Source organism: Rattus norvegicus, chromosome 13 (assembly GCF_036323735.1).
Source record: "Rattus norvegicus strain BN/NHsdMcwi chromosome 13, GRCr8, whole genome shotgun sequence".
NCBI classification, from domain to species: domain Eukaryota; kingdom Metazoa; phylum Chordata; class Mammalia; order Rodentia; family Muridae; genus Rattus; species Rattus norvegicus.
In genome coordinates this window covers 28079553-28151641 of record NC_086031.1, presented here as the reverse complement: position 1 = coordinate 28151641, position 72089 = coordinate 28079553, and the positions used below count along the sequence as shown (strand labels likewise).

The following is a 72089-nucleotide window of genomic DNA, read 5'->3' as shown; positions in this document are numbered from 1 at the left end:
ATATTCTTGGATTCTGTTTTATTGAATATTTTTACACCGGTATTTATGTGGGAAATAGGACAGAAGTTCTCTATCTTTGTACAGTCTTTGTGTGGTTTAGGTATAAGTGTAATTTCTGCCTCAAAGAACGAATTCGATGCTGTTCATTCTGTTTCTATATTGTATTGTGGAATAATTTGGACAGTATTGGTATTTCGTCTTCTATGAAGAACTGATAGAAATCTGCACTAAACCCATCTGCTCCTGGCATTTTTTTGGATGGGAGAAATTAATGACTGATTTTATTACTTTACGTGTTATGGGACTATTTATATGGTACACCTGGATCCTTATTTATACTTTGATACCTGGTGTCTGTCTAAAAATTGTCTGTTTTATCTACATTTTTCCAGTTTTTTGAGTGTAGCCTATTGTAGTAGGATCTAATCATTTTTTTTTTAAATTTCCTCAGTTTCCGTTATTTTGTCTCCTCATTTCTGATTTGGTTAATTTGCTTACTGTCTCTCCGCCCTCTGGTTATTCAGTCTAATGGTTTATATATCTTTTGATTTTCTCAAAGAACCAGCTTTAAGTTTTGTTGATTCTTTGTAGAGTGTTTTTCATTTCCACTTGGTTGACTTCAGCTCTGAGTTTGATTATCTCTTGCATTCAATTCATCTTTCATGAATTTGCTCCATTATGTTCTAGAGCTTTCAGGTGTGCTGGCAAGCTACTAGTGTATTGTCCCTCCAATTTTTTTTTTTGGAGGCACTCAGAGCTATGTGTTTTCCTCTTAACAATGCTTTCATTGTGTCCCATAAAGTTTGGTTTATTATGCCTTCATTTTCATTACATTCTAAAAAGACTTTAATTTCTTCCTTTATTTCTTCTTTGACCAAGTTGTGTTGTTTTGCTTCCATGTGCTTTTGGGATTTCTATTTATTATTATTATTATTATTATTATTATTATTATTATTATTATTATTATTGAAGAGCAGCCGTAGTCCATGCTGATCTGATAGGATACAAGGGATTATACCAATCTTCCTGTATCTATTGAATCCTGTTTTGTCTGTATGGTCAATTTTTCACAAGGTACTATGAAGTGCTTAGAAGAAGGAATATTATTTTGTTTTAGGATGAAAGGTTTTATATATATATATACATATATATATATATATATATATATATATATATGTTAAATCCATTTTGTTCATAACTTCTAATAGTTTCTCTGTGTCTCTCTTTAGTTTTGTTTCCATAATCTGTCTATCGATGAGAGTGGGGTGTTGAAATCTCCGACTATTATCATGTGAAGTGCAATGTGTGCTTTGAGCTTTAGTAAAGTTTCTTTTATAAATGTGGTTACCATTGCATGTGGAGTATAGTTATTTAGAATATAGACTTCATTTTTGTAGTTCTTTCATTTGATCAGTATGAAATTTCCTTCCTATCTTCTTTTGACAAATTTTGTTTGAAAGTCTATTTTATTTGATATTAGAATGGGTAATCAAGCTTGTTTCTTAGGACCATTTCTTTGGAAAAAATTTTCCCAGCCTTTTACTCTTAGGAAGTGTCTGGCTTTGTTACTGAGGTTATTTTCCTGTTTGCAGCAAAATGCTAGATTCTTTTTATGTATAGTCTGTTAGTCTATGTCTTTTTATTGGGGAATTGAGTCAATTGATATTAAAAGATATTACACAGTACTGATTGTTATTCCCTGTTATTTTTGTTGTTAGAGGTGGAATTATGTTTTTGTTGCTATTTTCTTTTGAAATTGTTGCATGAACATGATTTTCTTGCCTATCCTAGGATATAGTTTCCCTCCTTGTTGTGGAGTTTTTCACCTATTAACCTTTGTACGGGTAGATTTATGAAAAGACACTGTATTTGGTTTTGTCATGGAATATCTTGTTTACTCCATCTATGGCAATGAAGAGTTTTGCAAGATATAGTAGCCTGGACTAGAATTTGTGTTTTCTTAGGATCAATATGGCCTCTGTCCACGATCTTCTAGCTTTCATAATCTCTATTGAGAAGTTTGGTGTATTTCTGATAAGACTGCCTTTATATATTACTTGACATTTTTCTATTACTGCTATTAGTGTTCTTTCTATTTTTTGAATTTGGTGTTCTGAATATTATGTAATGGGAGGATATTCTGTTCTGGTCCATACTGTTTGGAGTTCTTCAAGGTTCTTATATGTTTATGTGTAACTCTTTCTTTAGGTTAGGGAAGTTTTCTTGTATAATTTTGTTGAAGATATTAATTGGCCCTTTAAATTGGGAATATTAATATTCTTCTATACATATTATCCTTAGAATTGATCTTCTCATTGTGTCCTGGATTTCCTGGATGTTTTGGGTAGGAGCTCTTTGCTTTTTGCATTTTTTTTAATACTGTGACAACATTTTCTATGGTATCTTCTTCCCCTGAGATTTTCTCTTTAATCACCTGTAATCTCTTTGATGCTTTCGCCTATGGCTCCTGATCTCTTTTCTAGGTTTTCTATCTCCAGGGTTTTCTCCCTTTGGTATTTCTTTATTGTTTCTATTTCCATTTTTAGATCCTGGATGATTGTGTTCAATTCCTTCACCTGTTTGAATGTATTTCCCTTTATTTCATTAAGGGATTTTGGTTTCCTCTTTAAGGGCTTCTCCTCATTTTCCTGTGTTCTCCTGTACTTTTTAAAGGAAGCTAATTATTTACTTCTTAAAGTCCTTTATCATCATCATGAGATGTGATTTTATGTACAAATCTTGATTTTCCAGTGTGTTGGGATATTCAGTATTTGCTGTGTTCTGATGATGTCAACTATTTTTGGTTTCTCTTGCTTAGGTTCTTCTGCCTGCCTCTATCAATCTGGTAATATCTGATATTTGTTTGACTTGTTGTCTCTGACTAGAGCTTTTCCCTCTGATGGGCCTGTGAGCCTGTCACCCTGCAATCTTAGGAGTAAAAGAGCTCCTGGGAGACCAGCTCTCTTCAATCAAGTTTTGGGTCTGGAGGGCTGTGTGTCAGCCCTAGATTTGGGCACAGATGGTAATTGGAAGGGTCTGGGCACCACCCACATCCCTCATGCTCAGGGTGGTTGGCTCCTTGGACATTCACTGCAGGCAGGTTTTGTATTTGAGGGCTCTGAAACAGCCCCAGCTCTGTGCATAGATGGAGAATGGAAGGGTGTGGGCACGAATGGATACTGGAAAGTGCTGTTATTCTTAAGTTTGTTCTTTTCATAGTGTCTAAAATTTTGCAGATATTTTGTGTTACTTTTGCAGATATTTTTTGAGTGATATTATTATTTCTCCAATAGTATCTACTATTCTTAAAATTCACTTTTTAAATTGAATTCACTTCATTCTATTCTTGAATTCAATCTCCTGTTTTCTTTTGGTGATGCTTATGTCTGTAGTTCCTGTTCTCTTTCTTAGGTTTTCCATTGTTGCTATTCTGCCTATACTCCAAGATCTGGCCACATTATCAGCCCCCACTCAGCCTCTCTTGAATCCACACATAAAAGACACACACACACACACACACACACACACACACACACACACACACACACAAACACTGCTCACTTTCTCTCTTTTTTAAAAAAAAATTATGTTGGGATTTTAATAGGTACTGCATTAAATCTATATATTGCTTTTCATGGAGTGGCCCACTTTTTCTTTCTTCCTTCTTTCCTTCCTTCCTTCCTTCCTTGCTTCCTGGCTTCCTTCCTTCTTTCCTTTCTTTCTTTCCTTTCTTTCTTTCCTTCTTTCTTTCTTTCTTTCATTCTTTCTTTCTATTATTTATATTTTTTACAGTCCAGTCTTTATCCCCCTCCTAGTCTATCCTCTAATTGTTCCACATACCTTCTCTACCCCTTGTCTTCATAAAGATTTCCCAACCCTCCCTCACCTTTCCCCAACCCCAGAAGACGTCCCAATCAGTGTGGCCTCAAGTCTCTGAAGGTTAGGTGCATCTTCTCTCAATGAGTCAAGACCCAGCAGTCTTCTGCATATATTTTGGGGTACTTATATCAGGGGGTGTATATATTGCCTGATTGGTGTCTAAGCAGTTTCAGGGTTCCAGGTTAGTTGAGACTGCTGGTCTTCCTATATGGATCACCCTCCTCCTCATCTTCTTCCAGTTTTTCCCTAATTCTACTTCAGGGGTCATCAATCTCTATCCATTCATTGGGTCTAAGTATCTGCATGTGACTCTTTCATTTTCTTATTGAGCCTTTCAGACTGCAGTCATGCTAGGCTCCTGATTGTAAGCATACCATATTATAAGTATTAGGCCTTTGTCCTCCCCTTGATCTGGATCCCAATTTGGGCATGTCACTCGACCTTCTTTCCCTCGGGTTTCTCATTTTCTACTTGCCTTGTTCATACAATTGCTGAGTACTAATTATCTTCCACAAGAAAATAGCATGCCCGTATCAATTATTTTAGGTCTGTTTCCCAACTTGCCCTAAACTTTATCCCCTGACCACCCACCTATAGGAGCAACCTATCTATTGCTAGTCCCAAGAATTCTTTCTTGGCTTTTCTATCCCTAAAACATGTCAAACTTCCCTCTCCTCCCTTGCACTGCTTTCTTTTCCTCCTGGAAAGTGAAAATCCCACTTATTGTTTCTCTCCAACAACTGGCCCATGACTTCTTTACTGACAGGTCAAGAACAAATTGAAAAACAGGACAGCATGAGAGCCACCCTTACATTCCATCTCCAGGATAACCTTGGTTTGTGTTTTATTGCTTCCATTTCCTTTTTCAGGTCTTGGATAGTTTCATTCTTATCCATCAAGTGTTTGATTGTATTTTCCTTTATTTATTCATGCTTATTTTGTCTTATTTTTAATGCCACTACCTATACCTCAACTTGCTCTAAATTTTATCCCCTGTTGACCTAACCTGTAGGAGCAGCCTATCTGCTAAAGAGGGTGTATTCATTTTCTCTTTAAAGGCCTGCATCATCTTTATAAGATTAGATTTAAAATCATCTTCTTGTGCATCATTTTCACTAAGATATCCAGGGTTTGCTTTAGCAGGATACCTGGGATCCGATGGTGCCATATTTCTTTGGGTCTTCTTTGTTCTGTTTTTACCATGTCCTTTAAGCTTCTGGTTTTACCTTGTGTTAGCTGGATGACCCTGATCACAGCAGGGATTCTCTGGGAGTTGGAAGGAGCTGGGGAGGTCAGACAATAGAAGGACGGTTACCCTACTCTGTCGGTTGTGTTCAGAAGGACTCCACTAGCTAGGGATTTGTGGGGAGATGTTTCAAGCAGTTAGTTCTTAGGGTCTTTGTGGTTATCCCCAGAGAAGCAGGATCCCCTTTAGGTCCTGTAAGCCCCCTTGGAAGTGAAGAGCAAACTGAGAGTTAGACAGTTCAGGGACCACAAGCACCTCAGATCTGCATGCTGTTATTTAGGATGAATTGACTAGGAATGGATTTATGAAGCAGGATTCCAAGCTGGGCAATCTTGGGTGCCCCACATGTTTTCAGGTGGGAGGGGGAATGCATTTAGGGTTGTGCAAGGCTCCTCAGGAACAAAGAGTGAGCCCAGATGTAGACATTGGGTTTCAGGAAATCACAAGAAACTCATCTTTGAAGACTGTTACAGGCAGGACCCAGATGCTTGGAAGTCTTGTGTTTCTTCTTTAGAAAACAGTCTATTGATTATATTAGCCCTTTGATGATTAGCAATTTTTATTTTGGTTTGGTTTTTGGTTTGGTTTGTGTGTTTGCTTCTTTTAGAGTATACTTTCTTCATTTTTTATACATTCTGAATATTAACACCTTGTCTGAAGTTTAGCTTTTATAGATTTACCCTTGTTCTTTGACCCATCTGTTTTTCTGCCTTACTGATAATTCGCTTTGCTACGTAAAAAAATAATTTTATGTAATCTAATCTATTGATACTTTAGGATAGTTCTGGTTTTATTGCTGTTCTGCTCTGAAATTTAATATTTATTCAAGTATAATTTCAGATATTTTCATATGTATATTTTCATGTAGAGCTTCAAGTCTTAAAGTTTAAATGATTGTCACTGATACATTTTGAATTGGTCTTTGTACAATTTGAGAGATATTAACTGCATTTTTTAACAAGAAAATATTCAATTTTGCAGGCAGCAACTGTTGAGTAGGTGTTAAACAACTCGTGCTTTTATCTGATTGTCTGAAATTGGGTGAGCATAGCATTGACATTTTATTTCTGAATAATATGTTCACCTGCACTGGGAAACTCGTGTTTTAGGTCAGTCCTAGACTGTTTTTGACATCACAACAGCAGTGAGATGCTTGACATCCCCCAAACACTGCTATCTAGCTATCGAATTTCTCTCCACTGTCTAGCTTCTTTTCTGATTTGCTTGTTCAATGTAATGATGTTTGAATTGTACAAATTTTCTGTAGTACATAAAATTTGAAAGAGGATGATAGACATCACTCTCTCCTTCATAATTTAAAAGAAAATAAGCTCTGTTCTCTCAAATTAACATAAAGTTTTCTATATTTTTGTATATAGTCTGAATTTTTGATGAATTATTCATCCTTTTCTAAAATTTTGAAGATTTTTATTATGAAGGCATGATGAACTTTATCAAATTCTCCTTAAAAATCAGTCAAAATGTTTCTGTGATCTCTATTCTTAGTTATGTATAGATGTTGTATTACATTTACTGATTTACATAAATTAAAACAATCTTGTTTTCCAAGATGAAATACACTTTGTCTTAATCTTCTTAATGTATTACTGAATTGTGTTAGCAAGTATTTTGATGAGATTTTGTGCATTCATGTCAATAATGGAAGTAAACTTGTAGGTAATATTTTAAAACTCCTTTTAATGGATTTTTGTACCAGAATAATACTGACTTCACACAATTAATTGATAATTATACTCTGCTGTTCATCTTGTATAACAATTTAAGAGGAACTGGTGAAAATCTTTCTTGAAAGTTGACAGAGTTTCGAAGTCATAGTAATATTTCATGTGCCATCAAGAAAATGTTTATGCGCTTACCTAGGAAGTGCAAGGCCCTGGGTTCGGTCCCCAGCTCCGAAAAAAAGAACCAAAAAAAAAAGGTTTATTACCTATGAGTTCTTTGGGGTGTTCTCTATATTTGGTAAGCCTAGTTCACATACTATGCATTTTAGCTCTGACATTACTTTATCTCTTTTTAGTTTTGAGAACCTATAATATGAGATTGGGATAGTCTGGTTACACAGTATTATTTTGTCAGGACCAATAAAGCCATTGATGTCTTTAGTGTTATTTTATATTTTTATAATTCTGAACTATAGGGTTTAGTACATAAATGTTTACATCCATATTTTTATGAAAATTAAAAATGCAAATCTTTTAATTATCTGACAATTTAAAAGACTGTTAACTTCTGATTCTTACACTAAAATACTTATCACATGACTCACTTAACTTATGAAATTTTATATATTTTTTCTCTGAATTCAGAGATACAGGTGAGTTATAAGGATAAAAAGCATAAAGTAATAAATAAATAAAATTAGCTTCCAAACTCAATTAAGGTTATAAATTCAGGTAGATTGTTTTATATATAAAATTCATACCTGACTAATATATAAATTCCCATCAATGATTTACATCTTCCAAAATGTGACAAAGTGATATATTCAGTGTTAAGTGTTACTCTTTGTGAAAAATATACTACTGACTATACTTTAATAATAGATTACATTAGTGCATTTTAACCAAGGAAAAGGAATGTATATATATATATATATATATATATATTTCATATTCAAAACAATAAAATATGAGGTATGCATTCTAAAGGTAGGAGGGAGAGGTGTATTTGGGTGATATTGGAAGGAGAAAATAAACAGGAGACATGTAGCTATAATTTCAAAATTAAAAATATTGCTAAATACAAATTAGTAAATTATCTTCTAAAGGAAAATACCTACAACATTTACTTGCTAATAACAAATGGATAGAAATGCATCAAAATGAGACAATACATGGAAATGGTAAAAGAAAATTATAAACATCAAATACTATATCCTAATTAACTGTGATACCATTTCACTTTCTGACTCCTTTAGATTATTAGATTATAAGAAAATTTTCACTATATTTTTCCTTGCACAGTTTTGTTTAAAATAATTTTAATAACTTCTTGAAAGTCTTCATAATTAGGTAATAGGGACAGTTATTGAATGTATAAATGATTGTTTATAAAAAGGGTAAACATTTAAAAGTATGTTTTAAAAAAACGAAGTAATTTAATAGTGATTGAAGCATATTTTCTGCTCTAACAAAATATATTCCTTTTGCTACCATCTTGTTGAAACTGTGTTTTGCTAGGTTCACAGCTTTAGAGTCATTTATAGACTGAAGATATTGTTGAATACCACTGACTTACTTTGTTCAACTTGTGAAACACATTAATCCAATGCTAAAACATCTCTTTCTGTCTTGTAAAAATATAGATTAACTGATTAAAGTTTTCAGACATATATTCTTCTAATTGTTTAAGTACCACATAACAATGAAATTAAAGAATCATTTGATATGTAATTATATTCATTATACACTACATACTAGATTTCTTTGTATATAAGCTAAACCATGGAAATAATTTTATACCTTTTTTCCATTGATTTAGTGATTTTAATAACCGTAGAATCTCTAATAGACATATAGTGACATAATTTCAGGTTAATGCTTGCAGTAGTGGTACTTTAAGAATATAAATCCTTCAGATTTCTAAATATGTTACCAAACTAAAATTATACTACTATCTGTATGATTTTAAGTAATGATAATGATTTGTAGGCTTGATTGCTTAAATTAGACATGTTAGTCATTCTTGATTCCTATTTGATTTCATTGTTGGGAAAATGTATAAGGGACAAAGAAGTACATTTTTGCTAGTGTAGGTACATCACTGTGGTTGATATATTTATGGCATATAGTGCATATGCAGCCTCACACTGTTTTTGATTGAAATTGTGATCTATCCACACCTGTTCTCTCCACGTGTTGGAATGTTTCTGTATTTTAAACCCCTCTCAAAACTGTAAATCAATATCAATTTCTCCTGATACAAATTACATTTGGTCATAATGCTTTATCACACTCAAAGAAAAGAAAATAATACTGGACTAGAAAGAAAATGCCAGAAACTATCTTTAAATAATATGACTATGTTATATTTATCAAGGTACAAAATTTTGAAACTTTGGATTAAAAAAATGGCTTAATGTGAAAGCATTAATCAGTAGAGCACTCTAGTAGGAGCATGGAAGTCTGTACTTATCAGAGTAAAGAGGAATGCTATGAAAATCAATTTCATCCTTTGTTTTTGAAGTTGTTTCATTTGTTTGAAATCAAAGGTGAATAGATCCCTGAGGACTAATATTCTATAGATGTCTTTTGGCGATATGCTAGTGTGCATGCTTGCTTGAACAACACTTGGAAATTACTGAAACTTGACATTTTAGCCAAATCTTCTCCTTTTGCTCAGATTATAAGTTATCCTGTCATATCAGATTATACAGCTGAGTACAGATGAATGAGGTAAGACAACTACTACCTGCATTAACACAAATCCTAAATGAACTCAGCATTAGAGTATTCTTGTTTGCATTGCTTGGTTCATGATCATTCTTGGAAAAAAAACATTGACTTGCTTATTATTGTTTATGTGTTTCTTTATGTCAATCCAAATATATTCCTTTTCAACAATTTGAATGCATATTCAGGATTTTCAATCTGGTCCTTGATTCGTCTCCTTTGATGTGTGTGTGCCCCGTAGCCTATTGTGAAATCTTCCTCTAACTCTGGAAAATAAAGCACTTTCAATTCCACAATGATTTCTTACTTAGAGTTTAACTGCTGTGAAGGGACACCATGACCAAGGCAAGTCTGATAAGGACAAAATTTAACTGGGGCTAGCTTATAGGTCTAGAGGTTCATAGCAACTAAGGGAATATCCCAGACATGTATGAGAGTCCCACATGGCAAATCTCTCCTTAGTATTTGGGACATCTCTAGTTGCTTGAGAGTAAATGTCCTATTTTGAGGGCAAGAAACTTCCTCTTTAGGGCCAAATGTGTGCTGGTGGACACTTTAAAGAAATGAAAAGTGGAAATAATTAAGCAAAACTTAGTTCCTAAAAAGTAATAAAGAAAAGAAACAGATTCCTCTAGATGAGAGGTGTGGAGGAGACACTACCAACTTCTCTGCATGACCCAGGAGTTCTCAACCCCTATTCAATGCCTATTCCTGTGGATAGTAAAGAGATCTTGAAGTATTTGAAGGAGCACTCCAACACAAAGGTTATTCTTTCAGTCCTCTCTCCTCGTATCATATAATTATCTACATTTCCCTTTTTTATCTGGTTCCATTCAGAGATTCTGGGAGGATCTTTACTAGATTTGGGAGACAGATGGTAAGAAACTTGTGGTTAAATATAAAACTGCCTTATACAACTATGTCTCCATTAGATTTTCTTACTGCATAGTAACAAAACACAAGGTTATAGAAGGTTTGACAGTGGGATCAATTATTTTGAAAATTTTGATTTATAGTGGGCTCCAGCCAATACATAGTTTTTTCACTCAAAGTTATTCCTGGGTGGTAAAAAGCATGACACAAATCAACTTTTATAAGTAAAAGATTTAGCTGAAAATGGTTTATAGTTCAGAGGTTTAATCCATTGTCCTTGTGGTAAGAAGCATTGTAGAGGATCCCGGCCCACAGCAGCTCTCTGCTCCCAGACCCCGTGAGAGAGAGACCCAACCGCCTGGTCAGGTGGGCACTCCTGAGGCTGCAGAGCAAAAGAGACCACCAACACTGCTCACCCCTGCCCACATCCCTGGCCCAAGAGGAAACTGTATAAGGCCTCTGGGCTCCCGTGGGGTTGGGCCCAGGAGCGGGCCGTACCCTGCCTGAGACACTGCCAGAACCTGAAGGAAACAGATCTGATAAACAGTTCTCTGCACCCAAATCCCGTGGGAGGGAGAGCTAAACCTTCAGAGAGGCAGACAAGCCTGGGAAACCAGAAGAGACTGCTCTCTGCACACACATCTCGGATGCCAGAGGAAAAAGCCAAAGACCATCTGGAACCCTGGTGCATTGAAGCTCCCGGAAACGGCGGCACAGGTCTTCCTGGTTGCTGCGGCTGCAGAGAGCCCGTGGGCAGCACCCCACGAGCGAACTTGAGCCTCGGGACCACAGGTAAGACCAAATTTTCTGCTGCAAGAAAGCTGCCTGGTGAACTCAAGACACAGGCCCACAGGAACAGCTGAAGACCTGTAGAGAGGAAAAACTACATGCCCAAAAGCAGAACACTCTGTCCCCATAACTGACTGAAAGAGAAGAAAACAGGTCTACAGCACTCCTGACACACAGGCTTATAGGACAGTCTAGCCACTGTCAGAAATAGCAGAACAAAGTAACACTAGAGATAATCTGATGGCGAGAGGCAAGCGCAGGAACCCAAGCAACAGAAACCAAGACTACATGGCACCTTCGGAGCCCAATTCTCCCATCAAAACAAACATGGAATATCCAAACACACCAGAAAAGCAAGATCTAGTTTCAAAATCATATTTGATCATGATGCTGGAGGACTTCAAGAAAGACGTGAAGAACTCCCTTAGAGAACAAGTAGAAGCCTACAGAGAGGAATCCCAAAAATGCCTGAAAGAATTCCAGGAAAACATAAATAAACAAGTAGAAGCCCATAGAGAGGAGACACAAAAATCCCTGAAAGAATTCCAGGAAAACATAAATAAACAAGTAGAAGCCCATAGAGAGGAGACACAAAAATCCCTGAAAGAATTCCAGGAAAACGTAAATAAACAAGTAGAAGTCCATAGAGAGGAGACACAAAAATCCCTGAAAGAATTCCAGGAAAACACAATCAAACAGTTGAAGGAATTAAAAATGGAAATAGAAGCAATCAAGAAAGAACACATGGAAACAACCCTGGACATAGAAAACCAAAAGAAGAGACAAGGAGCTGTAGATACAAGCTTCACCAACAGAATAGAAGAGATGGAAGAGAGAATCTCAGGAGCAGAAGATTCCATAGAAACCATTGACTCAACTGTCAAAGATAATGTAAAGAGGAAAAAGCTACTGGTCCAAAACATACAGGAAATACAGGACTCAATAGAAGAAGAAGATCAAACCTAAGGATAATAGCTATAGAAGAGAGTGAAGACTCCCAGCTCAAAGGACCAGTAAATATCTTCAACAAAATCATAGAAGAAAACTTCCCTAACCTAAAAAAAGAGATACCCATAGACATAAAAGAAGCCTACAGAACTCCAAATAGATTGGACCAGAAAAGAAACACCTCCCGTCACATAATTGTCAAAACACCAAACACACAAAATAAACAAAGAATATTAAAAGCAGTAAGGGAAAAAGGTCAAGTAACATATAAAGGCAGACCTATCAGAATCACAGAAGACTTCTCGCCAGAAACTATGAAGGCCAGAAGATCCTGGACTGATGTCGTACAGACCCTAAGAGAACACAAATGGCAGCCCAGGTTGCTGTATCCAGCAAAACTCTCAATTAACATTGATGGAGAAACCAAGATATTCCATGACAAAACCAAATTTACACAATCTCTTTCTACAAATCCAGCACTACAAAGGATAATAAATGGTAAAGCCCAACATAAGGAGGCAAGCTATACCCTAGAAGAAGCAAGAAAGTAATCGTCTTGGCAACAAAACAAAGAGAATGAAAGCACACAAACATAACCTCACATACAAATATGAATATAACGGGAAGCAATAATCACTATTCCTTAATATCTCTCAATATCAATGACCTCAACTCCCCAATAAAAAGACATAGATTAACAAATTGGATACGCAACGAGGACCCTGCATTCTGCTGCCTACAGGAAACACACCTCAGAGACAAAGACAGACACTACCTCAGAGTGAAAGGCTGGAAAACAACTTTCCAGGCAAATGGTCAGAAGAAGCAAGCTGGAGTAGCCATTCTAATATCAAATAAAATCAATTTCAAACTAAAAGTCATCAAAAAAGATAAGGAAGGACACTTCATATTCATCAAAGGAAAAATCCAACAAGATGAACTCTTAATCCTAAATATCTATGCCCCAAATACAAAGGCACCTACATATGTAAAAGAAACCTTACTAAAGCTCAAAACACATATTGCACCTCACACAATAATAGTGGGAGATTTCAACACCCCACTCTCATCAATGGACAGATCATGGAAACCGAAATTAAACAGTGATGTCGACAGACTAAGAGAAGTCATGAGCCAAATGGACTTAACGGATATTTATAGAACATTCTATCATAAAGCAAAAGGATATACCTTCTTCTCAGCTCCTCATGGTACTTTCTCCAAAATTGACCGTATAATTGGTCAAAAAACAGGCCTCAACAGGTACAGAAAGATAGAAATAATCCCATGCGTGGTATCGGACCACCACGGGCTAAAACTGGTCTTCAATAACAATAAGGGAAGAATGCCCACATATACGTGGAAATTGAACAAGGCTCTACTCAATGATAACCTGGTGAAGGAAGAAATAAAGAAAGAAATTAAAAACGTTTTAGAATTTAATGAAAATGAAGGTACAACATACCCAAACTTATGGGACACAAAGAAAGCTGTGCTAAGAGGAAAACTCATAGCGCTGAGTGCCTGCAGAAAGAAACAGGAAAGAGCATATGTCAGCAGCTTGACAGCACACTTAAAAGCTCTAGGACACAAAGAAGCAAATACACCCAGGAGGAGTAGAAGGCAGGAAATAATCAAACTCAGAGCTGAAATCAACCAAGTAGAAACAAAAAGGACTATAGAAAGTATCAACAGAACCAAAAGTTGGTTCTTTCGGAAAATCAACAAGATAGATCAACCCTTAGCCAGACTAACGAGAGGACAGAGAGAGTGTGTCCAAATTAACAAAATCAGAAATGAAAAGGGAGACATAACTACAGATTCACAGGAAATTCAAAAATCATCAAATCTTACTATGAAAACCTATATTCAACAAAACTTGTAAATCTTCAGGAAATGGACAATTTCCTAGACAGGTACCAGGTATCGAAGTTAAATCAGGAACAGATAAACCAGTTAAACAACCCCATAACTCCTAAGGAAATAGAAGCAGTCATTAAAGGTCTCCTAAACAAAAAGAGCCCAGGTCCAGACGGGTTTAGTGCAGAATTCTATCAAACCTTCATAGAAGAACCCATACCAATATTATCCAAACTATTCCACAAAATTGAAACAGATGGAGCACTACCGAATACCTTCTACAAAGCCACAATTACTCTTATACCTAAACCACACAAAGACACAACAAAGAAAGAGAACTTCAGACCAATTTCCCTTATGAATATCGACGCAAAAATACTCAACAAAATTCTGGCAAACCGAATTCAAGAGCACATCAAAACAATCATCCACCATGATCAAGTAGGCTTCATCTCAGGCATGCACGGATGGTTTACTATACGGAAAACCATCAACGTGATCCATTATATAAACAAACTGAAAGAACAGAACCACATGATCATTTCATTAGATGCTGAGAAAGCATTTGACAAAATTCAACACCCCTTCATGATAAAAGTCCTGGAAAGAATAGGAATTCAAGGCCCATACTTAACGTAGTAAAAGCCATATACAGCAAACCAGTTGCTAACATTAAACTAAATGGAGAGAAACTTGAAGCAATCCCACTAAAATCAGGGACTAGACAAGGCTGCCCACTCTCTCCCTACTTATTCAATATAGTTCTTGAAGTTCTAGCCAGAGCAATCAAACAACAAAAGGAGATCAAGGGGTTACAGATCGGAAAAGAAGAAGTCAAAATATCAATATTTGCAGATGATATGATAGTATATTTAAGTGATCCCAAAAGTTCCACCAGAGAACTACTAAAGCTGATAAACAACTTCAGCAAAGTGGCTGGGTATAAAATTAACTCAAATAAATCAGTTGCCTTCCTCTATACAAAAGAGAAACAAGCTGAGAAAGAAATTAGGGAAACGACACCCTGCATAATAGACCCAAATAATATAAAGTAACTCGGTGTGACTTTAACCAAGCAAGTAAAAGATCTGTACAATAAGAACTTCAAGACACTGAGGAAAGAAATTGAAGAAGACCTCAGAAGATGGAAAGATCTATCATGCTCATGGATTGGCAGGATTAATATAGTAAAAATGGCCATTTTACCAAAAGCGATCTACAGATTCAATGCAATCCCCATCAAAATACCAATCCAATTCTTCAAAGAGTTAGACAGAACAATTTGCAAATTCATCTGGAATAACAAAAAACCCAGGATAGCTAAAGCTATCCTCAATAATAAAAGGACATCAGGGGGAATCACTATCCCTGAACTCAAGCAGTATTACAGAGCAATAGTGATAAAAACTGCAATGTATTGGTACAGAGACAGACAGATAGACCAATGGAATAGAATTGAAGACCCAGAAATGAACCCACACACCTATGGTCACTTGATTTTTGACAAAGGAGCCAAAACCATCAAATGGAAAAAAGATAGCATTTTCAGCAAATGGTGCTGGTTCAACTGGAGGTCAACATGTAGAAGAATACAGATCGATCCATGCTTATCACCCTGTTCAAAGCTTAAGTCCAAGTGGATCAAGGACCTCCACATCAAACCAGACACACTCAAACTAATAGAAGAAAAACTAGGGAAGCATCTGGAACACATGGGCACTGGAAAAAATTTCCTGAACAAAACACCAATGGCTTACGCTCTAAGATCAAGAATCGACAAATGGGACCTCATAAAACTGCAAACCTTCTGTAAGGCAAAGGACACTGTGGTTAGGACAAAACGGCAACCAACAGATTGGGAAAAGATCTTTACCAATCTTACAACAGATAGAGGCCTTATATCCAAAATATACAAAGAACTCAAGAAGTTAGACCGCAGGGAAACAAATAACCCTATTAAAAAATGGGGTTCAGATATAAACAAAGAATTCACAGCTGAGGAATGCCGAATGGCTGAGAAACACCTAAAGAAATGTTCAACATCTTTAGTCATAAGTGAAATGCAAATCAAAACAACCCTGAGATTTCACCTCACACCAGTGAGAATGGCTAAGATCAAAATCTCAGGTGACAGCAGATGCTGGTGAGGATGTGGAGAAAGAGGAACACTCCTCCATTGTTGGTGGGATTGCAGACTAGTAAAACCATTCTGGAAATCAGTCTGGAGGTTCCTCAGAAAATTGGACATTGAACTGCCTCAGGATCCAGCTATACCTCTCTTGGGCATATACCCAAAAGATGCCTCAACATATAAAATAGACAAGTGCTGCACTATGTTCATCGCAGCCTTATTTATAATAGCCAGAATCTGGAAAGAACCCAGATGCCCTTCAACAGAGGAATGGATACAGAAAATGTGGTACATCTACACAATGGAATATTACTCAGCTATCAAAAACAACGAGTTTATGAAATTCGTAGGCAAATGGTTGGAACTGGAAAATACCATCCTGAGTGAGCTAACTCAATCACAGAAAGACATACATGGTATGCACTCATTGATAAGTGGCTATTAGCCCAAATGCTTGAATTACCCTAGATCCCTAGAACAAATGAAACTCAAGACGGATGATCAAAATGTGAATGCTTCACTCCTTCTTTAAATGAGGAAAAAGAATACCCTTGGCAGGGAAGGGAGAGGCAAAGATTAAAACAGAGACTGAAGGAACACCCATTCAGAGTCTGCCCCACATGTGGCCCATACATATACAGCCACCCAACTAGACAAGATGGATGAAGCAAAGAAGTGCAGACCGACAGGAGCCAGATGTAGATCGCTCCTGAGAGACACAGCCAGAATACAGCAAACACAGAGGCGAATGCCAGCAGCAGTTAACCACTGAACTGAGAATAGGTCCCCCGTTGAAGGAATCAGAGAAAGAACTGGAAGAGCTTGTAGGGGCTCGAGACCCCAAAGGTACAATAATGTCAAGCAACCAGAGATCCAGGGACTAATCCACTAACTAAAGACTATACATGGACTGACCCTGGATCCTGACCCCATAGGTAGCAATGAATATCCTAGTAAGAGCACCAGTGGAAGGGGATGCCCTGGGTCCTGCTAAGACTGAACCCCCAGTGAACTAGTCTATGGGGGGAGGGCGGCAATGGGGGGAGGTTTGGGAGGGGAACACCCATAAGGAAGGGGAGTGGGAGGGGGATGTTTGCCCGGAAACCGGGAAAGGGAATAACACTTGAAATGTATATAAGAAATACTCAAGTTAATAAAAAAAAAAAGAAAAGAAAAGAAGCATTGTAGAATGCAAGCATACATGGTGCTGAAGGGATAGCCAAGAATTCTGCTTTAAAATGTAGAGGCAGCAAGCAAAGAGAGAGACTCATGACCTGACTTGGGAAATTAAAACTTCAAATCACTTAAATCAAAACCTCAAATCAAACCCTAAATCTATAGTAACATACTTCCTCCAAGAAGTCCACATATGTCCCCCAAATGCCACACATCTTAATCTTTCAAATGGTAACACACCCTGATGTCCATGTTTTCAAGTACATTAGTTTGTTGGGGAATATTCTCTTTCAAATTCTACAATTTGGGCCTCAAAGCCTATAACCATATGATAATGCAAAATTCATTTATTCCATCATCAAAAACACTTATATTCTTTCACAGTTTTACAATATTTGATAGTCCATAGTCTCTTTTGATAGTCAAGCCAACCTCTTAATATAATCCCTGTAAATCAAAATAAAAAAGAAAATAAAATACTTTCAACATAAAAATCACACAGAATGTTTATTTGTATCCCAAATGGAAGGAAATGAAGCATGGGGAAGAAATACCAGACCAAAGGAGGACTAGCAAGAAGAATGGAAAACTTGAATTTCTGTGACTTCATGTCTGGTGTTTAATGTCAAATTGCTTGTCAGCTCTTCACTTCTTTTCTGCTTTGTTGATTGTAACACACTTCTTTATCTTGAGTACATTCCACATTCTTTAATTCTTTTAATCCCTTAGGAGGTATTTTGGCATTTCTAACAACTACCTTGACTGTTTTAAAAAATGGCCGTGAGCCTCCATGGATTGACACACCTGACACATGCCTGGCTTCTTCCAGTATTCTGTAGCTATTGAATATGATTATACAACCTTTCTTGTATTCTTGACTTTAAAGGCTAATCCATGTAGTTTAATTTGTCAAGTTCTGCTTCCTGTTGTGGCTAGAACTCTATCCCCTTGCTTAAATAATTTTTCATTAGCTTTATGTTTTCAATGATTTCCTTCATTGCTTAATCATTTATTTAATTCCTTTTTATAAGTTAAAGTTTAGTTGAGTAGGGCAATGTTCAGAGGCCTGCCACTACTCCCGTCATTTCTTTTAGCATCATGATTTTTTTAAGTGTTTTATCTCCTTGATCACTAGACTGAGCTCCATTATATTTGCTAGTGTTCCTTTTCTCCTTAATCTGTACATTTTCTATTATCATTCTTCAATTTGTTCCCCTTTATTTAAGAGTGACCATTAAAATTACATGACAGAGTAAATCCTTGGCTAATCAATACTCTCAAAAATATAATAGATGATATCTGAATCTTCTTGAATTGGGAATTCACTATTAAAATCAGTCTCACCATCATTTTTTTTCTGTTTTCCTTCAAAATGGCATTCTATGCCTCCTTAAAGCAATATACATCTTTTCTAATCCAAAGGCCCAAAGGCAACAGCAAAAACAAGCAAGACCATCAAACCTGTCACAGAAATACATGGATCCCTAATATCAACTTCTGTCAGTGACCTATTGCTAGGAAGAGACACAAAGATCAAGAAAACTCTTATAAAAGAAATTCCAGAGTACTGTTTAGAGTTTCTGAAGATTAGTCCATTATTTTTCATGAAGTATAACATGTAAAAACTTCTACACACCGTGACCCTTTGGCATCCAAGAAAGAGGAGGGAATTAGTTTTTGGAATATTATTTGGTTTGAAAAACCTTGATCTCCACCTTCACTAACACACTTACTCTAACAAAACAACACAAAATTTAACAAGGCCATACTTTCTAGTCCTTTCAAATAGTACCACTCTCTGCTGACAAAGTATTTAAAGCTATTATTTTATGGAGACCATCCTCTTTCAAATATCTGTAATTAGCTACATCAGCAAAATGGCAACCTTTATGTGACTTCAGCTCTTTCTTGGCTCAGGCACCCACACACCACATGAACTTTCTTACTCACCAACTTCCTATTGGTCTAGAGAAATAACGTTTCCTTTCAACTTTTGTCAGGTCAATGTTGTATTCCATCTTAGATTTTAAATATTATGCTGTATCTCCTTTTGTGACTGGAATATTTCCTTTAATATAATAACCTTTAATTCTATCGGGGTTGTAAAAAATGACAAAAATTTATTCCTCATTGAGCTGAAAAATTTTGCTGTGTGTGAGTGTGTGTGTGTATGTCTGTGTCTGTGTGTGTCTGTTTGTGTGTGTGTGTGTGTGTGTGTTTCTGTTTTTCTACGATTGTGATCTCTGTTGCTAGATAATTAGGTTACTTGTATGCTTTTGCCTAATTTGAATGTTAATGCAATAAGCACTCAAGATATTTTTCAGCCATAATGATTTTATTTCTCATGGGTAGAAGCAAAACAATAGTATTGCTGGATGTAGTAATTCTGTTTTCATGTGAAATAGTAAAGTTTATAGCTAGAAGTTTATAGCATATTTATAGTATTATTTGATTGCAGTACAAACTGTAGTGCAGAAGAGTAAAAATAAAGGAAACACAAGAAAGGGCCATTATAGAATTTTATAATCTAAAGCACTTAGGGAAGACATTCAGATATCTACTTTCAACAGAAGAATGGGAATCCTTCGGCACCCAGCTTTATGACAGTTCACCTACTATTTTCTTCAACTCCTAAGAGTGATAAACAAAATTTTTGTGAGCTAGTCTAATATGTCAACAGCTTCTTTTAATAACGTTTTTAAGAAGGAATGTGGTAGGTATTTCATGTGTGTGTGTGTGTGTGTGTGTGTGTGTGTGTGTGTGTGTGTGTGTGTAATGAGGGTATATGTATGAAAGTGTAAGTGATAAAAAGCTATGTTAACATTACAAAATTTCAGAACTTTTTGAATGCCAAATTAGTAGATCATTCATAACTTGGCATTGAAAATGAGATCAAGCTATTAGGTTATGATGATTAATCTGGATTGGAAATAGAATCAACTTGAATTGTCTGCAGGTAAATCTATAGGGATAGTTTCAGAAAGAATCCATTGATTGGAGAAGAGTTTCCTCCAGGATAGCAGCATCTCAAAGACCATCAGTAGAAAGGTAAATCATTGTTTTTTGCTTGTCTACTTTTATCTCTGACTGATGACTACATCAACTATTCTTGACAGTTCTACTGCCATCCTTGGTTGAGACTGACATTCAAGGCCTTTGGCTTTCCATGCTGGATAGAAGACCAGAAGTTATCAGTAAATCTTCCAGAGTTTCAACCCAAGACTGAGGTAGTGAAGCACCCAGATAAATAGGCTGTACATCTACCATGTTCTTGAACTCCTTTGTGTTCAGATAATAATGTCTGGATGATCATTTTTTTTGTAATTCAGTCTAATAAATCAGTTTTGTTTGTGCAGCACATAACAATGTGTGGTGTGTATGTATTATGTAATACATACATTATTTCTAAAGGTTTAATTTCTTATGAAATATAAGTAAACACAGAATTACATTGGCCTATATTTCAGAAGGGGGCAGACCATAAAAGGAAGATATATTGTTTGACACATTTGCATAATATAATCAACATTGCTTAAATATATACCTCATAAGACATGAGAAGAGCAATATTAGTGGAAACACACCATAATCTCAGCTTTAATTAAGCATTCAGAACAAATTTCATTTAAAAACCTGTGTATAGTGAAAATATAATATTCTAAATTTTTTGATATTTTTAGAAATTTCCTCTTAAGAAGCATTCTTTGCTTAAGAATAAATATTCAAATAAATAAATAAATAAATTTAAGCAGGAAGAGTAAAAAATAGTCACATAGATATCAGAGATTGAATATCATCCTTAAGGACAAAGGGAATCAAAGAGTTCAATAAATGTCATGGGCTACATGCAATCCTGCATCAAAAATAAAACAAGACAAAATCCTACTAAAAGGATTTAATCACATCCAGAATTGATTATAACTTAATATATGCTATATTTTCTGCTAGTTTTCATGTATTTTTTCTTTTAAGTAGAACTTAATTTTTTTTTCTTTAATGAAAACACAAACCTTGCTTAGGTACTGTATCTATACAATATACTTTAATACTATGAGGTAGTTACATTCAACAGAAATTTCATTGAAATCAAAATCCTTATTGAAGAAATCTTCCAGTGCTAATAAAGTTTGTTATTATGTCTTGCTTTTTTCACTAATGGGAGTTTTCAGTAAAGAGTTCATGTCTAATTGATGTATGAAGCAAATCACACTCCTTAATTGTGTTTGTAAATCCAATACCTATTATAGAAAGAAGCATATTTGAGTACGCTTCACAAAAAATAATCAAATATTCTAGGCCACATTTTATTCATTCATAAATTGCACATGTTCTAAATGTCTGTGTCTGTGTTCAGTAACTACAAAATGTCTCTCATCGACCTTGGAAGGTTTTATTTTGCTTCATGTTCCTGTGATGACTCAATATATTTTCTCTAAATCTCATATAATGCCATTGAAATTCTACATGAGAGAAGGAAGATACTATATTCTTTAGTATATAAAAATGCATTTTAGAAGTCACTGGACTTAAAATGTTTAAACATTAAAGCATTGAAGCCTGAGAAATACTTTTAGTTTGAGCCATACACTCTACTTTAAATTTATTTTTTATTGGATTTGGTAGTATGCTATATGCAAGATTTTCTTGTGACTATGCACAGCAGAAGTGGGTTTCAGGTTTCAGTAAGCCAACAAATTATACAATGAACAAGTGAAGGTCCTCTGAAGGTGGTCTTAACTTTAGCTTTAAAGTTAAAAAGAAGATATCAATAGATAATGCTATTTCGAGCCAAACACTAATTTTAACACAAATTGAAATTAGAATGTACTCAGTATAATTTTCTTTTAATATGCTTAATATATTAGGGCTGCAGTGAAATATTTAATTTAGCCCTGGCTGTCCACATGCTCATTATCGTCTTGTTTAACCATCATGTAAAAAAGGTTCTGAAAATTTAGTATTTTTCTACTTTAAGACAGTTTTTTTCCTGCATTTCCCTACTTATCATAGAACTCTGTATAAAGACCACTTGACCTCAAATTGGTAGACCCCCTGGCATCTGCCTCATTGAGTACTGTGATTAGAGGTGTGTGCCAACATGAAGCAACACATTTTAGAATTTTTGCGGTATTCATAATCATAAACACACACACACACACACACACACACACACACTCACCCCAAACCAATTATGATATAACAAGATATTATACCTGCCTTACTACATTCCCATCAGGGCTATATTATGAGAATTCTCCAAATCTGTATCTTTTACAGTGTAAGCAGCAAGAGAAAAAGTGGAGGAAAGCTCTTCAGCATGATTGACTTTCAATCAATTTTGATTTTTCAGCATTTGTATACATCTGAAAAACAAACTATACTAAAGGATTTATATTTTAACTACCCAAGGATACTGAAACCAAAGTAAGCAATAATAAGGGGATATGCATAGATGAATTATACCACAGGCAGAAGAATTCACACTGATCGATAAATGGAGTCAGTATTTGCCTTTCATTTGTACAGATAGGATCTGTTCAAGTTACTGGAGTGCTTCCATTAAATAAGGTATCTTGACTTCTCTTGACAAGAAGAAAGTAGGCACATCAAGCTATGAGCAAGTTACATTATTTAATCTAAGTCATAAGTTGGAGCCTTTGTGTAACATAGAGCCCAGGCTTATTTATGTATGATTTTGTAGCCTTGCTTTTATACCTTTCAAGAATGGAAAAAGCACAAGAGATACATAAAGTAGATGACCCTATGACTCATGCAACTAACCATATTTACTATGCTTGTCCTTATAGAGAACATATGCTAGTTCTTCTAGAAACACTTGAAGAAATTTAGCAAAGAAAACTGAAACTCATCTAACCATATCTACTATTTCACCACATCTTTACCTAGGTTCTGTCTTATTTTCATTGTGGGGGAAACCTGACCTTCACAAATATGAGATTGTAACAAGTCAATAATTTAGGGGAAGAAAAAAAGTACTCTATAAAATTCCTCTTAAGATGGTACACTGATGGTAGATTAGTCATCATGTTCACTTTTCTCACCAAATGTGGAAGATTTGGAAACTTAAGGTCATTTGAGGGAGTAGAATTTCACATTTGTTTCTGATTCAGACAGACTTCATACATACATGTAAATATATACATATCTTGTCTATTTTCTTATTACTGTGCCAAAGATTCCTACCAGAACAGTATAGGAGAGAAAAGATTTATCTTCAATAAATTCAATCAAGGCAGGGATGATATAATAGTAGACAGGAAGACATGGTGGCAGGAACAGGATGGTTATATTACATCTATACTCAGGAAACAGAGCAAGTATGAGAAACTCTGCAGGGTAATAGACCCTGCCTCAAGTGGCTCAGCTCTTCCAGCAAGACGTCCCAACAGAAAGTTTGCTCAGAATCACAAACTGTGCTACTAGTTAGGGATCAAATATTTAAACCATGTATTTTTATCTGTAAAAATATAAATGAATATATTTATTGGTACAATATTTTTATGTTATGGGGTAATTTTTTCAATAAAGACACTTATGACTATGGACTTTGTGGCTCAAAACTTTTAAATTTGTTCCTTCTCTCCTGCTTTCACCAATTCATTTTATACCCCCCCCATACTTCTACTTCTCAGATGGTGGAACTAGGTATGTGAGCCCAGGAGTATCTAAACTATCTCAGAATCTAAATATGTCTTTACACTGTGATGGTGAACAATTTATCAACTGAGACATCTGACTATCCCTGCCAGATAAAATTTAAGGATAAAATTTTAAGAATAAAATCAGAAATATTCTATGTGTATCAAAATGTTAATTAAACATAAAACAAAATCACAAAGCACTGTAAAATATAAAGATAACATTTCATGAAACTTACAAATTGACTATTCCTTATACAATGATAAAGTAATTTCCTGACAGAAAGAAAACATGCAAGAAAGATACCTATTAAATATACATTACGCTATCTTGAAGAGATAATTCAATTATTTGAAACTTTTTACTGCTTTCTACATTGCAGTAATGTGAAGCCTATACCCATAAAATTATGAACTTCAAAGACAAATAGAATAAATAATGGGATTCTAAAATATTAGCTAATTATTCAACTGTAAATAGTTGAAGAATTTAATCAATGCTTCTCTTGGGTAAAACTGGTAGAAAGGAAAAAGAAAGAAAACATAAAAGAACAGAATTGAGCTCTAAAACTTTGTCCCTAGGAAGAAAATAGTATTCTAGTGTCAGAGTAGAAAAGCACTTTTGAAAATAAAAAGAAATCAAGACTTTTATATAACCAAACTCAATATAAAACAAAAGACTGCACAAAATAATAAATCAACCTAATTATATAACCCAACATAAAGAACTGCAATTTCTGTGTTGTGAAGCAGAGTTTATTTTAAATATCTGTGGTAGGTGAAAGAAATATAGCTCTTTGGCATACATACACAATATGTTAAAAAATTAAAAATATAGATACCATAACAACATGCAAACCATAATGTAAAGTGTGGACTCTCGGTAGTACTTTGTGTCATTTTAGGCAAAATTGAAGCAAATGCAAAACTGATGACATACTCAGCTAGGAAGTCTTTGCATGCAGGCTGAAAACATATGGAATATCTGTGTAGTCTTTGTTTAGTTTTACTTAGAACTCAAAACTATTGGGTTTTTTGTTTGTTTTAATTGGATTTTTTATTTACATTTCTAATATTATTCCCTTTCTCTGTTTCCCTATCATAAGCTCCCTATCACATCCCTGGCCCCTTCTTCTATAAGAGTGTTCCCCCTTCACAACCAACCCCCATTCTTGCCTCCACATCTGACATTCCCTGTACTGGTACAGCCTTGGCAGGACCAAGGCCTTCTCCCATGGGTGCCCAACAAGGCCATCGACTGCTACATATGCAGCTGGATTCATGGGTCAGTCCATGTGGTAGTTGTTTAGTCACTGGGAGTTCTGGTTGGTTGGTATTGTTGTTCTTATGGGGTTGCAAACTCCTTCAGCTCCTTTAATCCTTTCTCTAATTCTCATTCTCAAGTTCTTAGTTCAATGAAAGCTATTAGCATTCACCTCTGTATTTGTAATTCATTGACTGAGCTCTGCAGAGAAAGTTATATCAGGCTGCTGTCATCATGAACTTCTTGGATTCATAGATATTATATAGCTTTGGTGATGGTTTGCAAACACACAAACACACATAATATATATATATATAATTATATATGTTATATATAGCATATATTATATATGTTATATATGTTATATATTATGTATGTTATATATTATATATTATATGTTATTATATATTATATATGTTATATATATTATATATATATATGTTACATATATGTTATAAACACACAAAACACACACATACATACATATACATATGGGCTGTATCCCCAGTTGGGGCAGGCTCCAAATGGACATTCCTTCAGTCTCTGCTCCAAACTTTGTCTCTATATCTCCTCCTACAAATGTGGTTCACAATTTTAAGAAGGACAGAAGCAACTGCACCTTGAGTGTTCTTCTTCTTGAGCATCATGTGGTCTATGAATTTTATCATGGGTAATTCAAGCTTCTGGGCTAATATCCACTTATCGGTGACTGCATACCATGTTTCTTTTTCCGTGATTTTATTATCTTATTCAGGATGATTTTTTTCTAGTTCCATTTACTAGCCAATGAATTTCATGTACTTATAATCATTGATAGCTAAGAAGTACACCATTGTGTAGATGTACCACATTTTCTGAACCCATTCCTCTGTTGAAGGATATCTGAATTCTTTCCAGCTTCTGGATATTATAAATAAGGCTGGTATGAACAGAGTGGAGCATGTGACTTTGTTGCATGTTGGAGCATAATTTGGGTATATGTGCAGGAAAGGTATGGCTGATTCCTCAGGTAGTGCAAAATCCAATATTCTGAGGAAACGCCAGATTGACTTCCACAGTGGTTGGGACAGGTGCAATCCCACCAAAATTGGAAGAGGATTGCTCTGTCTCCACATCCTCACAGGCATCTGTTGTCACCTGAGATTTTTGTCATAACCATTCTGACTGGTATGAGGGAGAATCTCAGGTTTGTTTTGATTTGCATTTCGCTGATAACTATGGATGTTTAGCGTTATTTTAGGTACTTCTCAGCCATTCAATATTCCTCACCTGAGAATTCTTTGTTTAGCTCTTCACCCATTTTTTAAAATGGTTATTTGACTTTTTCGAGTCTACCTTCTTGAGTTCTTTATATATTTTGGATATTAGCCCTATATCAAATTTATGATTGGTACAGATCTTTTCTCAATCTGTTGGTTGCTCTTCTGTGCTAATGGGAGTGTTCTTTGCCTTACAGAAGCTTTGCAATTTAAAGAAGTGCCATATGTTGACTCTTGATCTTAGAGCATAAACCACTGGTGTTTTATTCAGGAAATTTTCCCCAGTAACCTGTGGTTAATGTTACTTTCCCACTTTTTCTCTTATGAGTTTGAGTGTATCTGCTTTTATGTTGAGGTCCTTGATCCACTTGGATTTAAGCTTTGTAAAGGGTTATAAGAATGGGGTGATTTTCATTCTTCAACATGTTGACCTCCAGTTGAACCAGCACCATTTGTTAAAAATGATCAAGAGACCATAAGTGTGTGAGTTCATTCTGTGACTTCAATTCTATTCCACTGTTCTTTGTGCCTATGTCTGTACCAATACCATATAGTTTTTATTATCATTTTTCTGTAATACTGCTTGAGGTCAGGGATGGTGATTCCCCCAGAAATTCTTTTATTGTTGAGGTTAATTTTCGCTATCCTGGATTTTTTGTTATTCCAAATGAATTTGCAAATTACACTTTCTAACACTATGACAAATTGAATTGGTACTTTGATGGGTATCACATTGAATATAAAGACAGTTTATGGAACAATGGACATTTATACTATATTAATCCTGCCAATTCATGAGCATGGCAGGTTTTTCCAACTTCTGAGATATTATTTAATTTCTTTCTTCATAGATTAGAAGTTCTTGTTATACAGATCTTTCACTTGTTTGGTTAAAGTCACACTGAGGTATATTATTTGGGACTATTGTGAAGGCTGTCAATTCCCTGATTCCTTTCTCACCCTGTTTATCCTTTGAGTAGAGGAAGGCTACTGATTTGGATAATTTTATTCCCAACCCCTTTGTTAAATCTGTTTATCAGGCTGAGTAGTTCACTGGTGAACTTTTGGGGTCACTAAAGTACACTACCGCATCATCTGCAAATAGTGATATTTTGACTTCTTCCTTTCCAATTGATGTGCCATTGACCTCCTTTTGTTATCTGATTGCTCTGGCTAGGACATTGGGTACTATAGGGAATCGGTAGGGAGAGATTGGGGAGCCTTGTCTAGTCACTTATTTTAGTGGGAATGCTTCAAGTTTATCTTCATTTAGTTTAATGTTGGCTACTGATTTGCTGTATATTACTTTTAGTAGGTTTAGGTATGGTCCTTGAATTCCTGATCTTTCAAGGACTTTTATCATGAAGGGGTGTTGAATCTTGTCCAATGCTTTCTAAGCATCTAATGAATTGATTATGTTTATTTTTCTTTGAGTTTGTTGACATAGAGTATTATGTTGATGGATTTCTGTATATTGATCCATCCCCGAATCCCTTGGAATGAAGCCTACTTGATCATTATGGATGATTGTTTTAATGTGTTCTATGATTCGGTGTGTAAGAATTTCATCGAGTATTTTTGAGTCGATATTCATAAGGGAAATTGGTCTGAAGTTCTCTTTCCTTGTTGGGTTTCTGTGTAGTTTAGGTATAAGCATAATTGTGGCTTCATAGAAGGAATTTTGCAGTGCTCCTTTTGTTTCTACCTTGTGGAACAGTTTGAACACTATTGGTATGATGTCTTCTATGAAGATTTGATAGAATTCTTCACTAAACCCATCTGGACCTGGTCTCTGTTTGATTGGCAGATTTTTTAATAACTGCTTCTATTTCTTTAAGAGCCATGGGATTGTTTAGATCATTCATCTGATTTTGATTTAAATTTTGTTATTTTTTACCTGTCTAGAAAATTGTCCATTTGATCCAGATTTTACAGTTTTGTTGAACATAGGCTTTTAGTAGGAACTGATGAATTTTAGAATTTTCTCAGATACTGTTGTTATGTTTCCCTTTAAATTTCTGATTTTGTTAATTTGGACACATTCTCTGTGCCCTCTGGTTAGTCTGGCTAAGGGTTTGTCTATCTTATTGATTTTCTGAAAGAATCAGCTTGTGGTTTTGTTGATTCTTTGTATATTCCTTTTTCTTTGTATTTGGTTGATTTCAGCACTGAGTTTAATTATTTCCTCCCTTCTAATCCTTTTTATAGAGCTTTTATGTGTGCTGTCATGCTTCTAAATGTATGTTCTCTGCCTTTTCTTTTTCTTTTTGGAGGGATTCATTCCTTTCATTTTGTCCCACAAGTTCAAGTATGTAGTGTAATCATTTTCATTTAATTCTAAGCAGTCTTTAATTTCTTTATTTCTTCCTTGACCAAGTTATCATTGACTAGAGCATGGTTCAACTTCCATGTATATGTGGGCTTTCTGCCGTTATTGTTGTTACCAAAGAACAGTCATGATCTGATAGGATGCATGGAATTATTTCAATCCTCTTATATCTGTTGAGGCCTGTTTTGTGGCCAATCATACAGTCAATTTGGGAGAAGGTACCATAAGGTGCTGAGAACAATTTATATTCTTTTGATTTGGAATGCAATGTTCTAAAAATATCAGTTAAATTTATTTGGTTCAAAACTTCTGTTAGTTTTTCTGGGTCTCTGTTTAGTTTCTATTTCCATTATCTCTCCATTAATGATACTGGGGCGTTTAAATCTTCTACTATAATTGTATGAGATAAAATATGTGCTTTGAGCTTGAGTAAGGTTATTTTTATAAATGTAGGTACACTTGCATTTGGAGCATAGATATTTAGGATTGAGAGTTCTTCTTGCTTGATTTTTTGTTTGATGAATATGAAGTGCCCTTCCTTATTGTTTTTGATAACTTTTGGTTAAATTGATTTCATTCAAAATTAGAATGACTACTCCAGCTTATTTCTTCGGACCATTTGCATAGAAAGTTGTTTTCTAGCCTTTTTTTTTCCTTTGGAGCTGGGGATCGAACCCAGGGCCTTGCGCTTGCTAGGCACGCGCTCTACCACTGAGCCAAGTCCCCAAACCCATTTTCTAGCCTTTTACTTTGAAGTATTTTCTGTCTTTGTCACTGAGGTGTATTTCCTGTTTGCGACAAAATGCTGGGTTCTCTTTATTTATCGAGTCTTTTAGTCTATGTCTTTTTATTGGAGAATTGAGTCTATTGATGTTAAGAGATATTTAGGAATACTGATTGTCATTTCCTGATAATTTTTGTTGTTAGAGATAGAACTATGTTTGTGTGTCTCTCTTCTTTTGTTTTCGTTGCAAGATTACTTTCTTGCTCTTTGTAGGGTATAGTTTCCCTTATTATGTTGGAGTTTTCTATCTATTATTCTTTTTAAGTCTGGATTTGTAGAAAAATTTTGTGTAAATTTGGTTTTGTCATATAATACCTTGGTTTCTCCATGTATGTTAATGGAGATTTTTGCTGGATGTAGTTGCCTGGGCTGGCATTTGTGTTCTTTTAGGGTCTTATATCTTCCTATGATCTTATGGCTTTCATCTTCTCTGGTGAAAAGTCTGCTGTAATTCTAATAGGTCTGCCTTTATATGTTACTTGACCTTTTTGCCTTACTGCTTTTAATATTCTTTCTTTGTTTTGTGCATTTGGTGTTTTGACTATTATGTGATTAGAGGAATTTCTTTTCTGGTCCACCCTATTTGGAGTTCTTTATGCTTCTTGTATGTTTAAGGCCATCTCTTTCCTTATGTTAGGGAAGTTCTCTTCTATAATTTTGTTGAAAATATTTACTGGCCTTTTAAGTTTTTGCTCTCTTCTATACCTATTATTCTTAGGTTTGATTTTCTCCTTGTGTCCTCGGGTTCCTGGATGCTTTCGGTTAGGAATGTTTTTTGTTTTACATTATCTTTGATGGTTGTGTCAATGCTTTCTATGGTACCTTCTGTGTCTGAGATTCTTTCTTCTATCTCATATTCTGTTGGTGATACTTGTGTCTATGACTCCCAACAACCTGTTAAAAATCAAGACCCAACAAACTGCAACCCAACAATAAGATTTATATGTTAAATTCTCCATCCACAATATATCCACACAATAAACTTACAACCAATTGATAATGATATAAACTACCCACCAAGAAAAAATAAATTTACCTACAGAAATTCATCCTAAAAACCTTGGCAATTCAGGACCACCTAGATCTGGGTCATCCTTCCCTGTCTCCATCTTGATTCTCCTTCCTTATCCTTCTATCCTGCTTTACAAAAGCTTTGTCCCTGACTTATTTTTTTACTGTCCAACCATGGCCTTGACCTAACGTGTGCCAGCCCTCACCCACAAATAGAAACCTACACAATACATTTATGTAAACTACTTGAATTTCTTTCAAGATAACAGTAATTCTATCCATGTCTCACATAAAATTTAATATACATGTCTTTTAAAGAGGTTAATCACTACATCCAGTATCCTATTTATGTTCAGGACATTTACCAATGCACAACTTTTATTAATTGATAGCCTCATATATGTACAAAATGCATATTTGTCATATTGCCTCCTCCCCTTATCATAACCACAATTTGAGCAAGAACTCCAGACTCAAATCCTCTTTTTCTGTTTAAATTAAAAGGGTTGTTCTTAAAATCTTTCACCAAGATCTGAATAACTACTTTAAATCAACAAAAACATAAAGAATATTTTAAGAGAATTTGTTATCGCAAAACATAAATAATGTAAGAATACATTTTATGCATCTTTATGTCATACTCTAAATCTACAAGAGATATAGTTCTATAATCCATGAACCATTAAGAATACTATTAGAATGCATAAACAGTTTTTTTTTTCCTTTTGACACTAATGACTCTAGTTCTTTCATATAGTTTTTTTTTCAATTTTAGAACTTTCCATATGAACAAAATCTATTATAATCCTCAATCTTGTTAGTAGAAACTATCAAAGCCCAAAGAAACCATACCCATGTATTCATTCCCAGAAAAGAAAGTGCCAGAAAATAAGGATTTTTATGGGGTCACTTACCATACTCTAAAGTGTTAAATCAATCAAATTTAAAAGGTACATTAAATTTAACATTTTTTCTAAAATAAGATATTTTGTTTCATTGACTAAATTAGCACATCAATCAAGGCATGGAGTTAAGTTTAAGAGCAACATACTATCTGCAGCATGATATTTTTCAGGCTCTTTTTTTTTTGACACTAAGTGTAAGAGCTGTTTCTGAAGACCAGGACAGTTGTCATCTAAACTCTCATTTTTAGAAGTAATGCTCATTCTAAACTCATTATTAGAAGAAATTTTTGGAAATAATACCAAGGGCAAAAGGGTATATTTTGGGTAAATTTTGCTAAGAAATGCATGAACAAAGAAACCTAACTAACGTTTTGCTAATGGACTAGAAGATGCACTGTGATTAAAAATCAAATTACAATAACTTTTAGAGATCTAGAAGACACCATCCTTATTAGTAGTAGGCAATAATGAAAGAATAGTGTGTTTGAGTTTATCCTTTATAGTTTGGCACTGCAAAGTCTCATGTATCAGTAATGTATCTTTGAACTCAGCCCCTGTGACATTGTGGGAAATCTTTTGGGTATATGCCCAAGAGTGGTATAGCTTGAACTTCAGGTAGAACTATTTCTAATTTTCTGAGGAAACTCCAGATTGATTTGAGGAGTGGTTGTACCAGTTTGCAATCCCATCAGCAATAGAAGAATGTTCCTCTGTCTCTACATCCTCACCAACATATGCTGTCACCTGGGGTTTTGATCTTAACAATTCTGATTGGTGTAATGTGAAATCACAGGGTCATTTTGATTTATATTTCCCTGATCATTATGGACTTTGAAGTTTCCTTTAAGTGTTTCTCAGCCACTAATTCCACTATGTTCATAGTGGCCTTATTTGTGATAGCCAGAAGCTGGAAATAACCCAAATGCCTCACAACAGAAGAATGGATACAGAAAATGTGGTTCATTTACCCAATTGAATACTACTCACTTATTAAGAACAAGGACATCCAGAGTTTTGCAGGCAAATGAACAGAACTAGAAAATATCATCTGAGTAGGGTAATTCAGACCCTAAAGACATGCATGGTATATACTCACTAGTAAGGGAATATTAGCCAAAAAAGCACAGAATACCAAGGATACAATCCACAGAACTCAAAAAAGTTAACAATTCAAAGGGACAAAGTGAGAACATTCCAATCACAGTTGAGAAAGAGAAGAATGAAATCACAGGACAGGAAAGGGGGACAGGTAGGGGAAGAGAGAAACAAGATCAAGTATTGGTAGGGGAAACAGTACTGAAGCCCTGAGTGACAGCATAAAGAATGGAAAGAGGCTACCTGGGGAGGGAGGAGATGGGGGGAACCTCTAGCATGTACCAAAGACCTTGGAAGTAAGAGAATCTCAGGCTCAAAATGTGGGCCCTAAGGTTAAATGCCCTATACTGTGGAGAGGGAACTTGTGGAGCCCACCCCCACCTGAAAGAGAGAACATCAAGTGAGGGATTGGGTTGCTATTCCACAGTCAAAAACTCTGACCCATAATTGTTCCCTTTAGGAACAGTTCTTTAGGAACTGCAGGGACAAAATTGGAGAAGAGCCTGAGGAAAAGGAATTCCAGCAACAGGCCCAAAGTGAGATCCAGCTGAAAGGGATGCCTTAAGTCCTGACACTATTACTGATGCTATGGTGTGCTCACAGAAAAAGGAGCCTGTCACAACAACCTTCTGAAAGAACAAAAAGCAGCTGAAAGAGTCAGACGCAGATGTTTACTCCCAACTAACCTCTGACCTCTGTGGTTGAATTAGGGAACAGCTGGAAGATGTAGAGGAGGGCATTCTTGTAGGAGGACCAAATGTCTCTATTAACCTGGACCCTGAGAGCTCTAAGACACCGGACCACCAACCAGGCATCATATACAAGCTGATATGAGGTACTCAACACATATACAGTAGAGGAATGCTGGGTCTGGACTCAGTCAGAGAAGATGCCCCTAACCCTCAAGAGACTTGAGGTTCTAGGGAGTGGGGGGGTCTAGTGGGGTAGGGGTGAGGGATGGAGGTGAGGATATCCTTGTGAAGATGAGGGGAATAGCTTTGGGATGTAGAAAAGTCAGAGGGTGGACCAGGTAAGAGTCTGAACAATAAAAAAAAAAGATTGAATTAAAAGAGTGGAAAAAATAAAGAAATGTAACTTGGAAATTGTTTTAAAATATTCAAGTAATAGATACTCCCTTTCTGTTTCAGGATAAATGACTTACTATAACAATGAAAATTACATTTCTTGTTTCAAAAACCTCTGGGAAAAATAAGGTGTTTAAAAGAATTTAAAATCATTCATCTAGACATAACAACTTACTTATTTTTTAAAATTCATTTTGTTAAGATTTGAACTATTTTAAGACTGTTAACAATATTATAAGAATATCTGTATAAATGAAGCTGTGCATTCTTGTAATTTAAGATACAGTTTTATTTGAAAACTAAAATGCAGACTCAAATATGTGAGAAATGCATAGATATCTGTAATAATAAAGTTATTTGAAATTATGTCACGCATATATTTTACTGGTTGTTATAAACTGTAATCAGAGTGCTTTAAAAATCTGTATGTGTACATATATTCATTAAATATTAAAGAAATTTACTAGTATAAAGAATAAGCTTCACTCTGTGAAGTTTTAAAAAATAGAAATATTAACTGCAATCCATTGTCAAAGAACATTTAGATATTGCCATAACTAACATATTTATCAGTAATGATGATCTAGCATTATACAAATATAATCTATTAAAATTACAATATTTTACATCCAATTTGACTCATCATTTTATGATACCTTCTTACCAATCTATGTGAATATAAATGTAATATCTAAAAAAATAACTTAAGTAGATTGTATCCCATGCCTTGTAAATTAATTCTTAGAATTTGTGGACTAGAGAAAAAGCTCAGTTATTAAGAGGACATCAGACAATTTAGAGGATCAATGTTCAACTCCCAGCTCCTATGGTGAGGGCTCAAAACCACTGTAGCTGTGGCTCCAAAAGCTCTAATTCCCTCTTCTGTCCCTTCAAGCAGGTGCACTTAGGTGATGACACACACACACACACACACACACACACACACACACACACACACCATCTTTATCTTAAAAGAAGCTCATTTTTTCTAGTGTTCATAAAATGGTGATAAATTAGGAAACCTTTAGCAATGGAAGAAGCAAACACAATTTAAGAAGCATTTCTGATTCAGGGGAAGTTCAAAAAATCATCAGATCTTACTATAAAAGCCTATATTCAACAAAACTTGAAAATCTGCAGGAAATGGACAATTTCCTAGACAGATACCAGGTACTCAAGTTAAATCAGGAACAGATAAACCAGTTAAACAACCCCATAACTCCTAAGGAAATAGAAGCAGACATTAAAGGTCTCCCAACCAAAAAGAGCCCAGGTCCAGACGGGTTTAGTGCAGAACTCTATCAGACCTTCATAGAAGACCTCATACAAATATTATCCAAACTATTCCACAAAATTGAAAGAGATGGAGCACTACCGAATTCCTTCTTTGAAGCCACAATTACTCTTATACCTAAACCACACAAAGACACAACAAAGAAAGAGAACTTCAGACCAATTTCCCTTATGAATATCGACGCAAAAATGCTCAACAAAATTCTGGGAAACTGAATCCAAGAGCACATCAAAACAATCATCCAACATGATTAAGTAGGCTTCACCCCACGCATGCAGGGATGGTTTAATATACGGAAAACCATCAACGTGATCCATTATATAAACAAACTGAAAGAAAAAAACCACATGATCATTTCACTAGATGCTGAGAAAGCATTTGACAAAATTCAACACCCCTTCATGATAAAAGTCCTGGAAAGAATAGGAATTCAAGGCCCATACCTAAACATAGTAAAAGCCATGTACAGCAAACCAGTTCCTAACATTAAACTAAATGGAGAGAAACTTGAAGCAATCCCACTAAAATCAGGGACTAGACAAGGCTGCCCACTCTCTCCCTACTTATTCAATATAGTTCTTGAAGTTCCACCAGAGCAATCAGACAACAAAAGGAGGTCAAGGGGATACAGATCGGAAAAGAAGAAATCAAAATATCACATTTTGCAGATGATATGATAGTATATTTAAGTGATCCCAAAAGTTCCACCAGAGAACTACTAAAGCTGATAGACAACTTCAGCAAAGTTGCTGGGTATAAAATTAACTCAAATAAATCAGTAGCCTTCCTCTACACAAAAGAGAAACAAGCAGAGAAAGAAATTAGGGAAATGACACCCTTCATAATAGACCCAAATAATATAAAGTACCTCGGTGTGACTTTAACCAAGCAAGTAAAAGATTTGTACAATAAGAACTTCAAGACTCTGAAGAAAGAAATTGAAGAAGACCTCAGAAGATGGAAAGATCTCCCATGCTCATGGATTGGCAGGATTAATATAGTAAAAATGGCCATTTTACCAAAAGCGATCTATAGATTCAATGCAATCCCCATCAATACCAATCCAATTCTTCAAAGAGTTAGACAGAACAATTGGCTAATTCGTCTGGAATAACAAAAAACCCAGGGTAGGTCAAACTATCCTCAACAATAAAAGGACTTCAGGGGGAATCACTATCCCTGAACTCAAGCAGTACTACAGAGCAATAGTGATAAAAACTGCATGGTATTGGTACAGAGACAGACAGATAGACCAGTGGAACAGAACTGAAGACCCAGAATTGAACCCAAACACCTATTGGCACTTGATTTTTGAAAAAGGAGCCAAAACCATCAAATGGAAAAAATATAGCATTTTCAGCAAATGGTGCTTGTTCAACTGGAGGTCAACATGTAGAAGAATGCAGATCGATCCATGCTTATCACCCTCTTCAAAGCTTAAGTGCAAGTGGATCAAGGACCTCCACATCAAACCAGATACACTCAAACTAATAGAAGAAAAACTAGGGAAGCATCTGGAACACATGGGCACTGGAAAAAATTTCCTGTACAAAACACCAATGGCTTATGCTCTAAGATCAAGAATCGACAAATGGGATCTCATAAAACTGCAAAGCTTCTGTAAGGCAAAGGACACTGTGGTTAGGACAAAATGGCAACCAACAGATTGGGAAAAGATCTTTACCAATCCTACAACAGATAGAGGCCTTATATCCAAAATATACAAAGAACTCAAGAAGTTAGACTTCAGGGAGACAAATAACCCTATTAAAAATGGGGTTCAGAGCTAAACAAAGAATTCCCACCTGAGGAACGCCGAATGGCTGAGAAACACCTAAAGAAATGTTCAACATCTTTAGTCATAAGGGAAATGCAAATCAAAACAACCCTGAGATTTCACCTCACACCAGTGAGAATGGCTAAGATCAAAAACTACGATGACAGCAGATGCTGGCGAGGATGAGGAGAAAGAGGAACATTCCTCCATTGTTGGTGGGATTACAGACTGGTACATCCATTCTGGAAATCAGTCTGGAGGTTTCTCAGTAAATTGGACATTGAACTGCCTGAGGATCCCGCTATACCTCTCTTGGGCATATACCCAAAAGATGCTCCAACATATAAAAAAGACACGTGCTCCACTATGTTCATAGCAGTCTTATTTATAATAGCCAGAAGCTGGAAAGAACCCAGATGCTCTTTAACAGAAGAATGGATACAGAAAATGTGGTAGATCTACACAATGGAATATTACTCAGCTATCAAAAACAATGACTTTATGAAATTCATAGGCAAATGGTTGGAACTGGAAAATATCATCCTGAGTGAGTAACCCAATCACAGAAAAACACACATGGTATGCACTCATTGATAAGTGATTATTAGCCCAAATGCTTGAATTACCTTAGATGCCTAGAACACATGAAACTCAAGACAGATGATCAAAATGTGAATGCTTCACTCCTTCTTTAAAAGGGGAACAAGAATACCCTTGGCAGGGAATAGAGAGGCAAAGATTAAAACAGACACAGAAGGAACACCCATTCAGAGCCTGCACCACATGTGGCCCATACATATACAGCCATCCAATTAGACAAGATGGGTGAAGCAAAGAAGTGCAGGCTGACAGGAGCCGGATGTAGATCACTCCTGAGACACACAGCCAGAATACAGCAAACACAGAGGTGAATACCAGCAGCAAACCACTGAATTGAGAATAGGACCCTCATTGAAGGAATCAGAGAAAGAACTGGAAGAACTTGAAGGGGCTCGAGACCTCATATGTACAACAATGCCAAGCAACCAGAGCTTCCAGGGACTAAGCCACTACCTACAGACTATACATGTACTGACCCTGGACTCTGACCTCATAGGTAGCAATGAATATCCTAGTAAGAACACCAGTGGAAGGGGAAGCCCTGGGTCGTGCTAAGACTGCACCCCGAGTGAACTAGATTGTTGGGGGTAGGGCGGCAATGGGAGGAGGATGGGGAGGGGAACACCCATAAGGAAGGGGAGGGGAACACCCATAAGGAAGGGGAGGGGGGAGGGGGATGTCTGCCCGGAAACCAGGAAATGGAATAACACTCGATATGTACATAAGAAATACTCAAGTTAATAAAAAAATAAATAAACAAAAAAGAAGCATTTCTGAGAACTTTCTTTATTAACTAAGTGTTTTTTTTTCTTGAATGAAGAAATTTATTGTCAGCATTACAAAACAAGCTAACACTGAAAGATCCCATAAGTGTAACAAATTTTTTGTAGTTTCCTTACTGGAGAGGGTATGCACCCAAATCATCAGATCTAAGATAAAACAAAGATTAGATTGACAGTAAATAACTGAGGAGCATGTGTTATCCTTTTTATAGAAAAAAATGCTAAAGGCAAAATTGAGAGTTCAAAAAGTATTTTTTTTTGATCCTATTTCAAAGAAGTAAAACAGTCAGTTATTACAAAAACTTCAGACATGGTATATAGATGTAATGTGACAATTTAAATACTTTCCATCACACATAATTTTCTCTTTCTTCTGGACTACTTTGGCGGCAATTACCTGATTGTTGCTTCTACACTACAGAGACAACAGCTAAAACCAACTGTGCAAAATAGTTATATCCCAAGGAGACTTAGTGCACTTCTCCTCCACTCAAACTAATATGGGACAAGCCAGAATTAAGAACACATGTTGAAGAGGAATGGATTAAAAAACTTGATACATCTACACAATGGAGTATTACTCAGCTATCAAAAACAATGACTTCATGAAATTCCTAGGCAAATGGGATGAACTAGAAAATAACCTGAGTGAGTTAACTCAATCACAGAAAAACACACTTGGTATGCACTCATTGATAAGTGGATATTAGCCAAAAAGCTCGAATTCCCCAAGAAGCAATCCACAGACTACAGGAAGCTCAAGAAGAAGGATGACCAAAATGCTGATGCTCCCACTGCTTCTTAAAAGGGGAAACAAAAATATCCACAGGAAGGGATATGGAAGCAAAGTTTACAGCAGCCTCTCAAGGAATGGCCATTCAGAACCTGCCCTACATGTGACCCATATATGTACAGCCATCGAAAATAGATAAGATTGATAAAGCTAAAAAAATACATGCTGGAAGAAACTGGATATAGATCTCTCCTGAGAGACACATCCAGAGCATGTCCAGTACAGAGGTCGATGGTAGCAGCAAACCACTGAACTAAGAATAAGAACCCCTTGGGAGGAATTAGTGGAAGGGTTGAAAGAGTTGAAGGAGCTTGCAACCCTATAACAATAACAATGCCAACCAACCGGAGCTTCCATGGACTAAACCACTAAGGAATGACTATACATGGACTGACCCAGGACTCCAACAGTGTATGTAGCAGAGAAAAGCCTTGTTGGGGCAACAGTGGGAGGGGAAACCCTTGGTCCTGCCACGGTTGGGCAGGGGAGTATGGGGGGAGGCAGTAAGGGGCATGTATGGGGGGATACCAGTATGGGGGAAGGGGAGAGAAGGGGATGGGGATTTAAGACAGGAAACCAGGAAGGGGAATAACATTTGAAATGTAAGTAAATAAATATATCTAATAAAAAATTTTTAAAAATCACCTGTTGAGTTTGAACCTTCTCTTTTTTACATGTCAAATTCAGCCCTTATTTGACATTTTTCTCTTGCACTGTATTTGCCATCATCTTTTTCTGAGACATGAAAATTAACTTGTGGAAACTGCAGAAAACAATGAAATTGTCCTTCGTTTCTGAACCTGCAATCTTATTCTGCGTAAACACACTCCTCTGTAGTGCCCCACCAGCACAGTGACCCCTTTTCTTGTGCTCTGTCCCTTTGCCCTGAAGGCACTTCTGAATAGCATAATACATTTTCTCTGCCTGCCTGGACAGTCAGCACACCTATGGCCATTTGGAATCTCCAGGCTTGATGCAGTAATCAGCAGGACAAAGTCGACTTAGGCTTCGAGCTCCTGGTTGGTAAAACTGCATTGCTGGATGATCCTTGCTCCTTATGTAGTCTCTCTCAACCTCTCTTTCTCTCTCTCTCTCTCTCTCTCTCTCTCTCTCTATCCCTCTCTTCTTTCATATCTTTTTTTCTAACAAGCGTATGATTCTGTAATTCTGTGTTCTCACGCTTCCAAAGTCTTTTCATTTCTTCTTCCTTTCACTTAAAAGCCTTCTCTGTCTCATAGTGCTCCTTCTGCAGCTGCTTCGGGAGCTCTTCTTGAAGCTTCAATGCCTCACTCAGATCATGAGCCCGTGAACTCTTTCATAATCCCGATCCTTGCATCTGTAATCTCTGACACTCTTGTCATCAGGCTTCACTTTGATATCAGAACACCTGGGCAGAGTATAACTGTGCCCATTGGCTCTTTCTTCATTCAGATTTTCCTTGTCCAGTCTCTGGGTTTTGTCTGTTTTATCAAGTTGTTTTTCATCTAATTTTTCTGGTTTTCTGAGCAGTTTAAACTTTGGTTCATCTGTTATCTTGTCCCTTTCTGGAATTCTTTCTACTTTCTTTAGTTTTTCATTATCCTTTCTTTTTCGTTTCTCCTCTGCTTTCCATTTTCTTCTCTCATCTCTTTGTTTTTTCCACCCTATTTCCTCTCTCCTCCTTCACTCTTTTCTACTTTCATTTTCTGCTTTGTATTCAGGAAGCTCAAAAGTGTTGTTTTCTTTTAGCTATTAATTCTTGATTTTTGGCTTCAGTTTCCTCTAGCAACGTCTCTGGAGTAAATGTCCTTTTCTCATTATCTGTATTCTGATTCTTTATTGTCAAAGAATACATAGTCATCAAATTGATTCCTGAATAAAAGAATGTCTCTAGGTTTTTAAAGTTGATATATGCTCTACCATACATCTGGGGATAAAGAATAGTATCATTAGACAATAACTCAACATAATCATACTCAGGCATAGGTTGAAGTTTTTCCTAAACCTGCTCCTTGGCAAAGTGGGGGTTAATCTTCGAATTACCACCTTGCTCAAAGCTTTCTTGTCCCTGTTGTGACCTTGCCTGTCTTCCCCTTTGACACCTTGTGCTATAGGTCCTATGCAGCTACCCATGGCACCCTGAGGTGTTAACAGGGTCTCTCACTTCTCCTTAGACCTATCATCTTTTTCTTCCTTTCTTGCCACGGTTACACTCTTGAGAGTGGTGGCACACCTGCTCAAATATTTGACACACTAAGTACAATTACTGGAGTATAAAAATGAACTACTTGATTTGTAACTACTAGATGTGCTTATTAGAAGACGATGTATTCTTCCACACACGAAAAACACCTTTCAGGGTTCATATGATGTCCTTAGTTAAATAGAAATCTAAATACTGCAAAATTCTAAAATAGGGTAAAATATTTTGAGGAAGGAAACTAGGTATTTCTCATAGGGTCAAGTCATAGCCATACTTTCTATAATATATGAATATAAATTCTAATGTATGAATATATACTTGCCATTTGATACATGAATTATTTCAAATTATATACTAATTTTATTTGTATGACACTTATTTTATAATCCTTTATTATATAAACAACAGAATTCAATTTTTCAGTATTTATTAATTTATTTAATTACATTCCGGTTATTGTCCCCACCTTGTTCCCTCCTCCCATGGTTCCTCATATCATTCCTCCTCACACTTGCCTCTGAGACAGTGGCCCTTCCCACTAGGCTCATCCCTGGGTCTCAAGTCTCATGAGAATTAGACTCATCTTCTTTCACTAAGGCCTAAACAGGCAAATCCCTGGTATATTTGTGCCAGGGGCCACAGACTGACCCATGTATGCTTCTGGTTGGTGGATCAGTCTGTGAGCTCCCTGGAGTCTGGATAAGTTAAGACTACTGGTCTTCCTATGGGGTCTCCTTCACTTTACGCTTCTTCAATCCTTCACCTAATTAAACCATAGGGCTCCTCATTTTAGTGCAATTGCTGGGTGTATGTGCACTGTCTCAGTCAGATGCTGGTGGGGCTTCTTAGATCACAGCCATACCAGGCTCCCAGTATAAGCAGATCACTGCATCAGTAATAGGGTCAGGCCTTTGTGCCACCCCCATTCCCAAATAAGATGGATCCCAACTTGCGCTGGTCATTGAACCACCTTTCCTTCAGACTCTTCTCCAGTTTTTTCCCCGTCAGTTCTTTTAGACAGGAATAATTCTGGATCAGAAATTTTGACTGTAGATTAGTCTCCCTGTCTCTTTCCTTGTGGCCATGTTTATCTACTAATGGTGGGCTCTTTGAATTCCCTCTCAGTAATGTTGGGTATTTTGAATCCTTAGTCTCTCACCTCCAAGTTCTCTGATATTTTCTATAGGGTCACCCCTCTTTCACTCCACTTTAGCTTCCAATGTTGCTTACCTATATTCATTCTCTAGGCCTTATGGGTGTCTTTACCAACACCACCACCACTCCATACCTTATCCTGTTCTTATTTTCCCATTTTCCTTATCTCTCACAACCATGTCCTCAACTCCCTCTTCCTCCCTTGATTATTTTCTTCACACTTCTAAGTGGAACTGAAACATTCTATTTTTACTTGTTAGACTTCTTAAGGACTGTGGTTTGTTTCCTAGATATTCTATAGTTATTTGGCTAATATCTGCAAATTAGTGAGTACATATCAAATATGTTCTTGTAGGTCTGAGTTACCTTATTTATGATGGTGTTTTTTCAGTTCTATATATTTGCCTGAAAAATTCATCATATACTCTTGTTTAAAGATTTATTTTCTTTTATTTATTTATTAGCCATTTTATTCATTTATATTCCAATGATATCCTGCTTCCCAATTACCAGATACCCCTCTACAACAACCCTACCCACACTATCTGCCATCTCCCCCTCCCTTTTGCCTCTAGGAGGGTGCTCCTTCACCCACTCACCTTCTCCTCTCTGAATGCTCATGCCTCCCCCTGTGCTAGGGCATCAAACCACCACAGGACCAAGTGCTTCCCCTCCAATTAATTTCATATAGGTCAATTCCCTGCTACATATGCAGCCCACACACTTTTGGTCATTTGATCTTTGACAAATAAGCATAAACCATCCAGTGGAAAAAGTAGTATTCTCAACTAATGATGCTGGTTCAACTGGACGTCAGCATGTAGAATAATGCAAACTGATCCATTCTTATCACCAAGTTAAAAAGCTCAAGTCCAACTGCATCAACAACCTCCACATAAAACCAGATACACTAAATTAATAGAAGAAAATAAGGGGAAGAGCCTCGAACTCATGGGCCCTGGGGAAAATTTCCAGAACAGAACATCAGTGGCTTATGCCCAAAGATCAGGTATTGACAAATGGGACTTCATAAAATTGCAAAGCTTCTGAAATACAAAAGACACTGTCATTAGGATAAAATGCCAAGCAACAGATTGGGAAAATTCTTTACGAATCATACTTCTGACAGAGTGCTAATAAACAGTATAATCCAGAACTCAAGAAGTTAGACTCCAGAGAATCAAAGAATCCTGTCGAAAAATAGGGTACAGAACTCAACAAATAATTCTGCACTGTGGAATACTGAATGTATCATAAGCATCTAAAAAAATGTTCAACATCCTTAGTCATCAGGGAGATACAAGTCAAAACAACCCTGAGATTCCATCTCAAACCTTTCAGAATGGCTAAGATAAAACTCAGGTGACAATAGATGCTGACAAGTATATTGGGAAAGAGGAACACTCTCTTTGGTAGGATTGAAAGCTGGTACAACTGCTCCGGAAAACAGTCTGGAGGTTCCTCAGAACCTGAGGACCCAGCCTTACCACTCCTGGGCATATAGCCAAAAGATGCTCTAACATAAAACAAGGATACATGCTCCACTATGTTCATAGCAGCCTTGCTTATATAAGCAAGAGCTGGAAAGAACCTAGATGTCCCTCAACAGAGGAATAGAATCAGAAAAGGTACATTTACACAATGGACTTCTACTCAGCTATTAAAAACAATGACTTCATGAGATTCATAGGAAAATGGAAAGAACTAGAAAACATCATCCTGAGTGAATTAACCCAATAACAAACACACACACACACACACACACACACACACACACACACACACACACACACACACACACACACACTCACTGACTGATAAGTTGATATTATCCCAAAAGCTTGGATTACACAAGATACAATCCCGAAGCCATGTGAAGCTAAAGAAGAATAATGACCAAAGTGTGAATGCTTCAGTCTTTTTTGAAAGGGGATAATAATATTAATAGGAGGAAATACAGTGACAAACTTTGGATCAGAGCCTGAAGGAAAGGCCGTCCAGAGATTGCCCTACCTTGTGATCCAGCCCATATACACATAGCCACCAAACCCATACAATATTGCTGTTGCTAATAAGTGCATGCTGACCAGAGCCTGAAAAAGCTGTCTCCTGAAAGGTTCTACCAGAGCATGACAAATACAGAGGTGGATGCTTGCAGCCAAATATTGTACTGAGAAAAGGGTCCCCAATCAATATTAGGGAATTGTTTGAAGGAATTGAAGGGGTTTGCAGCTCCATAATAACAACAATACCAACCAACCGGAGCTGCCAAGGACTAAACCACTACCCCAAGAGTACATGGACCTATGGCTCCAGATGCATATGTAGCAGAGGATGGCCTTATTCAGCACCAATAGAAGAACACCTTGGTCCTGCCAAGGCTGGAGCCCCCATTGTAGGAGAACTTCAGGGTGTGGAGGACAGAAGGAGTTGGTGGGTTTCTGGGGGAACACCCTCATAGAAGAAGGAGGAGGGGTCATGGGATAAGGATTTTATGGACAGGAAACTGTGGAAGGGGATAACATTTGAAATGTAAATTAAATGTATCCAATAAAAATATTTTGGAATCAGCAACAATGAGTGAAGGAAGTACATGTGTGCATGGGCAGCATGATACCCTGTTGTATAGCAAGGATTTTCTTTTCAACTTTGGGCTGAGGTAGTAGTGAGTTTTTGTTAGTGATTTGATTTAATGGATTCCCAAATTACACAGGAATTTGCCTGCCTGTAGGTTCCTGACTCGAATTGGTTTTAATTGGGAAATACACTTATCAGCAGTCAATGCCTTGACAGGGAGCAAAAGGTGGGACTTTTACAATTTTCAGGCAAAAAATGCAGTAGAGAGGAGAAGGGTTTCTGCCATGAGAGTAACACAGGATGGACTATAGGTACAAAGGAAGAGAGAACTCATGGATGGGCTGACCAGAAGGAAATAGGACAACAAAGATAAAATATATATTTAGAAAGAATTAACTCCAAACTTTTGGAAAGGAATGTGTTAGCTGAGGAGATTTGAAAGTGCCCAGCCATTGAACTAGTTAAGGTATATTAAAGAATAAACCCTCATGTGTATGTCTGTTATTTGTGAATCTAGAGCCTTGGGTCCTGTGGCAAGAAGCGCTCAAACAAGGCCAAGCCTATTAATAGTGCAACTTCCCATGGGCCAAGATTATTCAAACCACCATAGGTGGGGAGGGATGACTGAGGATTTGGTCTGTTAAATGTTAGAGAATGGGGAAAGTCTATGGACAGATGGCATGCATGTTTTCTGGTAGACATGCCTGTAATTGGACAGAAGGCATCTTCCCAAAGGAACCATGAGATTTACAGTCATCTTCTAATTAATAACATATTTACTTCATAAGTACACTAGGTGACTGCATTGGTTGTGAAATTCTTGCTCATTTCTACTGTATATGAAATCCTTTGTGCTTACTCTGATTCCCTTTAATTCTTTCTCAATATTACATTGTACTTACAGTGAATCTTAACTCACTATTCAGTGTTAGTTACAGTGAATATCTACTGTTGTTGACTTGTTAGAAATATGACACAAAGGTGAAAGGGAAAGAATTGTTCTGGTTGGTATTTCTGGAGGATTGAATGAAGACAGCCTGATAGCTTCCTAGGGAGTGGGACTGTTAGGTTGTGTATTCTTATTAGAGGAAGTGTATCATTGGAGTCAGGTTTTGAGGTTTCAGATGTTCAAGACAAGTGTCACTCTCTCTTCCTGTTGCCTTTAAATCAGTCTATAGATGTCTCAAATACTTTTCCACCATGTTTGCTTTCATAACACCCTCTTCCTGAATATGACAATGAATGTTTACTTCTAAACTGTATTCCAGCTATCAATTAAATGTTTTTCTTCATAAGAGTTGTCATAGTCATATTGTCTTTTCACAGCAATAGAACTCTTAACTAAGAGAGTATTGAAATCTCATTAATAATAATGATCACTTATAGTTCTCTAAGTAAAAGTTACTAATAAGGAAGGTAACTTAATATTCCTCCCCTACTTAAAAATGTCCTTTGCTTTAATCAATTGATAAAATTGATATAAATCCTAATTAAATCATGAACCTTTATGGATCTAATATGTTCTATTAAATTCTTTGCTCTATCACAAACATATCTGTATATTATAATCTCCAGAGTGCTATATGATTATGGATATTTAAATGATGTAAGTGAGTAAGGCAAGAGTTTGGAAGGTAGTAACTCAGAGGAATAGAAACTGATAGAAATACAGTTGTGAATTTCTCTACATTAGAAACATAATTAGATTTGAAAATATCAAAACTTACATGAAAACATAAGGGGTTGATTGTTTTCTCTGCGGTCTTTCAGAATCATATCAAAGTATTTGCAACAAATAAATTCAAAGCCTATAGTAGTTACTGAAATCTACAGTTCAGGGAGAAGGAATCTGTTAAGAGCCTTACTGAGGAAAATGACAGTGTCCACAGAGCACAAGGAAACTGACCTTCTAACAATTTCTTGAAAAACAATACCAAAAGATCACATAAATTTCACCTAGAAGCTGAAATAAAACTGGAGTGTATTATGAAGGCAACGAAATAAAGTACAAAGAAGAAATATGGACTATGAAATGAACATTTGGTGTATTGAAACTTTTACAAACTATATAGAATGAGAAGCTTGAGAAAGAAACCTAACAATGATTACAGATATTGAAGGTGAATACTATAAAATACATAAAATAAAAATATCATTTGAAAACATTTTGTTAGTTAAGATTTCCTTAATAAATAAATAAATAAATAAATAATTTTTCAGTAATTTCAATGATAAATCCTAAAACCATAGAAATTGCCAGACTTAAAGAAGAAATTAAAGCTATTTTCAATATTTGAAAATGTGACAATAATTAAGAAATGCTAAGAATGTAGCGCATACCAATCACTTTCAAGGAAATTAAAAGAAGATAGAAAAATCTAAGTTAACACATAAGTGCTCCCAGATTGAAACTTTAGCTTTGCATTAACTCTTTTTAAGATGATAGTGAGCAACTTTGCATTATAACCAAAGCAAGTTGTATATGTATCCTGAGGCAATGATTTTCCTCTCTTTTTAAAGCATTGTTAATATGTTCATCAGTTTTGAAAGCATGATGGATTGGCTACTTTAACATTGTGAATAGAAATCTCTTTCATAAATCTCGGACTTTTTTCTATGGTGTTAGGGTATTCTCTCATAATGGCAGAACTAAGAGCATGCTTAGCAATTGTTTCCCTTTTAAAGAAGATGTTTTGATTAAGGCTTCATCCCGTATTCAATAAGGTCTTCCCATCTCATTGAATTTTTGATGTGCAAGTAAGGGTCCTATGTCAGTTATGCATATATCTTACCTCAGGTTGGCATATACCTAAAGCTTCTTTCAGATTAAAAACATCATAGTAAATCAACTGAGAATTTTATTATGCTCAAATATGTTTCATCTTGTTTACTGTCTAATTTTTCTTCCTTACATTTAGAACCTCTTTTTTCAGAAGCAATATCTAACATTCATGGCTAGGTAAGTCTTTGTCAGAGAAGGAGTATCTTGAACAATCTTTCTAACAACAGTTCACCAAGAGTGCTCCTTGCAGCTTAAACTAAAACAGAACTTTCTAAAAGGATCAACTCATGCTGACAACAATGTGGACTTTCTGTCTCTTGCAGTTAAGTTCAGTATTAATAACATTTTTTAATAGATCTGCAGAGTCTTCATAAAAGATCATGACCAGTGGTAAGGCTGAAAACATTCCTTCAGGAACAAATATATTAATGTGTAATATGACAAGATTTTCAGTATTTGAGGAGACATAATTCCATGGCTGTTCTCAAAGAATAAAACCAGTTATTTAATGTTAAGTAATCAGACAGTCTTAGAGTTTTTATTGCTGAAAAAAGACACCATGACTATTATGGCACCACTTTATATAGGAAAACATTTAATTGGTGCTTGCTTATAGTTTTGTGTGTGTGTGTGTGTGTGTGTGTGTGTGTGTGTGTGTGTGTGTGTGTGTAGATAGAAAAATTGGTAGATGGTAGATATACAGACAGATAGACAGATATTCACATGTATTACACTATTCTGGCATTTCTAATATCTTGAGTTCTCCAAGACAATCCAGGCTTCACTCGGAATGGAGTTTCTGAGTCTCCCTGCAGGGATTTCCCTGTCATATTCCTGGCCTTAGCATCTTTTCTTAGTTGTAGAGTGAGAATCCATAATCCTTATTTTGTATCCTTCACTTTAAAACCAGAAACATGTGACTGAAGTTGCCAAGTTCTTCTTGCTGAGGTTGGAACTTGACTCTCTTGTCCAAATACATTTTTTATCAAGTGTCTGCTTTCAATGGTTACCTTCATGTCTAAACTTGATTTTCCTGGAACTTGTTCTGTAGAACAACCTGGCCTCCAACTCAGAAATGTCACTGCTTCTGTCTTCTAAGTGCTAGTATTATAGCTATATGCCACCTCAACAGCTCCTAAAGTTTTAAAAATTCCTTTTCATTTTCCTTTATTTTTTTCCACAAGTTTAAACATTAGCTGGGCAGGTCTTGCTCTGAGATCACCACTCTCTTTGTTTTGTTTAACAGTAGAATTTTCTAATCTGTTTACATTTCCTCATGGTCCTGTGTCCTAAATCTGTACCCTGTTTTTTGGTTTTTTTTTTTTTCTCAGCTTGCTCTCTTTAATTTTAGAGTTGCTGAGGAGGAGCCACTATTAACCAAATCATACAGTCAACCTTAGACTGTGATGAAATTTCCTCTGCCAAATGTGTTAATCCATAACTCTTCAGCTGACACTCAGACTATTTTTTTTTAACAAAAAGTAGTCCTCTTCCTTCTGCTCTTCTTCTTCTTCACAAAAATATCACAAGGATGGTTACAAGAAACATACTAATATTCCTGTCCTCAGAAATCTCCTAGAACTGGCTCCCACAGTTCAGGTCACACTCAGTACCACTGTTTTTCCTGTTCCTTATTGTATGGCTCATATAATCAGTTTAAATCATTCAACAGTTTTCCTAATTTAAAGTTCTAAAATCCACAATACTCCAAACAAATGCAAAGTCAGACTTATCACAGTGGTACTCTAATCTCTAGTACCACCTTCTGTCTTAGAATTTTTATTGCTGTAAACGGACAGGACTGTGGCCTACTATTCAGAGGCTTAGTTCACTATACTCTTGGTGAGAAGCCTGGGTGTACATTACCAGACATGGTACTTGAGACGCAACTGAAACTTCTACATGTAGTTCAGCAGGCTATAGGAAAGACACATCATTGCTTGAACACTTGATACATCAATGGCACACTCCCTCTTAATGAACCATACCTACTTCAACAAGGTAATACCTCCAAATACTATTATTCTCTTTGATTATTTCAGGTCTATTTTCACTCAAAGCATCAGAGAGACACTCATGATACTACTGAGTAGATATTAGTGAAAAAAAAAATGGCTCTGTTTTTGTGAGATCTTTGATGGCAGTTGTTCCTGGAAAACAATTGTTAACCACCACTACAACAACAGCAACCAATACTTTTTTAAAAAATTGTATTACCTCATGATGACTGAGGGCATCAGCAAAATGGAGACTGATGCTGAAATTGAATCTTTTAAAGCTTGATAACAAATACAAATTGAAGGTAATATTGGAATAGTACAAATATCTTCATGCAAAAGACCAACCAATATTAACTTGGAACCATACCCTAGAGAAAGAAGTACAAAAAGTTTTTAGTGAACATAATAACCCATTTCATACTTACATTGAGGCTTGTGGAGAATGCTAATAACAGCTTTAGTAAAAGAAATGTGTGGTGGAAATAATATAGGAAATTATGACTTTACCTTTAAAATGCAATGATACAAGTATATATACATCCACTGAAATTTTTGGTTAAAAACTTTGAAAAATTCCAAGTGATCCTGAAGTCTTGTTAGAATTCTCAAACAGGTTATTAGGAAGCTGCTACTCTCTGCTTTCAGATATCATCTCTTAGTAAACTTAAATATCATCATGCTACCTTATGAAATATTTAGAAATCAGCTATAATTGCATTGCATAGATCATATAAATCACATATTATATAAATTTATATAATGAATAATACATTTAAGAAGCACTTCAGTGTCAATGAGAATAGATAATAATATTCATTATTGATTTAAGAAGTGTTACTTTTTTTAATTAACTTGAGTATTTCTTATATACATTTCGAGTGTCATTCTCTTTCCCGGTATCCGGGCATACATCCCCCTCCCCCCCCTTCCCTATGGGTGTTCCCCTCCCAACCCTCCCCTCATTGCCGCCCTCCCCCCACCAGTCTAGTTCACGGGGGGTTCAGTCTAAGCAGGACCCAGGGCTTCCCCTTCCACTGGTGCTCTTACTAGGATATTCATTGCTACCTATGAGGTCAGAGTCCAGGGTCAGTCCATGTATAGTCTTTAGTTAGTGGCTTAGTCCCTGGAAGCTCTGGTTGCTTGACATTGTTGTACATATGGGGTCTCGAGCCCCTTCAAGCTCTTCCAGTTCTTTCTCTGATTTCTTCAACGGGGGTTCTATTCTCAGTTCAGTGGTTTGCTGCTGGTATTCACCTCTGTGTTTGCTGTATTCTGGCTGTGTCTCTCAGGAGCGATCTACATCCGGCTCCTGTCAGTCTGCACTTCTTTGCTTCATCCATCTTGTCTAATTGGGTGGCTGTATATGTATGGGCCACATGTGGTGCAGGCTCTGAATGGGTGTTCCTTCAGTCTCTGTTTTAATCTTTGCCTCTCTCTTCCCTGCCAAGGGTATTCTTGTTCCCCTTTTAAAGAAGGAGTGAAGCATTCACATTTTGATCATCCGTCTTGAGTTTCATTTGTTCTAGGCATCTAGGGTAAACAAGCATTTGGGCTAATAGCCACTTATCAATGACTGCATACCATGTATGTCTTTCTGTGATAGGGTTAGCTCACTCAGGATGATGTTTTCCAGTTCCAACCATTTGCCTACGAATTTCATAAAGTCGTTGTTTTTGATAGCTAAGTAATATTCCATTGTGTAGATGTACCACATTTTCTGTATCCATTCCTCTGTTGAAGGGGATTTGGGTTCTTTCCAGCTTCTGGCTATTATAAATAAGGCTGCAATGAACATAGTGGAGCACGTGTCTTTTTTATACATTGGGGCATCTTTTGGGTATATGCCCAAGAGAGGTATAGCTGGATCTTCAGGCAGTTCAATGTCCAATTTTCTGAGGATCCTCCAGACTGATTTCCAGAATGGTTGTACCAGTCAGCAATCCCACCAACAAGGGAGGAGTGTTCCTCTTTCTCCACATCCTCACCAGCATCTGTTGTCCCCTGAGTTTTTGAACTTAGCCATTCTCACTGGTGTGAGGTGAAATCTCAGGGTTGTTTTGATTTGCATTTCCCTTATGAATAAAGATGTTGAACATTTCTTTAGGTGTTTCTCAGCCATTCGGCATTCCTCAGCTGTGAATTCTTTGTTTATATCTGAACCCCATTTTTTAATAGGGTTATTTGTTTCCCTGCGGTCTAACTTCTTGAGTTCTTTGTATATTTTGGATATAAGGCCTCTATCTGTTGTAGGATTGGTAAAGATCTTTTCCCAATCTGTTGGTTGCCGTTTTGTCCTAACCACAGTGTCCTTTGCCTTACAGAAGCTTTGCAGTTTTATGAGATCCCATTTGTCGATTCTTGATCTTAGAGCGTAAGCCATTGGTGTTTTGTTCAGGAAATTTTTTCCAGTGCCCATGTGTTCAAGATGCTTCCCTAGTTTTTCTTCTATTAGTTTCAGTGTGTCTGCTTTGATGTGGATGTCCTTGATCCACTTGGACTTAAGCTTTGTACAGGGTCATAAGCATGGATCGATCTGCATTCTTCTACATGTTGCCCTCCAGTTGAACCAGCACCATTTGCTGAAAATGCTATCTTTTTTCCATTGGATGGTTTTGGCTCCTTTGTCAAAAATCAAGTGACCATAGGTGTGTGGGTTCATTTCTGGGTCTTCAATTCTATTCCATTGGTCTATCTGTCTGTCTCTGTACCAATACATTGCAGTTTTTATCACTATTACTCTGTAATACTGCTTGAGTTCAGGGATAGTGATTCCCCCTGAAGTCCTTTTATTGTTGAGGATACCTTTAGCTATCCTGGTTTTTTTTTATTCCAGATGAATTTGCAAATTGTTCTGTCTAACTCTTTGAAGAATTGGATTGGTATTTTGATGGGGATTGCATTGAATCTGTAGATCGCTTTTGGTAAAATGGCCATTTTTACTATATTGATCCTGCCAATCCATGAGCATGGGGGATCTTTCCATCTTCTGAGGTCTTCTTCAATTTCCTTCTTCAGTGTCTTGAAGTTCTTATTTTACAGATCTTTTACTTGCTTTGTTAAAGTCACACCGAGGTACTTTATATTATTTGGGTCTATTATGAAGGGTGTCGTTTCCCTAATTTCTTTCTCGGCTTGTTTCTCTTTTGTATAGAGGAAGGCAACTGATTTATTTGAGTTAATTTTATACCCAGCCACTTTGCTGAAGTTGTTTATCAGCTTTAGTAGTTCTCTGGTGGAACTTTTGGGATCACTTAAATATACTATCATATCATCTGCAAACAGTGATATTTTGACCTCTTCTTTTCCGATCTGTATCCACTTGACCTCCTTTTGTTGTCTGACTGCTCTGGCTAGAACTTCAAGAACTATATTGAATAGGTAGGGAGAGAGTGGGCAGCCTTGTCTAGTCCCTGATTTTAGTGGGATTGCTTCAAGTTTCTCTCCATTTAGTTTAATGTTAGCACTGGTTTGCTGTATATGGCTTTACTATGTTCAGGTATGGGCCTTGAATTCCTATTCTTTCCAGGACTTTTATCATGAAGGGGTGTTGAATTTTGTCAAATGCTTTCTCAGCGTCTTATGAAATGATCATGTGGTTTTGTTCTTTCAGTTTGGTTATATAATGGATCACGTTGATGGTTTTCCGTATATTAAACCATCCCTGCATGCCTGGGATGAAGCCTACTTGGTCATGGTGGATGATTGTTTTGATTTGCTCTTGGATTCGGTTTGCCAGAATTTTGTTGAGTATTTTTGCGTCGATATTCATAAGGGAAATTGGTCTGAAGTTCTCTTTCTTTGTTGTGTCTTTGTGTGGTTTAGGTATAAGAGTAATTGTGGCTTCGTAGAAGGTATTCGGTAGTGATCCATCTGTATCAATTTTGTGGAATAGTTTGGATAATATTGGTATGAGGTCTTCTATGAAGGTTTGATAGAATTCTGCACTAAACCCGTCTGGACCTGGGCTCTTTTTGGTTGGGAGACCTTTAATGACTGCTTCTATTTCCTTAGGAGTTATGGGGTTGTTTAACTGGTTTATCTGTTCCTGATTTAACTTCGGTACCTGGTATCTGTCTAGGAAATTGTCCATTTCCTGAAGATTTTCAAGTTTTGTTGAATATAGGTTTTTATAGTAAGATGTGATGATTTTTTGAATTTCCTCTGAATCTGTTGTTTTGTCTCCCTTTTCATTTCTGATTTTGTTAATTTGGACACACTCTCTGTGTCCTCTCGTTAGTCTGGCTAAGGGTTTATCTATCTTGTTGATTTTCTCAATGAACCAACTTTTGGTTCTGTTGATTCTTTCTATGGTCCTTTTTGTTTCTACTTGGTTGATTTCCGCTCTGAGTTTGATTATTTCCTGCCTTCTACTCCTCCTGGGTGTATTTGCTTCTTTTTGTTCTAGAGCTTTTAGGTGTGCTGTCAAGCTGCTGACATATGCTCTTTCCTGTTTCTTTCTGCAGGCACTCAGCGCTATGAGTTTTCCTCTTAGCACAGCTTTCATTGTGTCCCAGAAGTTTGGGTATGTTGTACCTTCATTTTCATTAAATTCTGAAACGTTTTTAATTTCTTTCTTTATTTCTTCCTTGACCAGGTTATTATTGAGTAGAGCATTGTTCAATTTCCAAGTATATGTGGGCATTCTTCCTTGATTGTTATTGAAGACCAGTTTTAGGCCGTGGTGGTCCGATAGCACGCATGGGATTATTTCTATCTTTCTGTACCTATTGAGGCCCGTTTTTTGACCAATTATATGGTCAATTTTGGAGAAAGTACCATGAGGAGCTGAGAAGAAGATATATCCTTTCGCTTTAGGATAGAATGTTCTATAAATATCCGTTAAGTCCATTTGGCTCATGACTTCTCTTAGTCTGTCTACATCTCTGTTTAATTTCTGTTTCCATTATCTGTCCATTGATGAGAGTGGGGTGTTGAAATCTCCCACTATTATTGTGTGAGGTGCAATGTGTGTTTTGAGCTTTAGTAAGGTTTCTTTTACAAATGTAGGTGCCCTTGTATTTGGGGCATAGATATTTAGGATTGAGAGTTCATCTTGGTGGATTTTTCCTTTGATGAATATGAAGTGTCCTTCCTTAACTTTTTTGATGACTTTTAGTTGAAAATTGATTTTATTTGATATTAGAATGGCTACTCCAGCTTGCTTCTTCTGACCATTTGCTTGGAAAATTGTTTTCCAGCCTTTCACTCTGAGGTGGTGTCTGTCTTTGTCTCTGAGGTGTGTTTCCTGTAGGCAGCAGAATGCAGGGTCCTCGTTGCATAACCAGTTTGTTAATCTATGTCTTTTTATTGGGGAGTTGAGGCCATTGATGTTGAGAGATATTAAGGAATAGTGATTATTGCTTCCCGTTATATTCATATTTGGATGTGAGGTTATGTTTATGTGCTTTCATTCTCTTTGTTTTGTTGCCAAGACGATTAGTTTCTAGCTTCTTCTAGGGTATAGCTTGCCTCCTTATGTTGGGCTTTACCATTTATTATCCTTTGTAGTGCTGGATTTGTAGAAAGAGATTGTGTATATTTGGTTTTGTCATGGAATATCTTGTTTTCTCCATCTATGTTAATTGAGAGTTTTGCAGGATACAGTAACCTGGGCTGGCATTTGTGTTCTCTTAGGGTCTGTATGACATAGGTCCAGGATCTTCTGGCCTTCATAGTTTCTGGCGAGAAGTCTGGTGTGATTCTGATAGGTCTGCCTTTATATGTTATTTGACCTTTTTCCCTTACTGCTTTTAATATTCTTTGTTTATTTTGTGCGTTTGGTGTTTTGACTATTATGTGACGGGAGGTGTTTCTTTTCTGGTCCAATCCATTTGGGGTTCTGTAGGCTTCTTGTATGCCTATGGGTATCTCTTTTTTTAGATTAGGGAAGTTTTCTTCTATGATTATGTTGAAGATAGTTACTGGTTCTTTGAGCTGGGAGTCTTCACTCTCTTCTATACCTATTATCCTTAGGTTTGATCTTCTCATTGAGTCCTGGATTTCCTGTATGTTTTGGACCAGTAGCTTTTTCTGCTTTACATTATCTTTGACAGTTGAGTCAATGGTTTCTATGGAATCTTCTGCTCCTGAGATTCTCTCTTCCATCTCTTGTATTCTGTTGGTGAGGCTTGTATCTACAGCTCATTGTCTCTTCTTTTGGTTTTCTATATCCAGGGTTGTTTCCATGTGTTCTTTCTTGATTGCTTCTATTTCCATTTTTAATTCCTTCAACTGTTTGATTGTGTTTTCCTGGAATTCTTTCAGGGATTTTTGTGATTCTTTCAGGGATTTTTGCGATTCCTCTCTGTAGGCTTCTACTTGTTTATTAATGTTTTCCTGTGTTTCCCTAAGGGAGTTCTTCATGTCTTTCTTGAAGTCCTCCAGCATCATGATCAAATATGATTTGGAAACTAGATCTTGCTTTTCTGGTGTGTTTGGATATTCCATGTTTGTTTTGGTGGGAGAATTGGGCTCCTATGATGCCATGTAGTCTTGGTTTCTGTTGCTTGGGTTCCTGTGCTTGCCTCTCGCCATCAGATTATCTCTAGTGTTACTTTGTTCTGCTATTTCTGACAGTGGCTAGACTGTCCTATAAGCCTGTGTGTCAGGAGTGCTTTAGACCTCTTTTCCTCTCTTTCAGTCAGTTCTGGGGACAGAGTGTTTTGTTTTCGGGCGTGTAGTTTTTCCTCTCTATAGGTCTTCAGCTGTTCCTGTGGGCCTGTGTCTTGAGTTCACCAGGCAGCTTTCTTGCAGCAGAAAAGTTGGTCTTACCTGTGGTCCCGAGGCTCAAGTTCGCTCGTGGGGTGCTGCCCATGGGCTCTCTGCAGCGGCAGCAACCAGGAAGATATGCGCCGCCCCTTCCGGGAGCTTCAGTGCACCAGGGTTCCTGATGGCCTTTGGTGTTTTCCTCTGGCGTCTGAGATGTGTATGCAGAGTGCAGTCTCTTCTGGTTTCCCAGGCTTGTCTGCCTCTCTGAGGGTTTAGCTCTCCCTCCCACGGGATTTGGGTGCAGAGAACTGTTTATCAGGTCTGTTTCCTTCAGGTTCTGGCGGTGTCTCAGGCAGGGGTCCTGCCGCTCCTGGGCCCTCCTCCACGGGAGCCCAGAGGCCTTAAACTGTTTCCTCTTGGGCCAGGGATGTGGCAGGGGTGGGCAGTGTTGGTGGTCTCTTCTGCTCTGCAGCCTTAGGAGTGCCCACCTGACCAGTGGGTGAGGTCTCTTTCCCACGGGGTCTGGGAGCAGAGAGCTGCTGCGGGCCGGGATCCGCGGGTGTGGGACTTTTGGTAAACACAGGACGTGCCCGGTCCTAGAGGAATTCTGCCTCTGTGTCCCGATTTCACCAGGCAGCTTTCTTGCAGCATACAAGTTGGTCTTACCTGTGGTCCCGAGGCTCAAGTTCGCTCATGGGGTGCTGCCCACGGGCTCTCTGCAGCGGCAGCAACCAGGAAAGAAGTGTTATTTTACATTTACATTTATTTTCTTAATTATAATCCAGAGTGGGTCAAAGCTCCTGGCCATTCTATATTTTATTGGTTCATATGTAACAGTGATAATGTCATTTACTTTAGACTGAACAAACATTATACTGTAAATATATGAGAAATCCCTTTAAACATTTACAATACAAGCACTTCAAAATAAACCATATTCATGGTACTGCTTCATCAGTGAGCTTCGAAGAGTAGAACATACTGATTCTTCAGTTCTGATTCTTTCTCATAAACAATCTACAAGGACAAAGAGAAGTAAGACAAATTACCTCATCTAACAAGAAAATTCTTGATAGAAAAAGTTACATATTAGATATATGATAGTTTGGAAATTAATACTACAAGGTGTTAAATGAAGAAAGAGCTTTAAAATTAGAATATATGAATGGATGCAATTGAATCAGCACTATATGAGATATGGCAAGCAGCTATACCATTAGCCAACGATTAAAACTTATTCCAGGATATATTTGTTTATGCTACCCTAATACTCTCATAATTGTGTACACCCTTGTGCAGAAGATATGTACAAAATAATTACTCAAAACAATTAATCTTTGCTTATCCATCACCATTTTGTCCTGTATTACACAAGAGAATGTCTTTTTTTTGTTGTTGTTGTCATACCTCTGGCTTGCTATCATCATTCCTGGTTCCTCTTGTTTTCTGCATTTGTGTGTATGTGTTTGTGTGTGTGAGTGTACATGTAAAATATTGTTTTGCTCTGGATAGTGATGGAAGTGTTCAAAGATGTATTATTACCAAGATGTACATTTCACCTCTATAGGAAAGGAGCAGCCACAATAAAATAAAACCTAAAAGTTTATTGATGTACAATAAAGAAATAGGCTATCATTCAAAAATTAAATGTTCTAGAGCAATGCAAATGAATTATTAAAAATAGGTTTAATTGTTAAAACATGTGTCAAGTGAATAAAGCTGAATGAAGCAAAAATGATAAATATACCAATAAAATTTAATCAATGATCTAGATAAGTTTTTCTTCTCTTTAATCAGTAACGAACTTCTATATTTTAAGCTTGTGTTGAGTAGCGTCTCTCTTGAAAACTATATTTTTAGTTTTTGGACATTTTAATTATATTATATGCATATGTATACCTCTGCATGTATTTTTTATACCATGCATTCACAGAAGCCAGAAAACTGTATTGTAATCCTGAGAAATGGAGTTATAGGAGGACATGATGCACATAATTTGGGTACTGCATCTGTATCCAGGTCCTCGTCAAGAGTTTGCTGTATCCACTTAGCCTTTTTTTTCCTATTTTCATCTATCTATCTATTTCTATTTATTCTTCTGTCATTCTATACATCTTTCCTCCACCCAATGTCCCCTCTGCATTTTCCCACATACCCACTGCTTCTCCAATTCTCTTTAGAAAACATCAAACCTTTCAAGAATATCAACCAAACTCTGCATGACAAGGTGCAAGACACTAGACATGTACCACCATATCAATGCAGGATTGGACAAAGTAGCCCAATAAGAAGTAAATGTCCCATGAGCAAGAAAAATCGTCAGAAGCAACCCCATTAACATTGATAAATGTCCAATAAAAACACAAAGCTAAAGACCACAGTACGTATGAGAGGATCAGGTGTAGAATCATGCTGTATTCACAATTACCTTTTAGTCTCTGTGAGTTCTTATGAACCCTACTTAGTTGATTCTGGGAGTAGTATTCACCTGATATCTTCAACCCCTCTGGCTCCTCAAAATTTTACTTGTTGTCTTCTGTGGAATTCCCAAAGCTTCACCTCAGCTGCTAGATGAAACCTTTTGACATTTATGATAGGCACAAATTTAAAGATCTAGGAGGCTAGAAGAATATCGTTAGAAATCAATCCAGGTTTTTTTTTTTATTTAAATTTTGCCAGTCATATCAGGTTCTATTTTATGTCTCTGAGCCATCCAGCTTCCAGATTCTGGCCTTCTATGCATTCTTGAGCATGAGTTTCCTCTCCTTTTGAGGGCCTCATCTTAGACCAATCATCAATTGGCCACTGACACAATATCTGACTTTTAAAGAATTTTATTTTTTTAATTTATTGTTTGATATTTACAGGTTTAAATATAATGGGTTTGGAAAAATGCATTTGTCTTCTCTAATCCCTTCCAACTATTGACATTTTCACCTCGAATTTTAGAGACTATTTTAAACTCACTGACTTTATTTTAGGGCTACCAGTACATTCACAATTATTTGGCCATTTATTGAAAATAAGCAGACTATCACGTGTCAGCTTCAAAGAACACTGATTCTCTATTCTCCAGAAGTCATGTATACCCAATAACTCTTTAGCGTAGTGTAGAAGTTGCTGTATCCCTCTCCCATTAATTATATAAATTTGAAGGTCTTAATCTTACACATATCTCTTGCAAACAATTAAAGTCACTTTATATTAGTAACATTTCTCTCATGTCTGAAAATACTGGCTTATACCAGTTCTCTTCAACCTCTGACCCTTACATTCTTTGAACCCTCTCTTTCAGTAAGATTCCATGTATATTATGATTGAAAGTAACTGAATGTCAATGAGTGTCACAGACTTAGTTGATCTAGCTTTCTCCTTAATTGAGACTGAATCACAGGTTCTATGAGAGCTATTCTTGGTATTGCTATAATTAAAAGCCCATCTATAGAATGAGATTAAATGTGTACTAGGAATAAACTTACAGCTTCCAAATGAACAGTTATGCATTGTTGTCAAATTAGTTGTTAAGAAAAGCAACTTTTTAACTTCTGGTTTCAAGAAATGTCAGAAAAGGTGTTTATTCCTCTTTTTTAATGATTACCACAACATGACATTTCTAGAAAGAGAAAACAAGATAGTACAGGTTTTTAGACCTTTAACTGGATTTGGTTTCTTTGTGTGTTTGTTTGGCTTTGTTTTTTGTTATTTAATAATAACTTAGCCACTGTTGAAGGATGGGTCATACATCCATCTCAAAAAATTTAATCCAGAATGGTTTCTGTCTAAAGAAAATACAGGGACTGAGTGAAGCAGAGACTGAAGGAAAGGCCCTGAAGAGACTGCCTCACCTAGGGATCCATACCATGTGCAGACACTAAACCCAGACACTGTGACTGATGCCAAGTAGGGCTTGCTGGCAGAAGCCTGGTATAGTGATCAGCAGAGAGTCTCTGCCAGAGCCTGGCCAATACAGATACAGGTGCTCAGAGTCAACCATGGAAATTAGCCTGGGGATTCTGAGAAAAAGAGTTAGAGGAAGGACTGAAGGAGCTGAAGAGGATTGCATTCCCATAGGAAGAACAACATCAACTAAACTGGACTCCCCAGAGCCCCAAGAGACTAAACCACCAACCAAATAATACACATGGAGGGACCCCCTGACTCTCGTCACAGATGTAATAGAGGACTGCCTTATCTGGCATCAATGGTAGGGGAGGCCCTTTGTTCTATGGAGGCTTGACGCCTTAGCATAGGGGTATGCTAGGGTGATGAGGTAGGAATAAGTAGGTGATAAAGGGAGGAGCCTCACAGAAGAAGGACAGGGGGATGAGATAGGGTTTTTGCAGAGGGGAAACCTGGAGGGGGACAACATTTGAAATATAAACAAATAAAATAACCTAAAAAAAGAAAATCAAATTAATATACATGGGCATTTGAAATTCCTTTATTGATATTTTTTTGTTTAGATCTGTACCTCATTTTTAATTTGGATTATTTCGTTTGTTCATGTCTCATTTCTTGAACAGATCATTTATATATATATATATATATATATATATATATATATATATATATATATATCCTATGTAGACTTTGTGAAAAAATTTTCCCATTATATAGGCTGCAATTTATTCCTATTGGCAGTGTTTTTTGTCTTACAGAAGTTTACAATTTCATGAGGTTCCATTTATTAAATATCAATTTTAGTGACAATAATAGATGTTTGTTCAGGAAGATATCTCCTGTGCCAAGGCATATAAGGCTATCCCTTAGTTTCTCTCTGTCTTTTTTAATATAAGTTTTATGTCTTTTTATAAAGATTTATTTATTTATTGTATATGAGTACACTGTACCTGTCTCAGACACATCAGAAGAGGACATCAGATCTCATTACAGATGATTGTGAGTTACCATGTGGTTTCTGGGACTTGCCTCAGGACTTCTAGAAGAGCAGGCAGTGCTTTTAACTGCTGAGCCATCTCTCCAGCCCCCCAGTTTCTTTTATCACGTTCAATGTTTATGTTGAGATATTTGATCCAATTGTACTTGGTGTTTTGTGAAGTACAACATATATGAATTTCTTTGCATTTTTCCTCATACAGACATCCAGTTGAAACAGCAAAACAAGTCTGAGATTACATCTGACACCTGTAAAAATTGCTGGAATTAAAAACACAATGAGAACTCACTTTGTTAAGGATTGTTGGGGGGAGGGTGGTAATAGGGGGAGGATCGGGAGGGGAACACCCATAGAGAAGTGGAGGGGGAGGGGTTAGGGGGATGTTGGCTCAGAAACTGGGAAGGGGAAAAACAATCGAAATGTAAATAAGAAATACTCAAGTTAATAAAGATGAAAAAAAAAAAAAGGATGAAGAGTAATACTGCTCCATTGCTGGTGGATGTGCAAACTTGAATAACCACTTTGGAATGTAAATTGCAGTATCTCAGAAAGTATAAAATCATTCTACTATAAGGACACTTACTCTACAATATTCAAAGGAGCTTTATTCAATATAGCCAAAATTTGAAAACAACATAAATTTGCCTCAACTGAAAACATGTGTAACAAAATGTGGTCCATTTACACAATTGAGTATTACTCAGCTGTTATAAGCAAAAGCACCATGAAATTTGTAGGCAAATGGATAAAACTAGAAGAAAGTATTCTGAGTGATGTAACCCAGACCCAGAGAGACTAGCATGGCACCAACTCACTTACAAGTGGATATTAGGTGTAAAATAAAGAAAAACCATGGGGGTTGGGGATTTAGCTCAGTGGTAGAGCGCTTGCCTAGCAAGCACAAGGCCCTGGGTTCCGTCCCCAGCTCTGAAAAAAAAGAAAAAAAAAAGAATAACCATGACCACAGACACAGACTAAGAGAAGCTAAGTAACAATAAGGGTTTAAGGCAGGAGGTGGGTGATTCATAGAAAGGAAAATAAAAATTATGAGTGAACTGGGAAAGAATATGTATGGAAACAGTAAGCATCAGGTGTAGGGAGGATGGAAGTAAAGAATACTGGTAGAGACAAGTGTGATTTGTGGGCATATCATTGATGAGCTAGAAGCATACTACAGTACAATCTCCCAGGTATCTATGAGAGTGATCTTATCTAAGACTCCAGTAATAAGGGATATGCAACTTAAATCAGTTGTCTACTACAACCATGCAAAATTCTCAGTGGATGGGTGGGAACAATAATTTAGCCACAAAATCTTTGTCCTAAAATTTATCTTGCCTATAAGTTGTTTTAAAGTAAATGTGGCATAGAAATTGGTGGTCAAAGAATAATTGGTCCAGCTTGAGACTCATGTAAGAGAGAGGCTACTTCTGACATTACCAGGAAAGCCAAGACCCTGTGGCTGTATTGCATAGAGATATAGGATAGAAACAAACTGGGCAATTAAATAATTCTTAATTATAGCCATAGATTGGTGGCTAGACCAATTCCATCAGAAAAACCTTGATCCAGCATCTGATAGAAATAGAGGCAGAGACACTCAGCCAAACATTAGGCAGTGCTTGAGCAGTCCTATGAAAGAAGGTCATAAAGGATTATAGCAGGCAGCAGGGTCAAAAAACACCAGAAAAAAAAATACAGAAACAAGTAATGTGGGTCCATACCAGCTCACAGAGACTCAGCCACCAACCAGAGAGCATGTAAAGGTCTGATCTGGACGCACTGAACATCTGTAACCACTGTGTAGCTTAGAATTGCTGAGAGATTCTTGTCTGTGTCTCTTTGGCTGCTTCGGGGACCCTTTTCTTCCTACTTGTTGGTCTCTTCCAGCCTTAATATATGAGGAGGACCCTATTATTACAGACACGTGATATGTATATTTGTTAGATATCTGAAGGCCACAGCCCTTTTCTCAAAAAAAAAAAAAAATTAAAGGATTGCTTAGGGTGGGATTGAGAAGGGAGAAGACCGGGAAAACTTTTGTGAGGATGTAATACGGGAGAGAAGAATAAAATGAATATGTAAAAAAATTGAACTACCTGAGGACCCAACTATACTTCTCTTGGGCATATACCCAAAAGATTCCCCAACATATAACAAATATCATCTTGATTGAGGTAACCCAATCACAGAAAAACACACATGGTATGCACTCATTGATAAGTGGCTATTAGCCCAAATGTTTGAATTTCCCTAGATGCACAGAACACATGAAACTCAAGAGAGATGACCAAAATGCAAATGCTTCACTCCTTCTTTAAAACGGGAACAAGATTACCCTTTGCAGGGAATAGGGAGGCAAAGTTTAAAACAGAGGCAGAAGGAACACCCATTCAGAGCCAGTCCCACATGTGGCCCATACTTATACAGCCACCAAATTAGATAAGATGAATGAAGCAAAGAAGTACAGGCCAACAGGAGCCAGATGTAGATCTCTCCTGAGAGACACAGCCAGAATACAGCAAATACATAGGTGAATGCCAGCAGCAATCCACTGAACTAAGAACGGGACCCCTGTTGAAGGAATCAGAGAAAGGACTGGAAGAGCTCGAAGGGGCTCGAGACCCCATATGAACAATAATGCCAACCAACCGGACCTTCCAGGGACTAAGCCACTACCCAAACATATACATGGACTGACCATGGGCTCCAACCTCATAGGTAGTAATGAATAGCCTAGTAAGAGAAACAGTGGAAGGCTAAGCCCTTGGTCCTGACAAGGCTGAACCCCCAGTGAATGTGATTGTTGGGTGGAGGGCGGTAATGGGGGGAGGATGGGGAGGGGAATATCAATATAGAAGGGGAGGTGGAGGGGCTAGGGGAATATTGGCCCGGAAACAAGGAAAGGGAATAACAATCAAAATGTAAATAAGAAGTACTCAAGTTAATAAAGATAAAAAAAAAAAGATTACTACATAGGGTGATAGTTCTTTTCAATGTATTGAACGTACCTTAAAGATCTAACTCCTCATATCAGAATTCCTACAGACAATTTCTCTTCCATAAGCTATTATAATAGGAAAATCTGTCATTTACCCCAGCAACCAAGACTATGAAAGGTACTAAAGACTTATAAAGCCCTTTGTGGGGAGCGGGTGTGGGGGCAGTCCGAAGATGGCGCCGGGGACTGCAGCTAAATCTCATGACTAGCACCTGATTTCCTCACATACCCGAAACTAGCCACGCGTCCATTGTGAAAGCTGTGCAGGTGCACCATGATGCAAGATCAGGTCATGTGACGTGGACGTATGAACTGAGATTACGAAGACTGGACTGACAAGGCAGAGTTGAGGGAGGATATAAGGGAGGGTGCTCAGGGGCTGGGAGAAAAAAAAAGAGAAGAAGAAAAAAAAAGATTCCTCTTTACAAGCTGTAAGGTTCCTGAATAAACTACTTTGAGAAGAACGCTGTGTCATCTCTCTTTTCTGCGGGTCCGAGACAGAAGCGATGAGTGGTGGCCTGTACGGGGACCCTCCTCCTTCATTCAGAACTCATCTCAGTCAGGGTAGCTAGCTGGTATGTTCCTAGGTAAGTGGGACGAGAATAGCTCTCGGATTGAGACTATAAGGTTCTCAGTTTTGGGACAAGTCACATGAAGCACAATGGGGAACTCAACATCAGCTCAGACAGTTCACCAAGTCCTCAAAGATTTGTTAAAAGCGAAAGGAATCGGGCTAAAGAAAGAAACAGTAGAGAATTTTTTAAAAGTAGTGGACCAGGTTGCTCCGTGGTTTCCAGTGACAGGACATCTTACAATGCCCAGTTGGGAGAAATTAGGGAAAGATTTGAGGTTTGCTGAGGAGCACGGGGTTTTAGCAAAAGGAGTGCTGCCAGTGTGGAAATTAGTGAAAATTTGAATAGAAGATGAGGAAAGGTGTGGCGCGGAGCTCCAAAAGGGAAATGACACACTAAATCAGGTTAGGGAGGAACGTTCTCAAAAATCAGAGACCGAAGGAAATTCTATCGAGGGGGAAATGTTGGAAGACAATCTGGAAAGCATTGCCGACAGCTTAGAGAAAGTGAAACTAAAGGGAGAACCATTGGCTCTGGGGCCCCCTCATCTGCCTCTGTATGCTCAAGCAGGGCAGAGGGACGTAGTTTACACCCAGAAACCTGGAGAGCACTGCGAGCCCAATGCTTCCCTGTATTTCAGGATGGGCAGGGCAATTGCACACATGAGCTGCTAGACTTGAAGATCATCCAAAGGCTGGCTGAGGGAGTATACGGGGTTAGCGCCGTTTATGTAGTGGCACAGCTAGAATCCTTACACCGGTTTTGCATGACTCCTAGCGATTGACAAAATCTGGCTCGAGCCTGGCTGACATCAGGCCAGTACTTGGACTGGAAGGCATATTATATTGAGTTTGCCACTGAGCAGGCAGTGCTCAACGCTTGTAATGGGCAGCCTGCTTGGGATCAAGATATGTTGTTAGGACAAGGGAGATTTATAGTAGCACACATCAAGTATCCCCTTCAAGTGTATGAACAAATCAATACCCTAGGGACCAGGGCATGGAAATCCCTTCGAAATAGAGGAGAGGTGAGTGGGAATTTGACTAAGGTCCTCCAAGGGTTCACAGAGACTTTTGCAGATTTTGTGGCAAGGATAATGGAAGCTGGAGGCTGTGTCTTTGGAGATCCTGAATCTGCCATGCCCCTGTTGAAACAGCTTATCTTTGAGCAATGTACTAAAGAGTGTAGGCAAGCTATTACTCCTTATAAGTATAAAGGATTGGAGGTGTGGATGAAGCTCTGCAGGGACTTAGGGGGGCCTTTGACTAATGCAGGGCTGGCTGCTGCTATCATGCAGATGTCCCAAGGAAGGAACAGCCAAAAGAATAACTGCTTTAAATGTGGGCAGCCTGGTCACATGAAGTGCCAATGCCCACAGCTGAGTGGGTTCGAAAAGCAGTGACCTCAGCTGCCTAGGATGCCTGGACTGTGCCCAAACTGCAGAAAGGGTAATCACTGGGCTAATGAGTGCCATTCAGTAAAGGACATTCACGGGCAGCCACTTAACCCTGGTGCCCAGCCAAAAAACTTGAGGAGGGGCCCCCAACCCCAGGGCCTGCAAACATATGGGGTGGTATCAGAGGGATGGCCCAATCTGAATCCTCCGCTGCAGTGGGGCTGCCTCAGAGAGCAACAAAAGGAAGCATAGGACTCGACCTCAGTTCCACCACCAGACTCGTATTGACCCCTCTAATGGGAACTCAGGTGGTGGATACAGATTTTAAAGGCCCCGGGGGTTGGGGATTTAGCTCAGTGGTAGAGCGCTTGCCTAGCAAGCGAAAGGCCCTGGGTTTGGTCCCCAGCTCCGAAAAAAAAAAAAAAAGAAAAGAAAAAAAAATAAAGAAAAAAAAAATAAAGGCCCCTTACCTGCTGACACCGTAGGTTTGATTTTAGGAAGGAGTTCTGTTACTATGCAAGGACTAATAGTTCATCTGGGAGTGATTGATCCAGATTTTACCGGACAAGTTAAGATAATGGTGTCATCCCCTCAAGGCATTGTTGCAATCTTTCCTGGGGATAGGATAGCTCAATTGCTCCTTTTACCTAGCTATCACTCTATGTTTTCTGCTAAAGATTTTGAACAGGGAAGCAAGGGTTTTGGCTCCACTGGGGTCTCTAACATTTTTTGCTCCTTGGACCTTGAGACCCGGCCGCTATTACAGCTCTCTATTGAAGGAAAGTCCATATCTGGTCTCCTCGATACAGGTGGTGACCATAGCATCATCAGCATCAAGGATTGGCCCACTGGATGGCCAAGACAACAGTCAGAGCAAACTTTATGAGGATTAGGATATGCTCAAATGCCGGAAATGAACTCTCGTTCCCTGCATTGGAAGGATAAGGAGGGATATTCTGTCCAGTTTCAGCCATATGTATGGGCTGTCCCAGTGTCTTTGTGGAGCTGGGGTTTAAAGAGGGAGATGGGCTTTATTTTAGCTAATGAAGGAAGCTATAGCTCCATGGCCCAGAGTATCATGAGAAAGATGGGCTATGTCCCTGGTAGAGGGCTAAGCCACTCATTACAGGGAAGGGCCTCCCCGGTGACAGCCCACAAAAAGACTGATCGTGGTGGACTGGGTTTTTCCTAGGCGCCACTGTGGAAGCACTACCGATTGTATGGAAAACTGAGAATTTGGTGTGGGTTCCTCAGTGGCCACTACCCTCAGAAAAATTGAAAGCTACCCTGGAACTGGTGAAGGAACAGCTGTACTTGGGCCATTTACAACCCTCTTAGTCTCCCTGGAATACCCCTATACTTGTTATAAAGAAAAAAAATCAGGAAAATGGAGACTTTTACATGATTTGAGAGAAATAAATAGACCAATGGTTCTATTGGGACCAGTACAGAGAGGTCTTCCATTGCCTTCTGCCTTACCCAGAAATTGGCCTTTAATAGTTTAAGATATTAAAGATTGTTTTTTCTCGATTCCTTTACATCAGGATGATATGGTTAGGTTTGCCTTCACTATCCCTTCTCAAAATCATGATGAGCCTGATAAAAGATTTGAATGGACGGTTCTGTCACAGGCTATGGCAAATAGTCCTACTATGTGTCAATTATATGTTGACAGGGCCTTAAAAGGGGTTAGACAGAGATTTCCTAAGGTGAAATGTTATCATTACATGGATGACATCCTTCTTGCAGCTCCCAGAGAGGAGTTGCTTGATGAAGAATATAGCTTCGTGGTAACACAGCTACAGGAAAGGAACTTAGCTGTGGCCCCAGAAAAGGTACAAAAGGACTTAGTAGTAAACTATTTAGGGACAAAAATGACTGCAGATTCAATGACACCACAAAAGATCCACATTCGTACTGATAAGTTATGTACCTTAAATGATTTTCAGAAATTTTTGGGAGACATTGAGTGGGTTCGACCTTATTTGTCTTTAACCAATAAACAATTGCAGCCACTATATGACCTTTTGCCAGGCGATACTGACTTGAATTCTCCCAGATATCTTACTGACGCTGCCAGAGAGGCTTTGGATTTAGTAGGGCAGGGTATTCAAGTTGCTTCCTTGAAATGCCGAGATGAGTCAAAGCCTATTGTGCTGTGTATCTTGCCAAGAGAAGCACAGCCAATGGGGGTCTTATGGCAGGGAGCTCCCTTGCTCTGGATACATCCAAAGATATCCCCAGGCAAAACACTTGTTGATTATCCCACCTCATTGGCTCAGTTAGCCTTGCTTGGCATTCAGCAATGTATACAGTACTTTGGCATCCCGCCAAAGGATTTGATAGTTCCCTATAATGTAAAGTAGCTGGAAGTTTTGTCAGCCTCAATAGATGATTGGGCTATATGAGGTGCAGTTTTCAGGGCAACTTTGATAATCGCTTTCCCAAAGATCCAATCCTACAACTGCTTATAGCTCATCATGTGATTTTTTTCCTCATATTACTTCAAAAATCCTTTATCAGATGCTCTGCTTATCTTTACAGATGGCTCCAAGACAGGACAGGGAGCATATTTGGTGGCAGGGTCCTCACCTGTTACCATACAATTTCCCCCTACATCACCCCAAGTTATTGAGTTACAAATTGTGATTAAGGTGTTTGAATTATTTCCAGGTCTTTTTAATTTGATTTCTCATAGCCAATATGTTGTTAATATGTTACTTTGTTTGGAAGTGGTGGGCAAAGTTAATTTAAAATCTATCACTGGAAATTTAGTTGTTACCTTACGTGATTTAATTTTAAAGAGTTCCTCACCCTTTTTTGTAAAACAAATTCGTGCTCATACCGGATAGCCTGGACCCCTGGTTGAGGGGAATGATATTGTAGATAAAGCCTCTAGGGCATGCATGACCTTCTTCATTGCTTCACCTGTTACATTGGCCCAAGATTTTCATTCACATTTTCATGTTAACTCCAAGACCTTGTCCTCCTGATTTAAAATGTCTCATGCAGAGGCGAGAGATATTGTAAAAATGTGCCAAAAATGTGCCCCGTTATTGCCTCAGATAGGGGTTGGGGTCAATCCATGTGGGTGGTGCCCTCTACACCTATGGCAAATGGATGTTACCCACTTTCCAGAATTTGGAAAATGAAAATATCTTCATGTTTCCATCGATACAGCTTCTGGAGTTGTTTTTGCTCTCTACATATAGGAGAGAAGGCATGTCACGTGATTGCACATTGCTTTGAAGCTTGGGGTGCCTGGGGGCAACCTAAAGAATTGAAAACTGATAATGGGCCGGACTATACTTCTGCTTCTTTTGTGTCCTTTTGTAAAATGATGGGTGTTTGATTGACTCATGGATTTCCCTACAACCCTCAGTGGCAGGGCATTATTGAATGAGCCCATCACACCCTAAAGGAATACTTAAACAAAAGGGGGAATTGCCTCTGCTGGCTCCACCCCTAAGTAAAGATTAGCCATTGCCCTTTTTACCTTGAATTTTTTGAATGAAGACAAACATGAGCAGGTCTCGGTCGAGCATCAGGGCAACCCTGATGCTTCTTAAGGCATGGTCATGTGGAAGGACGTCCTAATTTGTACTTGGCAGGGCCCTGATCCAGTGTTGTCTTGGGCAAGAGGGTCTGTTTGTGTGTTTCCTCAGGATCATTGGAAGTTGCTGTGGGTTCCAGAGAGGCTGGCCAGAGCGGTCCAAGATGAACGGAAGGAGGGTACTATGGATGTTCCTAATGTTGCCGAAGCTTCCCGAAGTGATGGCTGAAGACCTATGCTGGGGGCTTTTATCCGTGTTTCCCAAGTCCCTGTTGCTGACTCATTCGGCGCAAGTGTTTTTCCGAATTTTTTCCTCTAATGCTTCGCTAAAGCTACCCTTCCTACCCTGGCATGGATATGTAATGCCTATAAATGATTTGATGCGACTTTAGTTAGAAGGATTGCTATGCTTTCAGATGATCTCTAATATTTCTCAGAATAGTGATTGTCGGCACCAGAACCGACCTGGTACCGAGAATCGGGTGAAAGCCTACGGGATGAAAGAAGCACACACACACAGGTTATTCGTGTCTAGCCAGGAGAGGAGGAGAGAGAGACTCCTGTAGCTTTATTCACCACTTATATACCCAAGTTCCCCAGGTAGAAAATATCTGGGAAGCACAGTGGGAAACCCTGGCTCATGACTTCGGTAACAAAAGAACGACTACAAAAGACCTGAATTAATTAGGGAGAAATGACCATCACCCAGGTGTGGTCCTGGTGTGTCAGTTCCACATGCATCAGCCGGGCTCAGCAGGGGTCATGCAGTGGAGACACCAGGTGTTTACTACTTGGTCTTTTATTCCTGTGCCGTAAATACATGGAAGAGGCTCTCGTGGAGTATGTGTGGCCAAGAGTCACGTAGCCACTTTGAGCTATCCAGGCCCAAATCAAATATGGCTCACTACAAGTGATTGCATTCAATTGTATAATCAGTCAGCAGCACGGTTTGATATGCCAATTAATATTACTACCAGAGCTAATGCCACATGGATTCAAGGAGTGTGGCCTGCCATGATTTCCAAAGGCAATGCTAGCATACCTTCTCAACCTAGATGGGCTCCCTTTTGCAATGGTACCCATGATTACCTTCCACCTTGGACTGGGTGTGAGGCAAGAAAGGCGGCTTGGGCTGTAAAGAATTATTTTACCTTTTCTCCTTATATTAGGACAGGCCATAATAGCTCATTTTTAGGATTTAATTGGACTTATCGAAATCCAGCTCAGTCAGTAGCTAGTAATACTTTTGATGTGTGGTTTTTGTGTGGGGTGAATGGCAGTTGCACAGATCTTTCCGCTCTGAGTATGCTGATGGGAGGGGGTTGGGGTAATGCAAGATTTCATTGGAATGGGTCTATAGGGTTTGAGACCTCTGTATCTCAATGTGCTAGAGAGCTAAATGTTACATTTAAGGCTACACCTGTGTGTATGTGGCCTCCTTTTGTGTTTATTATTTATAAAGGTAGTTATGATGATAAGATTTTAAATTGTTATAATGGTAATTTTTATTATAGCATGTGTTGGAATGCATCTGCATATTCTTTGGCTGTTGTGACTAGGATGCCTCACTTTGTACCCTGGCCTGTTCAATCTCCATCTGCTATGACTTTGTTGAGGCCAAAAAGGGATTTTGGCGTTACTGCAGCCATTGTTACTGCTACAGCAGTTTCTGCTGCCGCAGCCATTGCTGCAGCCATATCCCTTATGCAGTACAGACTGGGGCAGCTGTAAATAATTTATCCGCAGGTGTTCCAGAAGCTTTGGATGTTCAAGGTAATATTAATACTTGAAAGAAGGAATTTTGCTGCTGTATCAAAGGGTCGATTTGCTACAGGAAGAAGTGGATATTATGATGGAGTTAATGCATTTGGGTTTTGAGTGGAAATATTCAGGACTGTGTGTCACCGCCATACCATTTGTGAATGTCAGTGTCGTGCTGCTCAGTTATCCTGTAATATATCTCAGTATCTTACAGGAAACTGGTCCCAACATTTTGATGGACTAGTTCAGGAATTGAGACAATCCATCCTCCATATCATCTCCACCCGAGTGGAAGTGCCCTTAGCTGGAAGACTGGCCGATTGGATCACCACCACTGCTTCACCGCTGAAAGAATGGGCTGGACTTGCTGGACTTGCCCTATGCCTGATTCTTATTAGCGTCCTGGCCTTTTGGTGCATGTGCCGTATACAGTTTCATCAGCACAGAACTCAAGCCTTAATGATACAAGCTTTTGCAGCAGTGGAGACAGACAGTCTCCTCAAGTGAGGCTTGGCATGCTAGAGAAGTAGTCAATGACAGGTAAGACTCCCTGG

At 37.6% G+C, this 72089-nt stretch overlaps 1 non-coding gene and 1 pseudogene across 1 annotated transcript; both read right to left on the bottom strand.

Moving 5' to 3' along the window:
- Nucleotides 1–29479: 29479 nt before the first annotated feature.
- Trnaa-agc67 (transfer RNA alanine (anticodon AGC) 67) lies at nt 29480–29554 on the bottom strand. Its single transcript has one exon. It is a non-coding gene; the product is annotated as a tRNA-Ala (tRNA).
- A 10342-nt stretch (nt 29555–39896) lies between these two features.
- On the bottom strand, nt 39897–64529 carry Upf3b-ps1 (UPF3B, regulator of nonsense mediated mRNA decay, pseudogene 1; annotated as a pseudogene).
- Nucleotides 64530–72089: the final 7560 nt, after the last annotated feature.